The 57,200-nt window shown below is 36.5% G+C and overlaps 2 protein-coding genes across 2 annotated transcripts; one reads left to right on the top strand and one right to left on the bottom strand.

The window, feature by feature from the left end:
* Window positions 1-13,089: 13,089 nt before the first annotated feature.
* On the bottom strand, window positions 13,090-52,123 carry LOC585288 (coronin-7). The gene is made up of 26 exons (XM_030980760.1): window positions 51,995-52,123; window positions 50,368-50,465; window positions 49,327-49,423; window positions 47,597-47,748; window positions 46,453-46,639; window positions 43,876-44,000; window positions 40,902-40,988; window positions 40,473-40,555; window positions 39,415-39,469; window positions 38,648-38,705; window positions 37,948-38,093; window positions 37,043-37,138; window positions 35,819-35,953; window positions 34,481-34,708; window positions 33,259-33,405; window positions 32,269-32,464; window positions 31,227-31,369; window positions 30,569-30,673; window positions 30,207-30,292; window positions 29,230-29,371; window positions 28,475-28,564; window positions 28,041-28,157; window positions 26,427-26,562; window positions 25,927-26,018; window positions 25,269-25,355; window positions 13,090-17,797 (listed from the first exon to the last, which is right to left on the bottom strand). Exons 2-26 carry the CDS (start codon window positions 50,425-50,427, stop codon window positions 17,789-17,791), a joined length of 2,859 nt encoding a protein of 952 aa, XP_030836620.1. The 5' UTR covers window positions 50,428-50,465; window positions 51,995-52,123; the 3' UTR covers window positions 13,090-17,788.
* Window positions 52,124-52,299: 176 nt separating this feature from the next.
* LOC588044 (COMM domain-containing protein 5) lies at window positions 52,300-56,988 on the top strand. Its single transcript, XM_787745.5, has 7 exons — window positions 52,300-52,496; window positions 53,112-53,275; window positions 53,752-53,780; window positions 54,297-54,347; window positions 54,991-55,086; window positions 55,724-55,799; window positions 56,679-56,988. Exons 1-7 carry the CDS (start codon window positions 52,352-52,354, stop codon window positions 56,778-56,780), a joined length of 663 nt encoding a protein of 220 aa, XP_792838.1. The 5' UTR covers window positions 52,300-52,351; the 3' UTR covers window positions 56,781-56,988.
* The last annotated feature ends 212 nt before the right edge of the window (window positions 56,989-57,200 follow it).

Genomic DNA, 57,200 nt, shown 5'->3' with positions numbered 1-57,200 from the left:
AAAAAAAAGAAGACGTTTCTTGGTACCGGTGTCGGACTCTTAATCATTGTCTGAATTTTCAAAAATGTTTCTTTGTCTGATAAAAAGTCACAGTTCGTATGGGGAAAAAAAAATTGCCAGCCGACCGACATTACACATCTCACCGACTTCAAAATTCTGCATCGATATAGTACACGAGGATCGAACAAGAATACCGACACAGCAACATAATTATCTTCCTTGCTCCCTCGACGAGGCGACTCCACCCAACAAACCCCACTATCTTACTCCCACCCCTCCTCTCTCAGGCCCTTACCCCTCTCTCTCTCTCTTTCACCCCCGTTTCTTGTCCCCCTTTCTTTATTTTCCTCTTTCCTCTCATTCCCCTTTTTCTTTGTTTCTTTCTTTGTTATCTTTCTTTTCTTTCTTTTCTTTCCTTCCTTTCCTTTTCTTTCGCTCTCATTCCCCTTCCCCTTTTCCCATTTCCCCGACTGCAGCGCAATTTTACCGACAATATCCCGACAGGTGGGGGGGGGGGGGGTGTCGCACCCCACACTGCCCTTAGCGTCGCCCCTGGACCGTGCATAATCGTTACTTATTTTCAAAAATTTTCATTCCAAAAATTCCATGTATATACTTCAACTGGACTATCGTTTGCTAAATGATTTTCATCAAATGATTTATAGTCACGAAAACGACGAGTTTATGTTGTTCCTTTCAATCATAATGTTAATAAATGTATAAATCATATAATGATCACTCATGGAAATGTTTGCGACATCACATATAATGTGCTTCTGAGAGATTGAACTTAACAAATCTTACAAGTTGATGATAAAGTAGTTACTCTATAGTTGGCTTGTTTATCATTTGTGTTAAAAGGAATAGGTTTTCTATGAGATTAATTTGATTTTGATTTTGATGCCGGGTCAATGATAAACTATTGTGTTGTCATAATAAACTGACAGGCTTATAATCGGGCTGTCTTGGTAAGTATTCATTTATCTCATGTAGTAATTGTTTTCTTATTATTATTACGGTCGGTAACCCAACATTAACAAACTTTATCGTTGAGTTTTTTTTTTTTTTTTTTTTTAAGTGCATTTAGCCAAAGGCATTAAAGGTGACATCTGAACAGTGACGTAGGTATATACAGCGCCCCTGGTGGAAAGCATGTTTGTAGCTGACAATACTATCCTCTTTTATCCTATGGAAATAAAATTACAAATAATCGGTCAATTAGTTGAATAAATAAAAGGAGTCGCGTTTTGAGTGTAGCATGAACTTTATAATACCGTTGCTGGACTTTGCCTGTCTAGACTGCATGTCAATAATAATGTACGTTCTTAGCCATGGACAATATTTTTCAAATTGATACCCAGGATTACACAATGTTGTAAATATTTCGTAAAATAAATGGACGATAATACATTAATACATAATATATAGCCCTTTTTGATCCGGGCCATAATTTTTTTATAGGAACTTAAATTAATAGCCGATTAACGATTAACTATACCATAAAAAATAAACATTATTTTTCGAGAAAATATCCTATAACATTTAGATAGCTAAGTTTTAAATGATTCGCGGTTTTAAATGATGCACGGACTTTGCTCCATAATATTATTGTGGCCTTTACGGTTCCTCGATCGCAACGATATCAGAATATACATACGCAATAAAATGTAGTATAGAAATTAACTAACACACGTTTAAAGTGAAATGACGCAAAACCAAGAGCTGTCGATTTGATTTGATTTGATTTATTTCCTTCTGCATTCCACATAAATATAAACAATTCCTGTAAACATGAAATACTAAAAAGTAAAACACCTTTCCCCGTTTAACACCATTGGCAAATTAACCTTTGATCACCTTCCGCGGAGGGATATGCTTATCAAATATATATAATGCTCACCCTTTCATGAGGAAGCATCATTTCGGTGAGTGGATGCAGGACAATGCATGTTCCTCGACATTGTAATTTTGGAAACCCGACCACAACAATGAAAGCTGACATTGATGATGCGGAATGTTCCATTCCAATGGAAGCTGAAAAGCGGCCGCCCAAAACCAATCATGACGATAGGTGAGTCAAATTGGAAGTTGTATATGAATGATAATCAAGAGTGTCTTTTTCAAATTTCTACAATACAAATGTGATGAGCAGTGATCTAGGAGTTTTAAAAATCGTCTATCATCGTATTCTCTTATTGTTCTCCTCCCCCCCCTTCTTTTCTTTTCTGGTCTTTCCTCCTCAACTCCTCCCATCTCCTTTATTATCATTTTGCTTCTTAATTTGTCCAGCCTCTTCTGTCCTTTTCCTTTCCCTCCTTTTTACAATTACATTAACTCTATATGTATGAGATATAACATAGTAACTGACAGGGAAAGGGTACATCTCACTGATGGTCCCGTGTCATGATTTCTTTTCTCACCTATAGCTGCCCCCCCCCCTCCATAATCGTTTTTGTCAGAGGCATGGTAATTTTTAACCAGGCTGAAAACCAAAGTTAAACGAAAATTAATATGCCCTCTTCCGAATTGTCATGGAAATGTTTTATGTTAGCAAATGTGGGTGTTAGATGAATACCGATTAAAATTCACAATTAATGTTTAATAAATAATACCATCGAAGACTAAATGATGTACATATTGTATCCGTCCCTGTTTTCACGAAGTGACGGTAGTGAGGAAAATCGTAACACAAAGTGTATGCGATTTTATTCACTACCGTCACTTCGTGAAAATTAGGTAGAGGTTCATATCTAAGGGAGAAAATGCAATTTCTAAGGTGCCTTACAGACTTAATGTGCAAATCGGTTTCCTTCCGTCTTTTTCAGACATGGTACCAAAGAATGCTATCATCAAAGCAGAGGATTTGTTTGATTTATCATCGGCAATCGGAAACAATTCCAACCTTCTGAGGCTGTGTTTGAAGCTCAAATTCACCAACCAGCAGTTTCGTGAGTACAGACAGATGAATTGTACTGGTGGAAAGGTGGGTCATGAAGGAACAACCGAGATGCTCTTTGATTGGAAGATGAGAAGCAATGGCAACGTTCGAGATCTCTACTCTGCCCTACAGGAGTCAGAACTGGTCGCGATTGCTGAGGAACTCATTCGAGAAGGTATATACTGGTCTTATTATTATTTGAATTTAGAAATAACTCCTCCTACTGGCATAGGGTTTGTTGACTTTGTTCAGAAGTTAGCCGTAGAATAATTGACCTGAATAATCTGCATTCACAATGAGCTTTGCTGACTTTATATACCTGCTCAGTAGATGATCAGGCTGTACCATCTGAAAGTGCGAGTGATTCTTTGAAGGTCTCAGTGAACACATTTTCCCCCCAGTGAACATAACAATTATTAACAATTATTGAGGGACAAAAAGGAAAAAAAAAAAAAAGAAGAAAAAGTAGAAAAAAAAAGGAAAAAAAAAAGAAGAAATAAAAAAGAAATAAAAGAAAAAAAAAAAAAAAAGAAGAAAAAAAAAAAAAGAGAAAAAAAAAAAAAGAAAAAGAAAAAAGAAAAAAAAAAAAAAAAACGAAGAAAAAAAAGAAAGAAAAAAAAACCAAGAAAAAAAAAAAAGAAAAAAGAGAAAAAAAAAGAAAAAAAAAAAAGAGAAAAAAAAAAACAAAAACAAACAAAAAAGAAAAAAAAAAAGAAAAAGAAAAAAGAAAAAAGAAAGAACAAAAGAAAAAGAAGAAAAAAAAGAAAAATTATTCATCAATAAAAAATTATAAAAAATTATTTAAAAAACCCAGTTAACAAGTCGCACTATTATGATAAATATGTTAATCGATCAACTAACTTGTATGTAATCTACAATCTCTTCTTCCTCTAGACTGTCACACTTCTGCCTCATCATTGTTTCTTTTTCTCTCCTTTCTGTCTCGTCTCTCTCTTTCTCCCTCTCTCTCTCTCTCTTTGTTTCTCTCCTTCACATTATTGTATGACTATGATATATGTAAAGATTTGTAAGACATTTTGTTTTTGCGATTTTACTCTGTAAACTCCATGCAATTCAGCCCTTGGGCTGCTATGTGGATATTGTAGTAAATACCATTTCAATTAAATTAAATAAAAAGCTTCCCTTTTAACCGAATCAAATCAATCGTCCAGTAGAAACTTGTTAACATACTTCGCTGAGCAACATTATAGCCATTCCGACTCTAGTGTGCTAAAAAAAGACAGTTGAACTGAATTTTAGAATTGATATTGGTGACAAAATCTCATAAGGAGGACTCTCTTTGAAGAATCATGATTCTGGGTATATCGTAGAATGTACGATTGGTATTTGCAATAGTTTGACCTATAGACTGTCATATACCACGTAGAGGTGTCGTGGTCGAGTGGATTCGTCACAGGACTGTGGATCACAAGGTCCACGGTTCGAGTCCCACCGCGGCACTAATGTCCTTTGGCAAGATATTAATCTACATTTGCCACACTCAACCCAGGTGAGGTAAATGGGTACCTGAAATGCACTGTGCGCTGATAATGGCTGCCGGAGCTATAAAGCTAGGGTAATAATTTCCAAATCTCTTTGTTAAAACGTATCAACAATAAACAACAAAAATATCAAAAATAAATTTGTAACGCTTAATTATATATAGCTATAATAATGACATTTTACATGTTTCCGATTAATATGAATAAAACAAAATATATGATATTTGGTTGAGCCGAAATACCTTACACTATTAAAACATCAGTTAAAATAGACAAGATTTGTATGTTTTCTCTATGATGTTCCTTACACACCAGTCACATTATTTGTTTCTGCATTCTATAATATCCATTTCGCATTTATTTAGTGTCATCTGTTAGGAGCCACAATGGCATTGATCCATATTACTTTGACAGGGAGTATAACGATATCGAAATCACACACACAAAAAGCTACATTTACTGAGGTAAGTCAGATCTTGTTATTTCGTTAGTCAGCCTGATATAGATAATAATAATAATATACAGTAGGCTTGCGGTTGCACCATGCACGTGAGAGAGAGGGAGTATGGGAAGTCTTGAAAAGGATTCTCAGTTAATCTTTCTTTCTTAAGGGTGTGTAGTCCTGAAAAGGACTGTTGGTGTAGTCTTGAAAAAGACTGTTGGTTATCTTTCTTAGCTTATAGTTCTAAGGAGAACTATAAGGAGAGGATATGTGGCTGGCGGCAGTGGCTTGACATTTCGAACAGGTTGACTATCCGTCGTCAGGAGAGGGGAATAGTTGTTGTTGTTGGGTTTATCGGCGCTATCCATCGATTCCGATGATTTCCGCCAGGCTGTGTGTGAGGGCGTCTTGCTCTCACTTCTGCTGCTCTACGTTTCTGTGATTCTGATACTTGCCCAGTGTGTGAGATAAAGATTATCTTGGCCTTTGTTATTGGCTAAGTGCAAGATTGAAGATTTTGGGGGGTTAATGTGCTCGTTACTCATTATTTTTTAGTCATTTATTGTTAGAGCTGGTTGGAATTAATATCATGAAGTTTAGGTGTCAATTTACAGGGTTAATGATAATTAATCTGTCTAATGTTTAATAGTATGCGCATTTAATAATCGGCTGCCATCATTTATTCAGGCTTTCGTATGTCCATCATTTCCTCCGCCACTGTTACTTTTATTGAAAAAAAAAAAGAAAAAAAACTAGATTTGTAATACTTGTTTGGAACAAGTATAGGTGGGCTGATCCAACAAAAAATTGAGACAAAATGAAGGGTACAAAAAAAAAAAAAAAAAAAAAATAGCTGGCATGCGTGAGCTTTAGTCACTGGGGTACGGACGTGGGGGTGATATCCGTGTGGGCTTGAGTCACCAGGGTGGGGACTTGGGTGGTCTGCTTGTCCATCTGGGCTGGAGTCTCCGGGTTGCGGACTTGGGGGTGCTTCGAATCCATGAGTGGGGTGTGGTGTCGGCGAGAGCTCTGGGCGAGACATTGTGTGTGTCGAGATCCCCATTGGTTTACCGGACGTGTAAAAAGTTTCTTTGTGCGAGCGCTGATACCATACAGTTTTTGTGCGATTAATTTGGTCGCTACATGGTAGGTTTTTTAATTGCGCAGCCTAGCGTAGCGCAGACGACCGGTAATCTCGATTGTAGGCCTATACATTTAATCTCTGATTGTTTTTGTTTCTTAGCTTTATTTTATGTCCAAAGGAGGCAATAATGCTGGATGAAGCGACTCTTCCTATATTTCAACTTTTGATGATGATCAATTACTAGACTTGATTAATTCTGCGGGACAGCAAGAACACCAGAGATCTTCCCACGTACATGCACAATCACAGCAAGTAGCCATGCCCATTTTTCAAGCCAGCAGGTCCAAGCCCTAAGGCCTACATTCAATATCCAGGAACTGCCTTGTGACAACAAGTAGTCAAGAGTCTCGCAGTCTGTGTAAATATGTTGCGAATCTGGAGTTTTATGGAGCTTTATGACAAAAGTTAATGTTTGAGTTAACTCTCCATTACTTCTGCTTTTCCTGTTTAACTGGAGCACAGTTTGATGATGATTTTAAATGTGAGGACCCAATGATTGGTAAGTGGCACATGTATTCTTTGACTCTTTTTAAATATATAAAAGATACGACTGCTTTAATATTTGAGGCATTGTTGTTTTCATAGGCTCTCAGGGACATAACATCCTGCTATCACACCCGAGGCGTGCCGAGGTGTGATAGCAGGATGTAACGTCCCCTGAGCCTATAAAAGAACGATTTCTCTCATAGCAGTCATTATATCTATAATATTTGGGGGGGGGGGGTAGTTGGGGTTTGTAGCTGTGCAGCTGTCGGCTGCTCTGTGTGTTCGGCGGATGGCTGTGGTGGCTGTGTACTTGTTGATGAGTGGTTTCCAGATGTCGTTGATGTATATTGTCTTGAGGTACGGTGTTGTGGCGGTGAATTTCACTGGCTTCTCAGTGGACTCGGCGTGTGTTCCAGTACTTGCTTGATGGTTACGTGGTGAGCTATCCCAGATAACAATACGATGTTGGGTTAATGTCGCCATTTTTTCACTGATAAACGGTGGATATATTGGTTGGCTATCTGACGTTGAGCTAATGTCGGCTTGACATTGATATGGGCCATGACCCCATGGCCGGCTCGCGACTTTGCGTTTTACACCCTGGCCTGGACATTTTCCCGGTAAATAGCAATGAAACTGCTTGAATGAGTCTAGTCTACGCTATGAATGTAAAGCAGTAAATAAAGTGCAAATGAATTCATGTAAAACTGGTGTATAATTTCCTTATATGTTATGTGTCTGTACATTACACTAGACAAAGTGATGAATGGAAAAAGAGAGAAAGAGAGGTCTTATAAACAAATATCATGAATTTAAAATGAGAAAGAGAGAAAGGGAGAGAGAGACAGAGGTCTTAGAAACAAATATGAATTCAAGAAGTGAGAAAGGGGGTCTTAGAAACAAATATCATGAATTGAGAGCTAGAGAGAGAGAGGTCTTAGAAACAAATATCAAGAAATGAGAAAGAGAGGGGGGGGGGGGGTCTTAGAAACAAATATGAAGAGAGAGAGAGAGGCCTTAGAAACAAATATGAAGAGGGGGTTAATGAGAGAGAAAGAAAGAGGGGTCTGAGAAATACATACGAGAGAGAGAGTGGGTCGAGAGAGAGAGGTCTTAGAAAACAAATATGAATAGAGATGGGGGGGGGGGGGGGCGGGGGAGAAATGGGTCTTAGAAAACAAATATGAAGAGAGATGAGGGGGGGGGGGGAGGTCTTAGAAAACAAATATGAAGGGAGAGGGGTCAAGAGAATTAGAGAAATTAGGTCTTAGAAACAAATGACATGAATTTAAAAAATGAAAGACGTGATCCCACAATAATAGAAAATGGTACGAGTGCAATATTTAAATCACAGTTTATGTATTACATTACCATTACACATATTATGTCGAGTGTAGTCTGTGTATGTGTCGATATGTGTACACGTGTGTTAGGGGGGGGGGGTCCGAATCAGCAAATGGTTTGAAAGTAGGCTACACGTCAAAAATTGAAACCCTGAAGAAGGCGGAATTAAACCACAAAAACCATAATATTATTTGGTTTCTCTCTTTCCTTACTTTGATTAATCAGGTGGGCTGTATAACGTACAGACCACCTTATAATTCGTTAGAATTGCCTTTATTATTTATTATCAGGTGGGCTGTATAACGTACAGACCACCTTATAATTTCGTTAGAATTGCCTTTATTTATTTATTTATTTATTATTATTATATATTTCTTATTTCTAACCACTTTTTTGTTGGCAAGATAACTTGGAAATGGCTCAATCAAATGCCTTGAAATTTAGCACACATATGTATAGGCATATGTACAAAGCACAATAACGTTTTCAACATTGACCTTTACTGATGACGTCATCTAGGCGCCATTTTGTAAAATTTTACGAAAATCAACTCATGATCATATCTTCTTAACCAAAAGGTATTTTTCATTCATATTTATCATGATCAAGGTCAATATCCGTCCGGTCAATTTCAGGTCAAATAACGCGCGCATGCGCGTACGTCCGCGCGTCAATGCGCGCGCAAAATTTTGAAATGCTCAAAATCGTCTCAAAATCATTTTGCATACGTTTTAGGCCATTCTAAGCATTTTATAAAAAATCGCGCACACGCGCATACGTGCGCGTTTTCGCGCGTAAAACTATTGCACAACATAGAATCGCCATTTTATTTCTTTCATAATATTCCACATATATTTACAAACAAATTGATACCATGTTTGTCTCTTTATGACAATTAATAACAGAATGATAGACCGTTTAACAAAAATTTCCGTGCGCGCGAGCTCTTGTAATACATAGCATATATTGGCAAAAACATGCCTATACAAAATCCATCGTAGCTCTTTAGGATGCAAGGTGACCCAATTTTGTTTCATATTTTAATAGAGTATGATTCGGAGATATTTTTCATGTCTCATTTGACCCTCAATTAACTTCTGACGTCATCAAAATGGCCTCCGAACTCAAAATTCCAATTTGCATATTATGACGTCAGCATATTTATGGAAAATTTTGATATGTTTTAGCTGAGACAATTTTCTACAAATGCAGTTGCTATTATTCTTCATTTTGACAAAGGCATCATGGCTTTTTTGAGATTGAAGGAGGCATGTCAATTTTTCACATTTACCGTGTATTCTCTATGGGACATGACTTTTTCTCAAAACTCGATTCTACATTCCTGTCTTTCGCGAGCAATATCTTCGTCGTTTTAGCTTCATTTACGCTGAACTTTGAGTATGTTGTAGCTGAGACAAAAAGCTATCTCAAATGTACCCTTTATTTTGTCTCAATTTTTGTTGGATCAGCCCACCTATACTTGTTCGAAACAAGTATTACAAATCTAGTTTATTTATTTATTTATCAGGTGGGCTGTATAACGTACAGACCACCTTATAATTTCGTTAGAATTGCCTTTTTATTTATTTTTATTATTTATTTTTCTTATTTCTAACCACTTTTTGTTGGCAGGATAACTTGAAAATGGCTCAATCAAAAGCCTTGAAATTTAGCACACATATGTATAGGCATATGTACAAAGTACAATAACGTTTTCAACATTAAACATTACTGATGACGTCATCTAGGCGCCATTTTGTAAAATTTTACGAAAATCAACTTATGATCATATCTTCATAACCAAAAGTTATTTCTCATTCATATTTATCATGATCAAGGTCAATATCCGTCCGGTCAATGGCAGGTCATATTACGCGCGCATGCGCGTACCTCCGCGCGTCAATGCGCGCGCAAAATTTTAAAATGCTCAAAATCGTCTCAAAATCATTTTGCATACGTTTTAGGCCATTCTAAGCATTTTATAAAAAATCGCGCACACGCGCATGCGCGCGCGTTTTCGCGCGTAAAACTATTACACAACATAGAATCGCCATTTTTTTCTTTCATAATATTCCACATATTTTTACAAACAATATTATACCATGTTTGTCTCTTTATGACTATTAATAACGGAATGATCGACCGTTTAACATAAATTTCTGCACGTGCGAGCTCTTGTATTACATAGCATATATGGACAAAAACATGCCTACACAAAATCCATTGTAGCTCTTTACGATGCAAGGTCACCCTAATTATTTTTTCATATTGTGATAGAATATAAATTGGAGATATGATTTCATGTCTTATTTACCCTCAATTAACTCATGACGTCATCATAATGGCCTCCGAACTCAAAATTTCAATTTGCATATTATGTTGTCATCATATTTTTGGAAAATTGATAGTATCTCTCTTAATATTGATCAATTTTCTTCCAAAATTGTATATGTTTTAGCTGAGACAATGTTCTACAAATGCAGTGTACACAATTTTTAATTTTGACAAAAGCATCATGGCGTAATTTTGCGATTAAAGGAGGAATGTAAATTGTTCACATTTTGCGTGTATTCTCTATGGGACATGAGTTTTTCTCAGAACTGGATTCTACATTTCCGTCTTTTGCGAGCAATATCTCCGTCGTTTTAGCGTCGTTTACGCTGAACTTCGAGTATGTTGTAGCTGAGACAATTAGCTATCTCAAATGTGCCATTCATTTTGTCTTAAGTTTTAGTTGGACCAGCCCACCTATACTTGTTCCAAACAAGTATTACAAATCTAGTTAAATATTTTTCTTATTTCTAACCACTTTTTTGTTAGCAAGATAACTTAAAAATGCCTCGATCAAATGCCTTGAAATTTGGCACACATATGTAAAGGCATATGTACAAGGCACAATAACGTTTTCAACATTGTCCTTCACTGATGACGTCATCTAGGCGCCATTTTGTAAAATGTTACGAAAATTAACTCATGATCATATCTTCATAACCAAAAGCTATTTCTCTTTCATATTTATCATGATCGAGGTCAATATCCGTCCGGTCAATTTCAGGTCAAATAACGCGCGCGTGCGCGTACGTCCGCGCGTCAATGCGCGCGCAAAATTTTGAAATGCTCAAAATCGTCTCAAAATCATTTTGCATACGTTTTAGGCCATTCTAAGCATTTCATAAAAAATCGCGCACTTTATAAAAAGTCGCGCACACGCACATGCGTGCGCGTTTTCGCGCGTAAAACTATTGCACAACATAGAATCGCCATTTTTTTTCTTTCATAATATTCCACATATTTTTACAAACAAATTGATACCATGTTTGTCTCTTTATGACTATTAATAACGGAATAATCGACCGTTTAACATTAATTTCAGTGCGCGCGAGCTCTTGTAATACATAGCATATATGGGCAAAAACATGCCTATACAAAATCCATTGTAGCTCTTTAGGATGCAAGGTGACCCCAATTTCTTTTCATCTTTTAATAGAGTATGAATTGGAGATACGATTTCATGTCTCATTTGACCCTTAATTAACTCATGACGTCATCATAATGGCCTCCAAACTCAAAATTTCAATTTGCATATTATGACGTCAGCATATTTACGGAAAATTGATTGTATCTCTGTAAATATCGATCGATTTACTTTCAAATTTTGATATGTTCTAGCTGAGACCATTTCCTACAAATGTTGTTGCTATTATTTTTCATTTTGACAAAGGCATCGTGGCGTATTTTTGCGATTAAAGGAGGCATGTCAATTTTTCACATTTTGCGTGTATTCTCTATGGAACATTACTTTTTCTCAAAACTGGGTTCTACATTTCCGTCTTTCGCGAGCAATATCTCCGTCGTTTTAGCTTCGTTTACGTTGAACTTCGAGTATGTTGTAGCTGAGACAATAAGATATTTCAAATATGCCCTTGATTTTTTCTCAAATTTTAGTTGGATCAGCCCACCTATACTTGTTCCAAACAAGTATTACAAATCTAGTTCCTTCTCTAATTTCTCTCTTTCTTTCAAGTTAGTTTTTGTTTTCTCTCTCTGCTTATGACATTCTTTGTTTCCTCTCTGTTCTTTAATTATTTATTGTTTTTCTCTATTTCCTTCTGTTGTTATTCGTTGTTTTTCTCTCACTCGTACGTCTCGATACATGTACCGCGACGCTGGACATATAGGACGTACGTTGAGCATTGCAGAAGAGCTACGTGCGCGCGCAATATCTTGTCATGGATAGACTTTTCCCAGTCGGTTCCTTGAAATTTATTGGGAAAAGGTCCAGGCCAGGGTGTAAAACGCAAAGTCGGCTGGATCCGGCTCAGGGGTCTCGGTCAAAATATCCACAACCAAGAAAACATGTATAAAGGGGTGTTTTTTTTAAAGATTTCATGGAGGCAGTCAACATGATGTGGCGTGAAGGGGTTAAAAAACATTCATTTTGGGCCATTTTTAAGAAAAAGAGTACTTTTTTTTCAAAAACCTGAATTACACGCCGTTTTACGCGTTTATGGGTATTTTTCTAGATTTTGACTCCGCCTTTTGAATTTTTTCAAAGAAAGGATTTTTGATGGCTGGGCATTAGACCCATTTGGAAGTGTACAGGTTTATGTTATATTGCTACTCTTTTGAAATAATTCTTACATTGTGAATTATAGATCAGAAGCGCAATTTGATTAATTTTACATTGTCAATTAAATGTTAAAGGTAAAGACCAGTATTGGAAACGCCCCAATTTCAAAAAATGAAATGAGAGCTCTCATTACCAATCATGTGAAAGAATATGTTTTGACTAATACATGATGATAAAAAATTTGCCGGGAAACCGCCTACTAATTCATATATTTGGTAAATTTGTTTCTCTCATGGTCTGTGAGAGATATAGGGTAGTCCCATATACATCTTTTTGTGTATAGTGCTTGTAACTTTACGAAGAATGGGCCAAATTTCTTATCATTTTGATGATTCCAGAACCTTGCAGATGCTAGATGCTAGATGATCAACCTTTTCTGATCGATTCCACAACGTTTCTTTCACAATGCAATCGCATGACCATAACTGGTCTTTACCTTTAATCCCTATTATATCGCACTTCAAATTGCTCAGGGGTTACAATCTTACAATAATTGTGAAGGATGTGTTCGTGTGGTTGGGTGTGTTTGGCGCACTTGTCCCAATCATCGAGTGTGGCCCCCCAAAAATAAATCATTGTTCAACATTCATTAAAGGTGAAAATGTCAAAACTTTATTGTTCATAATTATCATGCTGCCGGCCCTCATTGCGTATAGTGCGTAGAACACACACAAACAAATCATATCATTCCCAACAACAAATGATTTATCAAACACATAACAATTCACATTAAATGTACAGTATATGTCAAATATATACATGTACATTTCCAAAAATATATACTCTTTACCACTTGGGAAATCAAAGAAATGTTCCCAATCTTTCTTTACAACATCATATAGTACATTTGAGGTCTACTGATTATAACAATGTCAGCGTAAAGGGTTGCATGGTCCAAAATGAATGATAAAGAAGAATAAACAAATGCAAATACAACTAAATGCATTGATAAGGTTAACAATAAAAATGGTCCCACCTAAATGATTTGGGCAACTATGAAATTATTGATTCTATCAATCATACACTGTATATGTAGGCACAGACAGTAAGTTCTTCGTATCCAAGGAGTGATGTGATATTAAAAGATATTATCAACAGATACCTGTATTATCAATGAGGTCTGTCCTGAGAAAATTCACTCGCTGAGCTATTCCAACGAGATGATAATATTTTTCAAGGAGGCTCATTAGCATATAACATGCAATCAATGATTTAAAATTCATTTTGCACAAAAAAAAGCAGGCAACGATTTTGCAACAGTCTCATTATTCTTATCGTTCAGGTGTGATCTGTCCTTTGTTGAATGTAGATCATTTGAAAGAAGTCCGTTTTTGGAATGACAAGAAGAATTGTATTGCTTGGACTCTTGATGGTCAACATTGAACAACAATGATTCCTCCTGTGGATTTCTACCACATCCATACCACTCACTTAATACTCTCTACATATTCAAAATATCATCATTATACCTATTAAAATACTTTTCCTGAATTTACATATTTCCTTGATTAGAATGTGAAATTTAATCCTTAATCACTAAGAATAGATATGGATAATATTCGTTATGTTTGTTTTTTAAAATAAAAAATCACCTCTTGAACAATTTTTTTTTTTTATATCAATGAAAGAGTATAATATGATACAAGTATCATGCAACTTATGTCCTGTCACCATCTAACTCCAATATATCGTTGAACAAATTCACTTAAGTAAAAACTTCAAAGATAAAGAATGAAATATGAATAATAATTTAACATGTACAGTCAGATGAAAACTGAGTTCAATAAAAATGGAAATGATATCATGGAAAGAAATGAAAGAGATACATGATTTGTAACCAATACAAAAATCAACATGTTACAAACCTTAATACTGAACTGAAAGAAAACAACATACACGTATAAAACCAAAACAGCAAAATACTTTCACACATAATGAATGTCCTTTTGGCTTTCAACAGTCAGTAATGCCATGTGTTCAGTTCCTTTTCTATTGTTTTTTATATCAGAGAGCAGTTACTTGAAACCGTCATAAGTCTAACTTCTTGGACATCCCATTGAAACATGTGTTATAGAATGAACACGCTTTTCTATTGGATTTCTATGGGATTTCCGCCAACAACGAGAATAGAAGTGCACATATTCCAACTTTATTGCCAATGGGGAAAGAAAATGGGGGCACATAATTGGAATAAAAATGTGATGTCAAAGTTCCGTAATCGGTATTACAAAATATTTTCCATTCTTTTCAGATTCTGTAACCAAGTGACTGAAATTACTTATTGAAATGAAATGCATAAAACCACCAATTAAAACATTTGAGAGATATTTCAGAAAGAAAAAATATGGGGTGTTATTTTGATGTGTCGCTTTTAAATCTAACAAAAGTTAATGCAGCTCATATCAACTGAAGAAGAAACACCTGTATAACTTTGCACGACATCTCAAAATTGATGAAATCTGTCATTACATTAATGCATAATGACATTTTAAAACACTAGAGACATTTCAAAACACATTCCTCCTCAGTTCATATTCAATATTTGAAACTATCACAATTGAGAAAAAAGTATCCATCTCTCATGGGTGATTAAAATATCAAATTATCAATGTATTTTCATGGATTTAAATCTTTAAATCTTACCAATATACCAACATCACAATATGTTAGAAAAACTGGACAAACTTACATTCAAATTATATTACTCAACACACAACTATTGTGTTTTTGTTGTTGTTTTACAAAAATAAAGACAATACGATTCACTTCTTCTTTCACAGACGACCTCAGCAAAATATCAGAAGGAATTTATCTCTCTGTGGCACCAATAGAGTAAAATTTATCAAGTTCACAGTTATAAGAATGTTATAACAAACAACATATAATTCTCCAAAAACATTTACAATGCAAGTCATCATCTTCACTCTTGAAAGCAAGTTGATCATCAACATACTGTTCAGAAGAACATATAAAATATCTAGAAAGATTACAAATTGTTCTCATCATTTCATAATGACCAAGCATAAAATATCAATGAGAAACCTTGTTTTGATCAACGCTTAAAACATATATGTAATGTATAGACAAATTCAAAGGCTACAGGAATTACGATGTTAAAATTAAAACTTTTATCAAATGTAAAACTGATTCATTTTCTTCCAAGATGGAATATAATGAAAGAACAAAGAAACAGATTGTGGAAATGAGTATTAATGCAGTGAATGCACACACATATACAGAGGCATGTTCTCATTAACAATTTTCTCAAGTGTAGTGTACCTCAATCAATAACCAGTCACATATCACTGATAAATTATAATGAAAACTGTCAAATCGATCATTGTAGCACAAATACTTGATACCGGTGCATGCTGCTCAATTTATTATAATGAGTATCAATTTTCTTGAATTCAATGCCTTTTCCAAATTGACCAATTTAGGGTTATAGTTATTGAAATCTCTGAAAGAAGGTTAAAGGGATCGTTTAACAATGTTAAATATGAGATACACGGTCCTACATGTTACCAGTGTCTGTGATATGGTGTAATATTGAAGCCCTAAAAAATCACGCTTCAAAATGCTCAAGAAGTGCCTCAAAAAAGTAAAAATCTTTGAGTGACCGGTTTTACCATACTCGTTTACCCCAATAGACTTTAGTGTTTTGAAAACCATTCGGCGAACTGTTTTCAACATTCGTAATTCCAATCATTAACATCTTGATAATCAGACAGGCGATCGTCTTGTAAAAGTCATGGAGTTCCTGACTGACCTTAAGGTTTATAATTATCAATGCAGCATGAGCTAAATTAAGGATTATTTCTAAAGGATCTAAGACTAAGTTTAATACCAGATCCCTTTAAGTGGAAGAACAGAAAATATTGTCAGTTCAAACAAATATCAGGTTTAATGCTTTAAATGGAAAAAATAGAGGCAGATATCAGGTGGTCAGTCATGTGATACACATGGCAATAATCAGACTTGTTAACAAAATGGCAGGATTCTTGAGCTGCACACTCATACTTTTAGTTTGGCATGTTTAAACAAAAATAAAAAATGACTGTTACATAGAACAAAACCCATCTTCAAACAAGTACCGGTATGTTAAACTCTCTGGTTATAATGACTGATATTAAACAAATGCTTCTTTGTAATTAATTTGTTGCCAAGGGTACAAGTTCATTAATCAGATGGTATATTTTGACATCTTAAGGCTTTGAAGATGTGACCAGCACATTATGAAGTTTGGGGATATAATAACATTTACAGCCTTTTAAAAAATGGGAATTAATTTGTAACGGGAGGATTCATGGATACGTTATGTATCCTTGATGTGATGCTAATAGGCATTTGCATTTAAATGGCACTGTAATTAATGATTCATTGGTAATCTTTTGTGCACTAAAAAAGAGTCAAGGCTGGATATTAACTACCAAAAGCTCAACAATATTCAAAGTCTAAACCAGACTTTCTCAACTGGCGGTGCTTGCGCCACTTGTTGCACTTGCGGTAAGGGGAATTTAACATTGTTTTAACCATGTTATAAGACTATAAACCTGAGCTCTAAAGAACTATAAGCTAATACGATGTGCTACTAATTTTAACATTGCCAATCTCTGGAAACATCTTGCTTTTGTTTGTTTGATTTATCACTTAATTTTGACATTTCCTGTGTTTATTGCACCAAAATAACTACATTCAAATTTACCTCAACTGTAATTGTACGAAGGAATTGTACTAATTTGTTCACATCAATATGAAATTACGATTGATATATTTTGGAATAAAAAGATGTTGAAAATGCCACATCTATGGGCCTTTAAAGATAGCCACTACAGCTTCAGGGGGCTCTGCCCCCTTCATCCTCGAAGAGGCTTTGGCCCTGGACCCCGCCGATTTTCGGCTCGGTTGCTATGCTCCTCGCAGCACAGTCAAACATACAGGTTGCCACTTCAACAACAAATTCTTTTAGTTTTGACACTTCTAATAATTCAGTTGAGAAGGCCTGGTCTAAACCTTCTAAAAATGTATGCTTACAGAAAGATGAAAATATATTCCTATAAATGTATGTGATAGTCTCATATTTTGTAGCACACGGTACAGAAAGTTGTTCTCCTATTGACAGGTTAAGTAGCATGCATTGATTTCAGCGCAAATGACCATCTTTACAAATTTCAAAACTGTATCAGGTTTGAGGTTGCACTTAATCTCTCTCACCCTGTTGCGCACTACCGGTACTCATCATCTGCATACTATAACAGGATGTCAAAATCTTGTCCACCTGTCTGTTTCAGTGAGACTCCTTTTAATCATCCTGGACAAAGAAAGGAAAAGGCAAAACAGTAAATGCACAATTTACATTTAGAGAAAATACCAAGCGAAACATGTTATACATGTACATACAAAATAATAATATACTGTAGATGCCAAACTAATGTAAGAGTGCCAAGCACTGAATCCAATGACCGGGGTAATAGTATATTTGTAAAGCACTTAGAGACATTGTATTAAGCGCTATATAAAAGCTAAATATTATTATTAGTATTATCTCTTGTCCAACTTGAAATTCAATAAAGTATAGAAAAAGGGGGAGAAAATCACTGGCAGTAACCCTGGGAAATAAGTCAAATTTTAACCTCTTCTCCCTACTTCAAATTCCGCTATTTTGTTCTTGTTTTTCTCGGACAACAGTAGGAATTGATAGGATCATTGTATTATAGCATTCTGATCAATTTGACATAAGAAACACGAGATTGAACAAATGTTAGACTAACTCGAAGACATTTTGCACCAACAGTCTAGGTTAAAAATCTGTCTTTCTCAAGTTAACAGAGGAAGGCCTAAAGTTTTAAAGAGACTGATTAGCATTCAAGAATCTGTTTTAAAGCCTTAAAGGAATTCTGAACTATCTACTTGAGATGTAAAGGTACAGTAACAGTCACAGGTTACATTGGATGCCCAGATGTTATGGTTGATTTAAGTGGACAAAGCAAGCATTCACAGGAATTAACCAGGAATGGATCATTTAACGAGAATGGATATTGATTATTCCTAGCCTTTGGCTCGTTGAACCATAGGAGCATTCAGCCACAGGACTTAATGGAGATCATACTGCTGTGAAATTATTTTACAAAATGACAGTATTTTACTCATCAATTTCAACAATGCTGAATTTGGGCTTATAATAAGTAATATTGATGAGAACCGGAGAGACTGGATTGATGTTTCTTAGTCAACATTATTTGACCTTTTGATGGCTGGATATTGCAAAGAATGGAAAATATGTCAACTGCTCTTACAGAAGGCTAGCTAAGCTTCACCAATTTGGACTCAAGCCTTGAAGAAGTACTGTAGTAGAAGTTTGCTTTAGTGCTGAATCCAATGGTCAGAGGCTGCTAGCAGCAGAGTTTCAGACAGAACATTTTCAAGCCTCTTTGATTTACGCCACGTATGGAGGACAATGTTGGAAGGACAGGATAAACAAGATCCAGCTACCGGTATTCAGATTGACCCATTACTACATGAGCAAATCCATGAATGGAAATTGACCCAATTGTTTGCTCCTCTTCATTGTGAACGCAGGCAGATATTCAGCAATGGAGAGGGTTGAAGCAGATGACAGTGAATCTCAAGCATCAAGTAAATCAACATCAGATTCCAGGAAACGGGAACAAGCCATGAAGACAGCAGAATTGGTGGTAAAGTTGGGGAGTCTAAAAAGGAAACATGAGCTCGAGAGAGAAGAGCAGGAATTAATCAGAAGAAAGGAGGAATTTGCTATTGAGACAGAATTAGCTACAACTACAGCCCAAGCAGCAGCATTACAACAGTTTGAAGATTCAGTAGCTGTTCACCAGAAACCTGAAGTACCAACCTTTGCTCGTGCAATAATAATAATAATAACCATTTCTTATATGGCGCTTTTCATGAAAGTGACAGGAGGCAAACAAGATTAAGTCCCAAAGTCAAGAATGCGGATTGTTCAGAAGACAAATCAACACAAGGATGCAAGAACCAAGAACAAGAGTGAGATGTAGGAGTATTAAGTGGAACAAACCCTGATAGTCATGTTGACTGGGTAGAGCTGCAACGACAACAAACTCAACTTGCATACATGCTGTTAGAATGCCACAATGCCGCTCTACCACAAAGGATCATTCAGCCTTTTGATGGGAATCCGCTAAACTACCACGCCTTTAAGAGGGCCTTTCAGAATGTAGTAGAGTCGAAGACATTAGAGGACTCTGACAAGCTATATTACTTGGAACAATATACCAGGGGAAAGGCGAATGAGATAGTCAGAAGTTGCATGTATAGAGGTGATTCCAAGGCAGCATTCAACAAAGCAACAGCACTGCTAGAAAGCAAGTTTGGTGACAAGCATCATGTTCTGGACTCCAAGATCAACAAGGTAATGGCATGGCCTAACATTAGAGGTGAGGATCCTGAGGGTCTGCTTAGTTATTCATTGTTTGTGACTGAGCTAGGCAATTTGGCTAAAGACCTACACCTTCAACAGGAGATTGACCACGCACAACATTTGAAGATGGTCATATCGAAGCTGCCATTCAGGCTGCGACAAAGATGGAGGAGCTTTGTCGATGGCGTACTTCAGAATCGGGATGAGCCACTCTCATTCATAGATGTGGTTAGCTTCATCAGTAAACAGGCCCGAATAATAAACAACCCCATCTATGGTAATATTGGAGGATCTGCCAGAGCTGGAGAAACACAGACAAAGACACAACCCTTCCAAGAAAGAAACAGAGCTTCAGCTCCAGCATGAAGATGAGCAAGGGTGTCTCTGTTGTGACAAAGAAAATCACCCTCCAGCAGAATGCAAGGTCCTGGGAAAGAAACCTAATGAAGAGAAATTTGCATTTTGCAAATCCAAAGGGCTGTGCCTCGCTTGCCTTCAGTCTTCACATCTTGCCAGGGATTGTAAACAAAGGATGACCTGCAAGATCTGTCAAAGGTTACACCCCACCCTCCTTCATAGAGATTGGACACCTTTGAAACAAGTGAAAGAGAATGGTGAATCAGAGAAACAACGTACTAATGATGGCGTTGGAGCTAACAGGAAGAAGAAAGAAAGCTTGGAAGGACAGACAGAAGGAGGAAAGCTTGGAAGGACAGACAGGAGAAGGAAAGCTTGAAAGGACAAACGGAAGGAGGAAAGCTTGGAAGGACAAACAGAAGGAGGAATCTTGGAAGGACAAACAGAAGGAGGAAAGCTTGAAAGGACAAACAGAAGGAGAAAAGCTTGGAAGGACAAACAGAAGGAGAAAAGCTTGGAAGGACAAACAGAAAGAGGAAAGCTTGGAAGGACAAACAGAAGGAGGAATCTTGGAAGGACAAACAGAAGGAGGAAATCTTCCCACCGAGTCCACGTGATGAAAGATATTCAGCAACAGCTAAACAATCTGTACAACACCAAGTTTTCAGAATGCTTGATGGAAGATAAAGTTGAAGAATCCAAAGAGGATTAACAAATATGGAAAAGGTTGAAGGATCCATCAAGCTAAGACCAGGGCACTACCAAATTGGACTGCCTTCAAGGGAAACGTTGACCTGCCCAACAACAGGCCCATGGCAGAGCAGAGACTCAACCATCTGCAAAGGAAGTTCAAGAAGCAGCCAGAATTCTATGAGAAGTATTAGGACTGTTTGGAGATATACTTACATAAAGGCTATGCAGAAAAGAGTACCAAATCATGAGTTACAGGCTACAACTGGAAGGATGTGGTACCTACCTCATCACGCAGTCATGCATCCACAAAAGGACAAGTTAAGGGTGGTGTATGACTACTCAGCTCAATACAAAGGAACCTCTCTAAACCAGCAGCTGATAAAGCGGCCGGATTTGGCCAACAACCTGGTCGGAGTAATCATAAGATTCAGAGAGGGAAAGGTCGCCCTCACGTCAGACATAGAAGGGATGTTTTCCCAAGTTGTGGTGCCAGAAGAAGACGGAGATTTCTTAAGGCTGTTAAGATGGGAAGATGGAAACGTTAAGAGACCACCCAAGACAAAGCGTTCCCAGTAGAGGTTGTGGTTTTGAGGAAACAGGCACATGATATCAACCAACGGACAGGAAAGTTGCAGCCAGGGGTCAGAAAATCAAGCCCTATCTACAAATTAGACCCTCAGATGGACAATAGTCAAATAAGAGTAGGAGGTAGACTGAACAAAGCAGCCTAGCCTGAAGAAACAAAACATCCAGCCATCCTACCAAAGAGAGGACATGTGTCTGAACTCATCTTGAGGCAGATTCATGAAAACCCTGGACATATGGGAAGAAAATATGTCTTGGCAAAACTCCAACAACGATATTATATGGTAATGCTATTTCAGCCATTAGGAAAGTTGTCAGGAAATGTGTCAAGTGCCGAAGTCAGAGAGGGCGGGTAATCGAACAGAAGACGGCAACCTACCCATAGACAGACTGCGACCATCGAGAAGGCTGACTCACTAGATACAAATTCTTGTATCGCTGCAATCGGGCGATTTATTGCTCAAAGAGGAGCAGTCAGAGAAGGGAGATCAGACAAAGGAACAAATTTGGATGGGGCCGAGAAAGAACTAAGAAAAGAACTTGAGAGCTTGAACCAATTAGTTATCACCCTTTAGTCTCATTGGCTGCCCTTGTGGGGCCTGGTGGCCTCGGATGCTAGAGCTCCTGTGAATCATGTGCTGACTGGGCTAGTCCCTCAAATTGTCAGTGAACGGAGCAGCTGGAGGGCACAGGGCTCCACCGGGCGGAGCTGAGGATTGAAATGGGTGTTGCAAAATTGTTTTTGAGTTTTTGAGTTTCTGCAAGAACGTCATAAGCAGTTCTATGATAGAGGATCCAAATATCTGTCACCTTTGCAACCTGTTGAGCCAAAATGGTAAGGTGTGGAAAACAGCGATCACCATCGAGAAAGACAAATTCCCTCGCTCAAACATCATCGAAAGTGAAGGAGGGAGTCGCTATCGTCAAAATACACGTCATCTTCAGAAGCGACCACGACGTGAACAAAGCTTATCTGTCAATGACTACAAAGACAGCAAATTCGCAGCAGAAGCTACAACCAACTCGCGAGACATGACATCGCCAAGAAGCCCCAGTGAAAGTAAACCATCTTCTTAAGAGAGTGAACGTTACTACCCTAGCTCTGAGAGTACAAAGACGCCCTGTTATGTTAGATTTGCAAATACATGTAGTAAACTGTACAAGTTAAAAGGGGCAGAATAATCTCCTTTTGTCCTGTTGGAGTGTTGGGTAGTCCACCCCTTCACTCATATTAGTTACATAGTTATATATGCATGTAGCTAGTGTCTTCAACTATTATTTAGTGTTTAAGTAGGAAAACTGTGCTATCCAAGAGGCAGAATAATCCTCTGGTATAGTTAGAGTAACAGACAGTCTACCCTGTTACTCATTCACATATTAATTGTTGTAGAAAAAGTATGAAATCATTACTCAATGACAGAGGATTACGTTGAAATGCGAACAAGCCAGTTTATTAAAAAGGAAGAAAACACTGGAAGAACTCAAGTGAAATCAACAATCAAGTATACAAATGAGAACTGGACTATATTTGAACTTTATATCTATTTGGCAGCAGAGGCACAGATCATGCAGATTCGAAAAAAAATAAAAGACTAAGATCACTGTGCAAAATCTGGCTATCATGGACTGATTCATTTCAGTGATATGAGTTTTAATCAGGACTAGTCATTTAATCTTTAATAATGATTTACATGTTTTGATAAGGTTGTTTGATATATTTTTCATCCACAGTATACTTTTGAATTCAGTGACACTTGATATTGTCCACCATAGAGGTAGTAGTTAATCCAGTTCTTAACCATTTAATTATTTGTTGTTATATTGTGGCTATCATTGTCAGCCTGGTGCATTCAATTGTCAAGCCTTATTGGCTTTTATGCGGGATGCACCATTTTCCATTTGTACTATATGGTTCATACTTTCATATATGCTTTACATTTAGGATGCTATTACATCAATTTGTATGAAATTTTGATATTGTTATCTGTTATGAAATTCCATATTTTATCTTTGTATATATTGTCATGATGGTGGAAATAAATGTCAATTCAATTCAATTTAATTAAATTGTCATTTCTTTTATTGTAGTTTGAGTAGAACTTGAAGGTAAACAGATTTACAACCAAAGCATATTGTTACCAAAGACTCTTTAGCGAAGCCTGATTTCATTGTGCATGTCTTTATTATATTGGTGCAAAACGAAATTCAGTTTTATCTGTGCTATATAGTCATCAACAGTACTTGCCTTTTTTAATATAGGGGTGCATTGTGACATTCCAAAGTGCCAAAATCATTTATAGTGAGTTTACAAGTTACTAAACTATGCAAAAATCTTACATTTTTTGACAAACTGATAATAGTCAGGAGTAAAGAAATAAGCTAAGGAAGGAACATACAGTCAAGAGTTCAAAATTAAAGCTTTCGAGACACATCTATTGGCAGTCGACAACTGAATTGTAGATCTATGGCATGGTATGGTGATAGATGATGTACATGTGCCAGATGGTAATTGCAAGAAATCAAGAGGATCGTTGGAGCAAGTATAATGTGGGCTTTGGTCTGTGGCCAGTCAACATGATCGTGATCAACAAGGGACCAGTCGGATAATGTGGGCTTGGGTCTGTGGCCCGTCAAAGTCGTGATCAACAAGGGACCAGTCGGATAATGTGGGCTTGGGTCTGTGGCCAGTTAACGTGATTGTGATCAACAAGGGACCAGTGGGATAATGTGGACTTGGGTAAGTGGCCAGTCAACGTGATCGTGATCAACAAGGGACCAGTCGGATAATGTGGACTTGGGTCTGTCTCCCCAAATAGCAAATCTTCATCGATTTTTAAGCTAGTACTGTATCGCAGGCAGATTTGGTATCCTACATTTACCCCTACCACGATGTGCAGTGTAATACAAAATCGCGACTTCAGCTGGATGCGCACTTGCGCAGTTGCATTGCGTGGCAGCTAGATCCATAACGGTAAGTCCCTTTCTTTTACTATTTAGCGATGCAATGGCATGTACTTAGATCTAGATCTACCGGTAGATTATTTATTATTATTATTATTTATTATTATTATTTTTTAGTCTTCATGTCAACAATGCAACATAAAATTGTCGGTAAGATGTGTGGAGTTGTACTAGAAATATCCTGTACCATTGTATAGTCATTGTAGTCCTATATGTCTGAACGGATGTGCTGGTTTGACCGCTTCATTGTTAGTTGTTGCGCAAAGTCCGTATCCAGACTTTTGGAATTTTTTTCTTCTGAAAATACTGCGGCCTTACGCCGGCAAATAAGGTATTTGAATTGATAATGGAATTGGACAGGTGTATTGACAAGATTACCGAGATGTAGTCTAGCTCTACAGGGGACTAATGTTAGACGAATTGAAAGTCATTGTGCACCTACATATAAGAAAACAATATTTCAACCAAAGAAAACTCCTGTATAAGTAACTCTACGTAGAAAAATCAAAAACAAAGAAATACCATTAATTCCAAACAAAACAAACTATATGTAGTCCTGGGCTGCGTCTCACGAAACCGTCATTAGTACAAGTTGAGCGACATCCCATTGAAATGCGTGTATTAAGTTTAACACACATTTCAATGAGATGTCGCTCAACTCGTGAGACGCAGCCCTGAGCAGTAATGTAGGATAGATGAGAACAAAGTGAAGTAGATATAGAGAATTATAGTCTATGGAACAAATACGAACAAACAGTCTTCTACTTACCCATTCATCATCATCAACACCTTCAAATTTATCCTGAGGTAAAGGTTCAGACTTCAAGGATAGCTTGGTATTCATGGAAGACATAATCTGAAGATTAAAATAAAGATAAAAATTGAGTGATTATCCATTTATACGAAAATCTTTTGAGAACAGATTTTGTGTAAATTGTTCAGAAACTCTTGTATTAAGTGCTGTAGAAAAGTAAATTCTTCTTTTTCAGGTATGATCTCCAACTTCTTTTCCTCCTCCTCCTCCTCCTTCTTCTTCTTCCCCTTTTTCTTCTCCTACTTTTTCTTTGTCTTCTTCTCCCTCTTCTTCTAGATCAATGCCCTATCCGGAACCAAGCGGGACAGTAAAGACGTCTACAATTATATGTGTCTTCTCTACATTTATCCAATGACAGTGTAGAGGCTTATGTAAACTATAGGTGTCAACCTCAGGTCTTTTTTCTTCTTTTTTGTTAAAGCTTATTTAAACATACTGCATATCATATTTTTGTATCTTACAACACACAGATAAGAGGGTGCATGTAGGACCTTGTCGCACACAGCTACTTTCATCCCTACTTGCCATTCATTTAGTACACAAAAACCACTGTGTTTTACAGCGCTATATGTGAACAGGCCTTTATATGGGTAAAAAAGGGAAATGTATTTACCTCTTCTCTCTTCTCTGCATCGGTCTTATAGGTAAGCTCTTGTTCACTGGAGTATTTCTTGGGCGGGGGTCCAGCCTTGGGTATCGAGCTCACTGTAGCAAGAAAGAAAATTAATAATAATAATAATAATAATAATATGCAACATTTATAAAGCACTGAATACCTTATTTAGAGAAGTGCAGAATGAGGCAGGGAGAGAGACAGAGACAGAGACAGAGAGAGACAGACAGAGAGAGAGGCTGCTATCTACTGGTACTTTCAAAACTCAACTTAAGAATACCTATTCCACATTGCTTAAAACTAGTGATTTTTTTTTCACTGCAGTATCTTTTTCAAGTCTAATCAGTGCCCTTGATTAGGCTACTAGATATTGGTGCTGAACAAATTCCCAGATTGGATTGATTGGAGAGAGAGAGAGAGAGGGGACAGAGAGAGAGAGAGAGAGAGAGAGAGGGGACAGAAACAGAAACAGAGAGGGAGAGTAGAAAAGTAAAACTTACAATATTTCATTCCTTCTGGACAAAGGTTCATAGTTCTGGCTTCTCCATTCTTGCCACTAAACCAGTCAGCACCAGTCGAAACCGGTTCCCATGTCACTTTAGTATCGGGAAAGGCATCATCTTGAAAGTACTCTTTCTACAAATAAAGGGAAAATTAGAAAGGTACATCTTTAATGAACAAAAAAGTAAACCAGTGCTAATAAAGAAATGGCATAACAAAATGAGGAAATATCCAACCGCCGCCTGAAATGGTTTGGACATGTGGTACGTATGCCACAGGAACGCCTACCAATACAAGTCCACACCAATGACTTTACATCGCCACGGCCACCAGGATGTCCTCCCCTGAGGTGGAAAGACCAAATTCGCCAAGACTCTGGATTAAGCCTGGAGGCTGCCCAACACCAAGCCCAGGACAGAAATGAATGGAGGTAGACCATCCGTAGGAGCGCAAGGGGACACTCCGTCCTGTGCACTTGAGTCAAGTAAGTAAGTCAATAACAAAATGAACTATTCAAGTCACATCATTAAGAACAATCGTGAGCTACAGCAGACCACACAAAAACTCCACTACCCTGAATAAATCTTGTCGGTAATCAGTCGAGTTGGAGTTGGTCTGGCAGTGTCGCTGAGACATAAAAATCATCATTTTTTGTATACACCTGTGAAGTAAGAACACTTCTCCTCAATAAAGAAACAGAGGTACTAAACCAAGTGTTCAAAGAAACGCAAATAGTGCAAGTTTATTTTTAGGAAGACTCATTGGTTCACCTTGAGCATAATAAGTTCATGTAGTAAACCTATTGGATTGTTACAACAAAGCACAAACACACAAACACACACACAATAAAGTGGGCCTTGCATCTGACAGCATAATAGAAATATCATTATATGTTCCACTACAAAAATACCAAGACTATTTTTAACCGTGCCTTACTATAATAACAATAATGATAATAAAAATAATAACAATAGTGGGTTCTTGTATGTAGTGCCCATGTTTGTCAGATTTCAAAATCCTGTGGCTCCACAATTATTACAGAGGCTGTAGCACAGCTGTCGTTATGGCGCTCTAGCATCTTAAGGAATAAATTGCTGCCGGGTACCCATTTACCTCACCTGGGTTGAGTATGGCAAATGTAGATTAATGTCTTGCCAAAGGACGCAGTGGCAAGGGTTTCAACCCCACACCCTACGATTCACAGTCCGGTGACTAGTCCACTAGACCACAACACCTGTACATTATGGGAGTGTCGTGGTCGAGTGGTTTAAGGCACTTGACTGGAGATGTGAAGGTCGAGGGTTCGAATCCTGACACGGCACTAATATCCTTTGGCAAGATATTAACCTGCACTTGCTACTCTCCACCCAGGCGTTAAATGGGTACCTGGTAGGATGCGACCGTCATTGTTGGTCAAACAGCTTGTGAGTGTCAAGTAACGCCCAGCTGGAATGCTCCCCAGGGAGTGGAGATTGTGCACACAGTGTGTGCGGGCAAGCACTAAATCCAATGACCGGGGTAATAGTATATTTGTAAAGCGCTTAGAGACATTTGTATTAAGCGCTATATAAAAATTAAATATTATTATCATACTGAAGTCTTACTGTCCTTACCTTAACCCTGGGCAGTGTAAAGTGGATAGTTTCCAGTGTTGTCTTGGAGAGCTTTAGAGCTCTCATGAACTCAACGTCTTTGATCCTACAGCACGTCTTGGGTAGAAACGAGAGGGCCTGGTGGAAGAGAAGAGAAGAGCTATATTGCATCACAGGAAAAAAATGTGTGTTGCAGTCTAAAAAGGCCCCCTGTGTCCAGTGGCTAGCATTTGTTTAAAGTCGGACTGAGTTCTAGTTCATCCTGTTAGAAACCCAATGAAGAAAAAAAGCAGAAATGAGGATGAAAACTTGGGGCCACAAAATACCCCAACAGCAAATAGAATAAAAACAATTATCATTGCACTCGGTATTGATTCCCAAATCACTATCTTTTCCATACAATTGCTCTGATTTTTATCTTATCTCTGATTTTTGTCTTTTCTTTGGACACTTACTTGATGTGACTCGGGCGATGCATAGTTGGACAGAGGCATGAAGTAGGGGGCCTCCTTCAAAACTTCTATACACGTTACTAAACGCTCTCCCTGCGGTAGATTAGGAATATAAAGTGAACAAGAAAAGATGTGAACATTGAAGTTTGCTTGCTTTCTGTTATGATTGTACAGAATATCAATTTAGTAAACTCAAACCATTGCCCAGAATAGCTACTCTTTGAGCAAGCGAAAGATGAAAACATTTATATATCAAAGGTATTTTATACATAAGAATAAAACATAACAGGAGATTATATGTAGTATATTCACATGTATCTAAGCTTTTACAAAGTATGAATACAAAGATGATATGTTTGCGTGGAATATAGAAATATTAGTATTTTGAAGGAAAAAAAGTTAGCTATTACATGCAAACACTGCATAACTACTTTTTTATAACATAAATATTTCACTAAAATCTCATAATTCACAAAAAGAAATGTATTCAAAGTGTTATGGCATCTGATATCTGATATATTTAATTGAAATTGAATATCAAAACTGATTATCAAATCAGTTTGTTAAGTTGATATTCCGACCACAAATGATCTAAAATGTACAATTTTAATCATAATTGCTGATTTGTCAATTTCATTTTATGTTCTCACAACAAAAGTGGGGATGTCATTAGGGATCATGATGAACTTAATTTATCACAACACAACTCCTTCAAATGAAACAAACAACACACTGCTAAAAGAATCATCTTCACATACCTTGCCAGTCATAAAGACTACATGTGTATCGGGGTCGTAGCACGGTATCAGTGTGGCCGGATTGGCCTTATCAATGACTAATGTTTGCAAGGCTTCAGTGAGATCCTTTGGATCGTGCAACGACACAGTCCTGGCGGAATCCCTAAGAATAAAGAAGAAATGGACAATCTGTATTGATATTGTAGGGGTGTCGTGTAGATACGTCACCGGACTGTCGATCACAAGGTCCGCGATTCGAGTCCCGCCACGGCACTAATATCCTTTGGAAAGACATTGATCTACATTTGCCACACTCAACCCGGGTGATGTAAATGGGTACCTGGCAGGAATTAATTCCTTGAAATGATGGAGCGCTGTAATGGCAGCTGTGTTAAAGCTGGGGTAATTATCAGGAGCACAAGGAGTTGTCAAGTCTGACAGATATGAGCGCTATACAAGAAACCAATATTATTATTATCATCATGTTTTGACAAGCTTAAATGTGCTGCATTACACATAACAGTTTACAGTCCTGCTAGAGCAGATTAGTATTTAAACCAAAAGCTTCAGTCTCTGATATCGACAGTGATTTCCTTGAGACTAGGCCTGACTCAGCTGATCGACCCCTCTATACAAAGGGGCGAATTTGCCCCATTAACTGCTACGACATAACATGAGGATCGAACGGTTCGCCTATATAGCTGGGGCGATTAGACATTATGAATATGCATACTCAAAAATAAGATGATGTCATTGAATAGTTTTTAGGTTGAAACCTTCTGATTTTCAAAGCTTTGGATTTCGAGTTTTTGGAGAACTGTTACTCCTCTGAAAGACACTAAAATAGCATATAATTATATCATTGCAATCTATGGATTATATCAAAGCTTTCCAATGATATACAAGTCATCTATTTCTTTTATTTCAACAATGGACATTTTCTAACATTTGAAAGGCGCTACAACGTAAGTCTTCAAAACACAAGTCTCTTTGCTTACTTCTCGAAGCCGGAAACGGCGAGCAGCTCTCCGTTGTGGACCCAGAATATTCTAGCACCCCTTGAGCCCTCTGGACCTGGTCCTTGCTAAGAACAATTAACAAGATAACCAATGTCAATTGGATAAAATCATTTCTATTCCACATACTGAGAATCTTGTTCTACGATTGATCAAAAGTAAATCATGTGATGAAAGACAGTTTCAAATGCAATAATTTCATTAGCTAATAACAGTTATTGTTACTTGTTATTGATTACAAGTTTCATGAAACAAGGCCCAGAACTCTGCAATATTTGGTCATGTAAGAGACACCAGTTGACCCAATACCTTAGACTTGCCCATAACTATCCCTTTCTACTTACAGCGACAGGTGTGTTTGATGACCTTGGTTCGTATATCCTGATCAAACCATCTTTGCAGACTGTGGCTATTCTCTTTCCATCAGGACTCCAGGCTGCGCTGAATATCTAGATCATTCAAAATATAAAAAGTGAAATACATAATCATACATCATAATGTGCTTAATTATGGGTGATTATTTCTTATCAATCAATTCTCTTAATTCACAGTGCATTATTATGTTATTATGTTAATGTTATTTGGAAATTGTCATTGAAATTCATGTTCATTTCAGTTTTTAACTGCCAGACACAAAGATCTTAATAAAATCCATTTATCTATCTATCTATCTATCTATCTATTATGCCCCCATTCTAATTCATTTTGCTTTCTGACTTTGCTCTAGAGAAGTGAGAAGAAAAAAAGAAGAAGAGTATTTTGAGATTAAATTGTATGATGCTGTACACGAGATTCAAACGAGCATTTCTTAACATTACTTTTCACAACACAATTTAACACAACACGACACAACACAATACAACATGAAAAAACACAACATAACACAACACAACACACCACATTACACAACACCATATAACACAAGCATCACACCACACCACACCCCACCACACCACACCACACCACATCACACAACACAACACTGCACCACACAATCCTTACTTGATCTGTATGCCCCTCTAAGGATAATATTTCCTCTCCCGTTGTCAGGTCCCAGACTTTCAGGAACATGTCGAACGACGCTGATAGAAGAACGTCACTCGCCAGGGGATGAAATTTTATGAAGTAGATTTTCTCTTGATGTCCTAGAAGGTTAAACATCGGTGATAACACTCATTAAAAAGTCAATTTTTAAAGAACAGTAATAAAAAAAAATGTGAGGAAAGATATATCCTAATTTTAAACAGTTACAATCAAGTCTGATTTAACTGTGGTGTTAGGCAAATCACTTTATTTGGAGCACACTTTAACAATAATATAAGTTAGCGATGAAGGGATGGCAATTTTACATTTGAAAGCAATGTACAGTCAATTATCATTTAATCAATCGCTAAGATTTATATTGCAGGGGCCAGATTTGACCTTAAATTTTTACATGCATTTTTTTCAATACAGAAGACGCCATTTGAAGTTGCAATAACAGCTCAGAATCCTACATGTACCATAAAAATTAAAATAATGTTTAGTCACCTCCAATTTATGTGATAATATCCTCACTGAAGAAGATTTGATGGTTTGTTTTCACCTAATAAAGCATGTGTATGTTTGTATGAAAGCCACCAGCCACAGGGGACAGATGGCTTTCAGTCCTCTCCCAGAAACTTAGAAATTAGGATTAATGCGTTTCCAAACGGCACTGGTATATTGACTTGATTTTTAACTTGGGATCTCTCAGTTACAAGACCACTGCTCTACCACTGAGCAATCTTGCCCCCAGGATAGAATTTTTAATACAGTAAAAACCTGTCTATAACAGGGAAAGACAAAAAGTGGTCTTTGTAGACAGGCTCCTTCAGTACATGTTTTAATGAGAAACCATTTTCAAGGAAATAAAAAAAAAGGGGCCTTTGTAGACAGGTGGTCACTATAGCAGATTTTGACTGTATTATTAATGGATGATGGATCTCTTCAAGTAGGATTACAGCAAGGAACATAGACAAAATAAATTAAGAAATTTTGAGTAAGTGGCCCCCTGGCGACTGACCTAAGAGGAAGACGTCTGGTTCGGTCAGTGTTCCTTCGAAGCCCTCCTCAGGGAAGCTCCAGACACGGATCTTAGCATCGTCACAAGCAACGGCCAGTCTGCAGTCATTAAAAGGATCCCAGCAAAAGTCCATCATGGTGGAACCGTTCTGAACGGTGGGTACCCCCGTCTCAGGAAGCTTGCCTGGTTTGTTTATCTGTAGCGAATAACAGAGATGAGAGAGGTTCACCAGTCTACATGAGAGACATTCAAGATTTTTTAGAGTTGGATATTCCAGTGAATTTGCATCTAAAAAAACAAACATATTAATTAAAATTTCAATATTTTAGATTAAACTGACAGGAGGAGAAATGAGAAATAAGAAAAGGAAGATTGAATAACAAGTAAGAAACAGAAATGTAGAATGTCAGGAAACAGAATGAAAAGTTTGACATAGAAAAAAAATTATCCATAGATATTCTTATTACAAAGTTGACATTGAAGAATTATAAAACAGGGTAAATATGTCAACCCTTTTGTAATTGCACGTCTCAAAGCCTTAAATATTCTGCCTAAGATACAGCTCTAATAGCACGAGATACAAAATATTGATCTTATACACAATCAAGAGGCCTATTCCTTGGTTGGCTACCGGTATAAATCGTAACAATGGCAAGTCATGACTTCTTTCCATTCATTAATAGCAAGCCTTTTAAACCAGAGTCCAATCACAAAAAAAAAAAAATCTGGTTCTAATGCCCCAGTAAAGTTCTACTTATGAGACAACAGAATAGATTTTGCATTGACTTTGTACACATTCACCTAGTGTAAAAAGTGAAATTCTATCTATCTTTCTGACCTGCACAAGCCAGGTTTTTAAGACAAGTTCAAATTTGACTCAAAATCTATATATTCTTGTCTCGCATGCTGAAATTGGGTGAGAGAAAATGAATCCAGACTCCAAGCTTCACGGTCGGCCTGGTTTATGAGAATGAAACTAAGACTACTTACATCGATGATGGTAATGAGACCTCCGCTGCCAGCAAGAGGGACAGCCGCCCACTTCTTGTTGGCATGGAAACCATCACTTTCTCCAAACACGTTGATGCTGGCATTCCGGATGTTGAAGATGTGATCTTTCCTCTGCCCAAGGGTTCCCTACAACAACAGATTTCACAGTTTAAGTTTAATTTTAGATCTCCACCCATGCGTAAATGAATAACTGGACCCCGTCTTACAAAGAGTTGCGATTGACCCATATCAATCGTAAGTTCTCCTATCAATCGCAAGTTTTCAGTCTCCAAGTTGCGATTGATATGAACTCTTTGTATAAAGACGGGGCCCTGATATGCTCAAGTGCCAGTTATATTTGGCAGCTATGCTGTAACGGGTTTATAATGTCTAAGCCCCATGAGCGTCACAGCATAATGGATATGAGTGTTATATCAGAAACAAATGTTGTTATCGTCTATTAATTTTAGGTAACACTAAAACTAAGACTTTGCTAAAACTACCAAAAATTGGATGGAAATTACCCCCCCCCCCCCCAAAAAAAAAAAAAATGAAAAATGAAAAATGAAAAAATTAAATAGAAACATATATACCAAACTTTACGATTTTTCAGGCATGTATCAACTACATATAACCATATGCATGCGTGTTTACTGATTTTACTAAATTTTGCAACATGCTTGTTTCAACAATATTTACACAAATTTTAAATGTCTTAGATGCTAATGTGACACATTTTTAATCATTCTGTTCTAGCACGAGCAGCATTATGATTAGTCAAACCTGCATATTGAGGCCAACCAAGGAAAATAGAGCAGAAATAAAATAATGGAATAATAAGTCTGGGTTTACACAAGGCATTTAATACAGAATACCGTCCCTAAGAGGTTTGCAGATACCAAAGAAGCTCCTGTAGACACCCTTCTATACAGGTTCTACTTTGCACTACCTATTCTTCATGAGGGAGACAAAATTCAATGGCCACTATACACAGGGAGCTTTTATAGAGAGGTGACCACTATGACAGGTTTGGCTTTTCTGCACACTGGAGTGGAGTTGGGGGGGGGGGGGATTGGAGCATCAGAGCAAACTCTGTCCACGAATAATAGATGGAAGCCAAGCTTGTCAAGTTTACAGCACAAAAGCTTCAAATTGCAAATCTCATTGCAATTCTTTGCTTGATATTCATATCTCTAAAACTGATGACAATGCGCCTGCTCACCTGTAAATGCTTAAACTTTGATGTCTTTGCCATGGTGAATTTCTTCTTGGGTGATGCGTTCTCAGTTCTTGAGACTGAAGCAGCGCTGGAAGCTTTCGCTGTAGAGGAGGATGCTGGAGCTGATGATGATGATGATGATGACGATGCAGTTGCCATGGCAGCTGATGTGCTGGAAGAGGCGGGTGGGGCCGGTGTAGCTGATGATGGCGACTCATCGGGTTTGGCATCCTAGGGAGAGCAGAGTGATAGGGCCACAGATAATGAGATATCAGACTTAATCTGGTTTTCTACTGTAAAGCCAGTCACCATTCACAATGACTTCTACAGATATAAGAGTCTAAAGTTGCACATTTAATCATACCTGCTAACCTCTCACAGCAAAAATTAGGAATTTCTCGAGGCAAAATTAGCAATACAGTTTATTTGGTATACTGTTCACACATAATGTTTCAGAAAAAGAGAGAGAAACCTAGGGTTAGAAACAGTAGCCTAAAGACCTCAAAATAGGAATAATTCCTCCAAAATAGGATTGGTTACAAATAATACACAGCAGTGAGGGCATTAGTAAGAATTACCAACACAAGGTACCTTTGGACTGTTTTGAAGGTACCGAGTGTGGGTAATTTTACTAATGGCCGAACAAAATGCTGTGTATTATTTATTTTATAAGATTATGTTTTATTTGTTATATAAAATGATGTTTTATAACATGAATTTACTAATGACCGGTCATTAGAATTGGATAATGACCGGTCATTATTCACATTATGCGTTAGGCAAAATAAATGCCTGGTCACGTGTACCCTTTCAACCAATTATTTGATTGGGATCCAGGTCATCATCTTATAACAGGTTATACCTGACTTTGAGCCCCAAAATATTGGAGTTCATGATCATTAAAGTTGTATGTCGATTGGAATTTACCAAGTTCAATATGACCAGTTGAAAAAACAAATCAATATAACAAAGAAATGGTATCCATTAAAAGATAACCCTCTGAACCCATATGAATGTGCTTCTATAATTTTCTACAAAATCATTTCAAAGCTTCATAATGAAGAAATAAACAAATGATCAGATCAAGAAGTGAAAAGAGGGAGGGGAGACAGAGGGTGGAGAGAGAGAGAGAAGAAGGAGGAAGGGAGACTGACAGAGGCTGGGAGAAAAAAAAGAGGGAAGGAGGGGTGAGAATGTGAGATGGAGAGGGAAGGAGGGTCGATAGAGTGAGGGGAAGAGAGAGAGAGAGAGGGGGGGGGGGGCGGAGAGAGAGTTGGATACAGAAGGATAAACCATATAGGACACAATGTAATTTCATCTTATTTCTCATATTATTCTCACCTCTGTTTGTATTGATGGAGCATCTCCTCCTGCTTGTGTCTGATTGGACGAAGCAGACCCAGGTGCATCCTGATTGGCTGGTTTCTTGGGCTTCATATTCTTCCTCTTGGCTGGATCAAGACTAAATTTGGCAACCTTTGATTAAAAAGTCAAAGAATAAAACAACAACCTTACAATTAAGATCATAAATGCCCAGTAAAGCAATAGTAAGTTAAGACAATGATCCCAATGGTCTGCACAGTAGCAGTTGGGTAGCCAAGTCAATCTTGGTTCCAATGTACCAACAACAACAAAATGTTGGCAAGTCAGTTGCAACATCGGCCAACAAATTAAACAATGTTGGTCCAACATGGGCTCAACGTAGTACTACTATCTAATTATATTTCATATTGATAATTGAATACACATTGATGTTTCTGAGCCAATATCCTGATCAAATATTGGCTGAAATCTAAATTGTGGTACACATTAACAAAAAATCCCCCCTTATTCTTGTTGCTATCAATGTCACTGCTCGTGTGTGTTTACAACATGTGAACAACCCTTCTAAGGCGAGGCGTCAAAAATAAATATACCAGCCAGCGGCAGCTAACTGCACTTGTGCGTCCTGGCTGCATTTTTAAAATTAGCTCAGCCGGCTACCGCTGGCGGTAGGAAATGGCATTCAAAAGCATGCGCCGACTGCCGCCTTTCGAATGGAAACCGAGCCTCAGATCCCGGCCTGGCGCAAGCCGGCTGGGCTAATAAGTGAAAAATAATTGCCCCAGCCAGGCTTCGGCCGTAATTGCAGCCTCGATGCGCCAATATGTGAGGCGGCAGCCTGCTGGTATCGAAATTTTTGACGCCTCGCCTAAGAGGTCTTAACCCTGCATTCTCTACCTATTAATCCAGATCAAATGTTGGCTAAAGTCTGGTTATGCTATATACTTTTTTTCTTTCTTATTTACTATCAATGTCACTGTTCCATGCTGAATGCAACAATGTTCATTTAGTAAAACTCTGGTACACGCATACTCAAATTCCCAAATGAGAACCCATGCTTATGTGTGTGTGTGTGTGACATTGGGTTTTTACAGATGTGTATCAAACAGATATGATTATTTACGCCTGGGGTCCGACATTTAATGTCACCATCCAAAAGACATGACTCAGGTTTGAACCAGGGTCTGCCTGGACTAGTTTGTAGGTGAAGACAGAGAGCTGATCATACTAAAAGAGTCTTACTTGTGCATTCTCTCCGGCAAGCCACTGGGTCGATGACAACGCTGGCTCATCTCCTGCTGTCTCTGGGAACAACTCTGGGTAAAAGTTCAGATGACTCTGTCAAGAAAAACAGGCAAAGTTTGAAATTAGGAGAATTATTCAGAAAGATTCAGTGAAGAGGAAGCACATAAATGGGATTGTACGACTCATATTTAGGCAACAATTGCTCTGTACCCTAAATATTAACCCCTTGGATACTAAATTTTCTCATTCCCATACACGTAACACAGGGACCACCTGGTTCCCGTAGACAATGGATTAAACCTAACTTTAACCCAAGACCTATTAAAAAACCCAATCACAACCAAAAGCACTAAACGTATATCTCTCACGGAATACAAACTAGTACAAACTAGTTGCTGCAGTAAACAACAAATCACCCAAATTAAGACTGAGAGTAGCAAACTTCTGATTAGACTGTTGTTGTTGATTCATATACTAGACCAACTGCCACTTGATTCATATACTAGACCAACTGCCACTTGATTAGCTAACTAAGCAACTAGACTAACTAACTAGACTAACTAAATAGACCAACTAACTAAACTAACTAAATAGACTAACTAACTAAACTAACTAAATAGACTAAATAAATAGACTAACTAACTAAATTGACTAACTAACTAAACTAACTAAATAGACTAAATAAATAGACTAACTAACTAGACTAACTAAATAGACTAACTCCCTTAAACTAATTCACCTCTGGGCCCTGTTTCATAACTTGTTATCAATAACAAGTTACAATAACTTTTATAAGCTACTGAAATAGTGGCATTTGATTGGCCGAGAGCAGATTTTTCATAGAAATGTAGCAGTTGCTACTGATAACAGTTTGATGAAACGGGGCCCTGGATCGTACTCACTGTTCGAGGCACTTCTACTTTGAGAGGAATGATGCCTTGTTTGGTGAGCTGCAGAAGTCTACCGACCTCACACGACATCACATCTAAGACTTTCTTGGGAACGAGACATATTCCCTTCTGCTGCTGATCACTGCTGTATGTGGTACCTATGGACAAAACATGGGATATTGTTTATCTTATTGGGAAGGAGACATGTTCCCTTTTTCTCCTGACCAATGATGTACTAGTATGTAAAACCCATTGATAAATGAATGAATCATCCATAATTCTCTTTAAAATTGGGATAGAAAGGTATTCTAGGAACGAGACATGTTTCCTTCTGTTACTTTATGCGGTACCTTATAATAGGAATCAAATCATTCACACATCTGTTTCCTACTGAGATACAAGGTATTCTCGGAATGAGACTTACTCCCTTTTGCTGCTTTATGTGATACCCTATAATCAGCATTTAATCATTCACATATTTCTTTTATACTGGGATATAACATTTATCGTAAGAACAAGACATTTTCTCTCTTGCTGTTGATTTCTGCTATATGTGGTACCAAAGAATACAACATAAACCTTTCATATTTCTTGTTCATATCAGATTATAAGAAGGATGGATTTCAACAAACCATCAACCCCACCCCCAATAAAGAAAGAAAGAAACAAACAAATTTTTAAAAAGATGAAATAGAAGAAAAACGATTCTTACAATCAGAGATTCTGGCTCCTCCATCCAAAACTTCAAAAATTCCTATCCTCTGATCACCCTGCACAAAACAAATAAATAAATAAAGATAAAGAAATACTGTTACCTTACAAAAAAAAGACTTCAATGCAGAGACCTAAGACTGTTATAAGTAAATAAACAATTGATCATCGTTATGTGTGTTACAATCCCTCATATGATACCTAACTCAGACATTTTTCTGTTATCTTTTATAATCATGGATCATGGATGATTATATTTCAACAAAATATTGGTAAATGTAATCAAGGCTCCGTTGTTGTAAAGAGTTTTGATCCAAATTGAAACCCTCAAATCAATGGCAAAGTAATTATTGTCCGCAAAAGTATTTTACAACTAGCTAAGGCTAATTTACATATGCAGCAGTAAACTTTTTTTGAGTACTAAATTAATGGCAAGTGAGGATGAAAAGTAATAGCGTGTAACTATATGATGGTCCTACATGTATGTAGTCACTCAAATGTATGTTTTAAGATATAAAAAGTTTCAGCTCTGTATGCTTAACAAAACCTTCAGTAAACAGCGATGTTTTACCGTAGTATATGTAAACAAGCCTTTAGGAGATGCTATTAAAATCAAATCAATGTCTAATTGGGATTAATTAAAATCAGCAACTAAACATCAGTTATCTAGAAGGGCTCATGAATGAAACATGTACATATCATGAGTCTATTGGAAACATAACATGCCTAAATTGGATGATAATACATGATTGCTTGAGGTATTCCTACCTTTCCACACAGGAAGACAAGTTGAGTGTCAGGATCATACAATGGCATCATCGTTCTGTGAAAATAGTAATAACACCAATATGTTACATGCAAATTATATAATGGTGGAAGAAGTGTCCTTGGTAACCTATTAAAGGGAACGTTTAACAATGTAAAATCTGAGATACACGGCCCTACATGTTATCAGTGTCTGTGATATGGTGTAATATTGAAGCCCTAAAAAAATTGCGCTTCAAAATGATCAAGAAGTGCCTCAAAAAAGTAAAAATCTTGGAGTGACCGGTTTTACCATACTCGTTTTCCCCAATAGACTGTAGTGTTATGAAAACCATTTGGCAAACGGTTTTCAAAATTTGTAATTCCAATCATAAATATCTTGAAATCAGACAGGCGATCGGCTTGTAAAATTCATGGGGTTCCTGACTGACCTAAAGGTTTATAATTATCATTGCAGCATGAGCTAAATCCAGAATTTTGTTTCAGAATCTGAGACAAAGTAACCGGATCCCTTTAAAAGCCTTGATTGCCAAATTTTATTGGATAGGACACAGAACCCTAGGTCCTCTGATTGCTTCTTCATATTTTTTGCATCTTAGCATTTAAGGTAAAATAACAGTACAAATAAAATGTGAAGTATAAGAATACATGTCAGCCTAAAAAATACCAGTGTTTGTGGGCTGCAAGCATATGAAGCTACGCTTGGGTTGTAGCCCTTCTGTGTCATCACCTCTTCTCAATGCATGATTATGTTCATTATAATATAAACTTGATATACTGTCTAAACATTGATATTTTGTATGATGATACATTAATCAACAACTCTTTCACTTAGTTCACCTAGGTCCATAAATAATGATATAAACATGACAAGAAGAACTTTATGATAGATGCTTATTAATTTCCTACAAAAGTTACACAAAAGGTACATTGAGAAGATCAGAGAGGTGTGGAGAGGGGGGGGGGGGTGAGAGGTGTGTAGTAGGGGGTGGGAGAGGGGGTTGAGAGGGGGTGAGGAAGGGGGTGGGAGAGGGGGTTGAGAGGTGAGGCATGAATCTTACCCAGTTGCTGTTCCCATGTCCGCAGAGCAACACGCTGTTCCAAATTTACGCGTATCGTAAACCTTCACTTGCCTCGCTCTCCGCTGATTGAAGAAAACAAATTAACAAGTATTGATATATCATCCACAGTTTACAATACAATTATTGAATTCACATCTAAATGATAGCATTCCCAAGATTAACTTTCTGTTACATTTTCTTATATCTTCAGAACAGTTTTACAAAGGCTAGGAAAAAAGCCAACAGATGTAAATTTCCTTCAAACAAGGAACAGAAAATGTTCATATTTAACTACAGCATGGCAATGATTACCAGACTCGAGAGTAATGATCTTTTTTTTTCATTATGATTACAGCATATTTCAAATATTTTACCTATTGCTTTAAAAAAAATTCATGTAATCTACATTATTCTGAGGGGCACACTTACACTGTTGAAGCCAGTCGAGAGAATGTGGTCCCTATCCCCAAGCCAGCATACACGGGAATCACGAATGTCGTCGTGTCCTTGTGTTTCCTAAAGAGTGAAAGAACAGATACAGGAAATATAAACCAAATGTAAATGATCGTAGAAATCATTAAGAAGACAATAAATAACGGTACGAAAATCTATGGTACTACTTTGGAGTGATAATTTGAGTGCTCTCTAAACTAAATAGCATTTATTAGTATTGTCTAGCTGTAGCAATTAAAGGTAGTAAGGTACAATTGTGTATTTAGCTTAACTCCACATTTGTGCATGTACTTCATTAAGAGTAATACTGATCTCTGCAGGGCTGTAGATACACCTGAACCTCTTCATATTAACAGATGCGATTGATTCTAATCGGTCAAAGCTAGAAATCAATCACAACTCTGTACCAAAGAGACATAATTTTACAAGTTGCGATTAATTAGAGGATTCACAGTAAATTCATATGACAAGTCCCTGGTGTACTGCACAGGTCTCACTTCAAATTGATCATTATGAGTCTCTTTATACAAACCAATAGAAGATTTAAAACTGTAAAATGCTTCTCTCACTGACAGACTGAGGACAGATTGAGGACTTTATTTTCTGTTTAGAGACAGGACATTTATTCTGTGGAAACAAATTCAAGGTATCATCATTCTGGCTCTCAGCAATCAATTAAATAATAAATGATTGATGACATCCTGCAGCACATGGAGGTGAATTATTTGAGCAAAAGTGAAACCAAAACTGTCAGAAAAGGGGCAAAGATGTTCAACTATCAGAGAAGTCCTCTATCTTTATTCCAGCTTCTCTCTCTCTCTCTCTCTCTCTCTCTCTCCCTTCTTCACTCTCTCTCTCTCCCTCCTTCACTCTTTCCCTCTCTCTCTCCCTCACCCACTCTCTCTCTCTATCTCTGTCTATATTTCTTTATTTTCTCTTTCTCTCTCTCTCTCCCTCACCCACTCTCTCTCTCTATCTCTGTCTATATTTCTTTATTTTCTCTTTCCCTCTCTCTCTCCCTCACCCACTCTCTCTCTCTATCTCTGTCTATATTTCTTTATTTTCTCTTTCTCTCTCTCTCTCCCTCACCCACTCTCTCTCTCTATCTCTGTCTATATTTCTTTATTTTCTCTTTCCCTCTCTCTCTCCCTCACCCACTCTCTCTCTCTATCTCTGTCTATATTTCTTTATTTTCTCTTTCCCTCTCTCTCTCCCTCACCCACTCTCTCTCTCTATCTCTGTCTATATTTCTTTATTTTCTCTTTCCCTCTCTCTCTCCCTCACCCACTCTCTCTCTCTATCTCTGTCTATATTTCTTTATTTTCTCTTTCTCTCTCTCTCCCTCACCCACTCTCTCTCTCTCTATCTCTGTCTATATTTCTTTATTTTCTCTTTCTCTCTCTCTCTCCCTCACCCACTCTCTCTCTCTATCTCTGTCTATATTTCTTTATTTTCTCTTTCTCTCTCTCTCTCCCTCACCCACTCTCTCTCTCTATCTCTGTCTATATTTCTTTATTTTCTCTTTCTCTCTCTCTCTTTCCCTCACCCACTCTCTCTCTATCTCTGTCTATATTTCTTTATTTTCTCTTTCTCTCTCTCTTTCCCTCACCCACTCTCTCTCTCTATCTCTGTCTATATTTCTTTATTTTCTCTTTCTCTCTCTCTCTCTCCCTCACCCACTCTCTCTCTCTCTATCTCTGTCTATATTTCTTTATTTTCTCTTTCTCTCTCTCTCTCCCTCACCCACTCTCTCTCTCTCTATCTCTGTCTATATTTCTTTATTTTCTCTTTCTCTCTCTCTCTCCCTCACCCACTCTCTCTCTCTCTATCTCTGTCTATATTTCTTTATTTTCTCTTTCTCTCTCTCTCTCCCTCACCCACTCTCTCTCTCTCTCTATCTCTGTCTATATTCTTTATTTTCTCTTTCTCTCTCTCTCTCTCTCTCCCCCCACTCTCTCTCTCTCTATCTCTGTCTATATTTCTTTATTTTCTCTTTCTCTCTCTCTTTCCCTCACCCACTCTCTCTCTCTATCTCTGTCTATATTTCTTTATTTTCTCTTTCTCTCTCTCTCTCCCTCACCCACTCTCTCTCTCTATCTCTGTCTATATTTCTTTATTTTCTCTTTCTCTCTCTTTCCCTCACCCACTCTCTCTCTCTATCTCTGTCTATATTTCTTTATTTTCTCTTTCTCTCTCTCTCTCCCTCACCCACTCTCTCTCTCTATCTCTGTCTATATTTCTTTATTTTCTCTTTCTCTCTCTCTCTCCCTCACCCACTCTCTCTCTCTCTATCTCTGTCTATATTTCTTTATTTTCTCTTTCTCTCTCTCTTTCCCTCACCCACTCTCTCTCTCTATCTCTGTCTATATTTCTTTATTTTCTCTTTCTCTCTCTCTCTCCCTCACCCACTCTCTCTCTCTCTATCTCTGTCTATATTTCTTTATTTTCTCTTTCTCTCTCTCTCTCCCTCACCCACTCTCTCTCTCTCTATCTCTGTCTATATTTCTTTATTTTCTCTTTCTCTCTCTCTTTCCCTCACCCACTCTCTCTCTCTATCTCTGTCTATATTTCTTTATTTTCTCTTTCTCTCTCTCTCTCCCTCACCCACTCTCTCTCTCTATCTCTGTCTATATTTCTTTATTTTCTCTTTCTCTCTCTCTTTCCCTCACCCACTCTCTCTCTCTATCTCTGTCTATATTTCTTTATTTTCTCTTTCTCTCTCTCTCTCCCTCACCCACTCTCTCTCTCTATCTCTGTCTATATTTCTTTATTTTCTCTTTCTCTCTCTCTTTCCCTCACCCACTCTCTCTCTCTATCTCTGTCTATATTTCTTTATTTTCTCTTTCTCTCTCTCTCTCCCTCACCCACTCTCTATCTTAGATAATTTTTTAAGGACTGCGCCGAAGTGGATGACTGACTTGGGTTGAGAAAAGATGAAGTGTAGACTTACCGAGGTGACACTATTAGCTCTCGGATCCACTATCCTAATCTTCTTATCTTTGGAGGTGGTTGCCAGGAGGGTTCCATCAAGCTTCCAACTGATGCCTTGGAGCTGGTCCTCAGCTACTTCAACAGCTGTTAACAACAACAAAATAATTAATCATTACATGATAAAATGGGATATACTTACATGTACTTCTCAAAAAGAAACAATTAATATATTTATATAATATAATGTATATAGCTATATAGTTATATAGTCATATAGTTATATAGATATATGTTGAACATATTATTGTTGATTGCTTTCTTTTTACCCTGCCCCCCCCCCAAAAAAGAAAACAAAATGATGAAGTGAATCAAGTCAAATCTCAACTCTCAAGTTATATTAATCACAATTTACAACGATATTTTGAAACAGCATATTCTAGCTGGCATGCTCTTTAATGATTGACACAAGATTACATATATTTGTTTTGATTTGATATCTTATTTCTGCCATTACTCCAATGACTGACTCAAACACATGTTCAAGTATATCTCTATGACATGCATGCAATACAACGTAATCAACAGAAAAGGGGCCCTACCTTTATTACAAACAGGTGTTGTTTATGACATCAATAAGTCATCACCATAAGCTCCTTTAAGGGATAATTTTAGCAACATTTCACATAGATTCAATATGTTTCGGTAAAAAATAGACAAAAGTATTCCACCCCCCCCCCCCCCCCCCCAAAAAAAAAAATAAATAAATAAATAAATAAATAAATAAAAATAAATAAATAAAATAATAATAATAAAAAATAAAAATAAATAAATAAATAAATAAAATTGAGTTGCAATCCGTACAGGAAATGTCAATTAGGAAAAAAACAATAAAATAAAGTACTCCTGGTATTGACTATAATCATAACACTGAGATATTAATTACCAACATGTGTGTTAAGTATGATGGGCTATTCAGGTCATGCATATAGGGTGAGTCATACACTATTTATGGAACAGACTGTTGGCTGGAGTACAACAAAGGGCTCTGAATCATTTCAATCAAATTCCAGTTCTATGAGGCACACTTCCACGTCTGAAGTATACGATGGTGAAGTTCAGTAATGTGTGTGAAATGTGTTTCGTAAAAGAAAGGGGCTAGGGGTCTAGTGTGGTACATATTATTAGGTATGCTAGGTTTTGGGCCACACGTTAATTAACCACACATTAATGGCATGGAAAAGACTACAATAGAACAATTAAGCTGCATGTTGTAGGCTATCACATTCATATTTTGTTTACATGATCTCTTGCATGTATGTGACTCAGTCTAGAGGGGCTAGTTAGCTAATGAATCTTTAGAAGAATTACCCAAAGTGCTAATTTGATGATGACAATGATAATTATCATTGTTGGTCTTATAAGTATTTGTTTATTAATATTATTATTATTATTGATATTATTATTATTAATATTATAAATATCATTATCAATATATTCATATTGTTATTATCATCATTATCATCATCATTATTGTTATGTATAAGTATCTCAACTCACTCTTTACATACATGTTCATGGACATTAAACAGAACACTTTAGGTTCATTATAGTTTGTCGACAATGATGTATAATACCGTAAGTCTAATATATAATATATGATATAATGTAAAAGTCTTATACCAGATGGGTTACAAACAGTTTCCTTCTTCCTAGCTTCATTTCCCTTATTTTTTATTCAATGCACTTTAAAATCTTTTGTTCATTTGCTAATAACTCTGCCTTAACAGGCTTGACATGTATAAATATGAACATTAATCATTCTTTTCCAGTTCCCAACATCATTCCGATGCGATTACTTTAAATCACATCCATGGTCATACACACAGATTAAAATGTTTTTGTTCATTAAAGGGATCTGGTAACTTTGTCTTAGATCCTTCAAAAAAAATCCTTGATTTAGCTCATGCTGCAATGATAATTATAAACCTTTATGTTAGTCAGGAACCCCATGACTTTTACAAGCCGATTGCCTGTCTGATTATCAAGATATTTATGATTGAAAATCGAAATCAAATTTTGCGTTTGCCAAACGGTTTTCATAACACTACAGTCTATTGGAGAAAACGAGTATGGTAAAACCGGTCACTCAAAGGTTTTTACTTTTTTAAAGCACTTCATGATCATTTTGAAGCCCAATTTGTTTAGGGCTTCGATATTACACCATATCACGGGCACTGATAAATTAACATGTAGGGCTATGCATCTCAGATTTGTAAAACTGGAAACATTGTTAAACGATACCTTTAAGGGGCTAATTAGCTAATGAATCTTTAGAAGAATTACCCAAAGTGCTAATTTGATGATGATACTGGTGATTATTATTATTATTATTATTATTGTTCATGTGGTTAGTGTTGTTGTTCTTGTTCTCAACAGGCTTGACAATATCCCTATATCCCAATATCATTCCAATGCAATTGCTTTGAACACCTCCCTGCTTTGAATCACTTCCATGGTCATACCATGCAGATTAACAATTTTTTGTTCATTAAAATGAAAAACAGAAGAATTGAAAGAGTTTGATCTCATTTCCTACCTAATGCTTCCTCTTCCTGAGTCAAATCATAGATTTTCACTGTGGTATAAACTGAAGCAGTCAAGAGATCCTTGGCTGTGGGGTGGAACAGCACATTCTCTACTCTCCGCTCTCCACCTTGGAATGAACACACAGGGCCTGTTAAACCATCTGCAAACCCTCCCTCTGGAAGATCCCATATTTTGATCTGTATACATTCAAACAAGGAAACAAGGTATTAATAATAAATTTAATTCATATATGAAATATAGCACATTGTACATATGGACAAAGGTTCCAAAGGGTCCATATAATGTTCTTCCCCGATATGTAATAACAAATGATTTCCTTGTAGAAATAGGAACTAACTAGTAAGAAATATTGTTGTGTAGGTAAACTGTATGTTTAGATTGTACTGCTCCATCCATGTATAGTTGCTCTAATTTTGTACGTTGCTCGCCCACTGCTTGGTTTCCTTTTCAAAACATCTGCATGCAATTATATTAAACTCTCTAAACGTACTGCACACAATGTGTTTCCTCGATAAGCCCCAGATTTAGTATTGGTTCCAAAACTTATGGGACTTCTGGGACATTAATCTATTTTGTATCAATGTATCATCTGTCCGAGTATTCAGAGAAATTGTCAGAGGTGAACAAATGGTCTCTTTGGATATTAACTCTCAAAAGCTTTTAGAATATGCAGGTTCCAACAATAAAAGGAGTATAAAGGCATAAACCAATCATAAATATTTCATGAAAGTCAAGTATTCATAATTACATATCATCACTTTGATTTTCACCATTTATAAAATTATTTCTATTGAAGTAATGTAATATTACCGAGGCTGCAACCTTATTTCCTTGTTAAAGTGCTAAAAGATTCAAGAAATTTGTTTCTATTGGGTATCTATTCACATGTGTCTTATTTGGGTTGAGAGTGGCAAAGATAAATTAATGTCTTATCAAAGTTCATAAATGCCATTGTAGAGATTTGAAAACTAACACCACTAGATTGACAATAAAAGTAACGTCAATATATTGAGTGGAATGGATGTACAATATCTATTTTAAGGAATGGTACTGCTGACAAACCAAATTAAATGATAACATTTTAGAATTTAACAAGGATGTACACAAAAAGGGTAATTCAGAAATAGTCTTACCGTTTTATCTTGTGAGCATGTTGCCAGAAGATAATCGTTGAAAGGAGAGAAGTCTAAATCTGTGACGAGGGATGAATGCGCATGATGCAAGTACAAGTTCTGCGACTGACGACCAACAGAATTCACATCTAACAGTCCTATACAACCTCCACCTAAAGAGATAGGAATTTTTACAATAAGTACAAAAATGAAAAACAATAGAATTTCTGATAATTGCAGCAAATTCTGTGTATTTCAGCATTATGTTTTTCTTTTGCGTCCTTTCACTCTTACTGTTCCCTACATCTCTGTCTGCATGTCTGTCAAAACATCTACCCCCCCCCCTCTCTCTCTCTCTCTCTCTCAGTTTGTCTGCCCACCTTTCTTCCTCTCTTTTTCTTTCTCTTTCTCTCTTGACATCTTGCCTCTTGCTTTACTGGCAAAGTGACTTACACAAAGCAAACACACAAATATTCACATCTGCTTCTTCAACATTAGGATTAGGTAGGATGCGACCGTCATTGTTGGTCAAACAGTTTTTGAGCGTCAAGTAGCGCCTGGCTGGAATGCTCCCCAGGGAGTGGAGAATGTGCACACATTTTGTGCAGGCAAGTACTGAATCCAATGAGCGGGGTAATAATATACTGTAAAGCGCTTAGAGACATTTGTATTAAGCGCTATATAAAAGCTAAATATTATGATTATTATTATAGTCTTTAGGTACACATAATAAATTTGATAAAACGAATAAAAGAAAAAAAATAGAGTAACATTGTCATATCTTTATTACTCTAGTTTAAAGAGAATTTCATGTGCAATTTTGTCTTTAACATGTCAATATTTTCATAAATGTCATATGCACACATTTTCCATACTAAGATTCACACATTTTCTATCACTGTCTACCAGTGCTTTCATATACCTAGTACACATGTTACATGTACATGTATGAAGTTTCCTGTTAAGTTTGTCCCAGGGTATAAACACAGTGCAAAACATTATTGTAAATGATACATTAATTTCTCTTTACAATTAATTTCAGTTTCACAAGTTCTCACAGCTCGCACAGACAAGGAGCACAGTGTGCAAGCATGTACGGATCCTATTACAAACTTGATCCGAAACCGCGAAGTGAAAGTGAAAACTAATGCCTAAAGAAATATGATAGAAGCTTTTTTTTTTATTGTGAACTTTTCCCCCTGCTTTGAATCACTCAGATTAAATTACATTCACAGGCATTATACATGAACATGTGAAAGTTACACTCGAACTAAAAGGCATGTTCCTATATAAGAAAACTAGAGATAGCACACAATAACAGTGTGCAATGTATGTGTATATGGTACTGAATGTGAATGTTGCTCACTTTTTTTTTTTTTAAGAAGAGTTTTGATACAAATTTGGTACTCTTGATTGTCTTTTTTTTTTAAGGGTGGGTAGAGCATACTTTAGTGTTTTGATCTAAAATATAAAACAATCTGTCCTGAACAAATAAAATTCTTGTAACTGAACTCTATCAAATCATGTTCAAAATATCATCACAAAACTTTGGGATCATCATTTCTTTCACTATTACTGTACACACGTGATGTTAAAGCAAGTAAATGTTTTGTTTGAAATAAATTCTTGTAATAACAATTGTTGGACTGTTGAATGAATATTCAGCACACAAAGTGCCATGTCTGAATGAGAATCCAATGCCCTTTTGGCACAAAAAAAACAACAATCAAGTTTGAGTTTGTTAGACGTACTTGGAGGATCGGCGTTGTACACCATGTATGCCCCACTGGCTTTGATGTGATTCCCGCATGATGAGGGGGATCCTGTTCGAACATCGGTTATCCAGGTCTGATAACGGAGAGAGAGGGAAAGAGAGAGAAAGAGGGGGAGGGGAGGTGATGGAGAGAGAGAGAGAGAGAGAGAGTGAGAGAGAGGGGGGAGAGAGAGGGGGAGAGAGGGGGAGAGAGAGGGGGAGAGAGGGAAAGAGAGGGAGAGAGGGAGAGATAGGGAAAGACATAGGAATGGAAAGATGGAAATAAGATGGAGGGAGGGAGGGAGGGAGAAAGGAGAAAGAGAGAGAGAAAGATAGAGAGAGAGAGAGATAGATATGTATGTATATATATATATATACAGAGAGAGAGATAGAGGAATAGAAAGATGAAAGTACATGGAGAGAAGGGGGCAGAGAAGGGGGCAGAAAGATGAGAGAGGCATTTAGAAAGTAACAAAGACAAACAGAAGGGGTAGAGGTACAGAAAATGACAGAGATACAAAGAAAGTGAGAGAGACAGAAGAGAGGTGAGAGAGAGAGAGAGAGAGAGAGAGGGAGAGAAATAGTAAGGTGAGACAGACAGGATAGAAGAGATACAGAAAGAGAGGAAAATGGCAGGAAGCAAAAAGGCAGAGAAGACAAAATGAGCAAAATCAATGGATTTTATGCAATTCAATAATTTGATTTTTTTTTTTAAATCTAGGTACAAATTAATGTAAAGGAATACATAGCATGTTTTTAGAAAACAAATGAAGCCTAATTATTCAAATCATTTGTGCAATAACTGCAATTGACAAGCATTTTGAAAAAGACGACTACATGTAAATAAGAATGGAAAAAGTATAAGATGTTATCTTCACAATCAGTACAACTTTCAAGTCCCTTATTATGTCTACAATTCTCATTTATCATGAAATGTAACTCATCTGGAAAGTTATTACAGATATTTGTCTAACAATGAATCTTTATTTACAAGAAATCTTTGAAGACAAATTATGAATACATGCATGGAAATTCTTACCTCTCTCTTTGGATTTACACAGAATGCATTCTTGAACTTTGAAACCTTGAACCTATTCATCCTGGTATTAGAGCTAAGTTATCAAGCCGGTATCAAATCTGAAACAGAATATATACAAGAAGATATACGGATCTTATAACGTGCTATTTAGATCAATATGTAATCTTAAATAATTCAGTCCATCTACAATATATCCACTGGCATATTCAGATTGAGACATCCATCCTTCATCTTTCCCCTACCCCTCTTGAAACCCCAGCAAACGACTCCAATTGCCGCCGCCCCCCTTCCTTATGAGGTAATTTTTTTTATTCTTTTTATTTCAAATTAATTGTCAGAAATATTCAATGTGACCCCTTACCCCAAAAATCATAGATCTGCTCCTACATCTATCAATCATGTAAATATCTGTATTTCTTTGAAGGGTCAGTCAGGTAAATTTCATGATCTTAAAATGAAAAGTACTTGGAGTATTTTTCTTGACCTAGCAAATAATTTAAAGATTACTAACACCTAAACAAGAAAGGTCTGAAATGGACTTTGAATAAGGCATCATAACATTTACACATTTTTATGAAAGAAAGTTACACTTGAACTCTCACTAATAAGAAAGTCATTGATTTCTAATATCATGAAAAGGAAATATCTAGACAAATTGGCCACTTGGTCATGAGTTTAGGATGTCATTTCCTCACTATTCATCAATTTCTTTGTTTAACTTTACATTCATAATATAGTTTTCCTATTCTTCCAACAATCAACAATCTCCTTTCCTCATTCCTGAATACCTCATAATATAAATTTTCTAATATTTTTGTTGAGAAATTTGAGATCTCCATACCTTTACCAAAGTCATATTGATATGTTTTTGAATGCATGCATACAAAAAGAGTTTATTTTGTCCAAAATGCACTTTGTATTTAAAGAGTTGCACTTTGTATTTAAAGAGTTTAACATAAAACCTAAATGTATATCATAACAAGTATACAAGATCATAAAAATAGTCTCCATCTGATCTGGTACTAGACTTGTGATATAAATTACGTGACAAAGTATTTTACACATTAAAACTAATTCAATTTCCTTTAAAAAAATATTAAAAGTACAGGGTCAGGGTTCAGTATTTAAACTGAAAACAATTTAAAATAAAACATGATTAAACTAAAGAATAATGTAAAAGTTTTTTAAACATGAAGAATGAAAATATAGTCTAGACTAGATCTAGACTATTGTCAAAATATGGTCTAGAGTCTATATCTATAATTTATAAATATAATACAAGATGGGCCATTATACGGAATACATTCTGACCTATTTAATTACAATTTTAACAAGCCAACCCCACTCGTACTCGCACCCCGCCCACTGGCCACTGTCATGGGCCTGACCGTGAGTCCGTGACCGACTGTCAGAATACTGTGTACATGGCTACTCTCCGCCAGAGCAGAGCCGAGGGGCGGTGTCCGCATAAAACAACTCGGATATCGCACTAGCCCAAAATCTTTCCGGATGGTATATAACGTCTTGAAAAGCCATCATGAACAGCATACATCTATCTAACGTATAAAACACTTAGGGTATCTCACTAACACACAGTATTTAAGTGCAAAAATGAAAACAAACTTACCTAGTATCAACGAAATATAGACGTTTCAGACCCCGGAAAATTAATTCTGACTGGCTAGCAGAGAATCCGGAAATGGGTGATTAGCACTGGAACAATGTTTGTGTGTGTGTTCTATCGCTGATTCTAGATCAGTCTGACTCAAGGAGCTTAGATTTTAATGTTGTGATAAAACCACAATAATATTTTTTTTTCTTCAAAATTTTGAAATATCGGCTTTTAAAAAATCCTTAAAAGTGAAAAGTGGTTTGGGGGCTTCGGTGGCACATCCCCGTCAAAACCCCGTTAGTGATTAAGGACCCGAAAACTGATACGGACTCCAGATACAAGACTACGCGATCACCTGATAAATGCATCGAAATGGCCCTCCCTTCTGTTGGAAATCCTGGAGGTTTTGCGGGTGATAGAACCCTTTTTGTTGGTGCAAAGGTACCACAGGAGATCAAATCTATGCTGAAACTACTAAAGAGTACAGATAAATCAACGTTTAGAGAGCTTCTGAAAGGTAATCGTCGACCAACTTGTTTATCAGCCCCACTTGTGCAATTTTGTGTTTGTCATTCCCTGCCCCTGGCCTTTTGACTTTTCTAGAATCTAGTCCTTTTTGTTAAACCGAGCCCTGCACACATCAGAGATCTATATATTCCATTCTTGAATGTGGTATGAAATAGACAATTAATTATTGTGGATGTGTATTTCTGATTTTTTCCTCCTTTTCTTTCATAATTTTATTTTGTGCATTCCGTTCTCAAATCCCAAATGGGCAATAAGACTAGCACGTGCCCCGCCCCCTTCGAACAAATCACCATGGCTGAGCCCGTTTAAGGAACCTTGTTATACTATGAGAACCTGATCCTGTCGCAGACTACTTTGTGCCATCAAAAAGAGACTCTGTGTCCTCATGCAATGTGCTAAAAAGTACAAATCCTATCATTAGCTAACCAATTTTTAACCAAAAATAAATAAATAAAAAAGAAGAAAGAGTCAACCTATTAAAAAGCTAAAGCAAGCGTGTCCAACATATCAGAGGGTAAAAGGGCCGACTTGTTCCTTGAGCATTGGATTCAAGTTGTACTTGTGAGTTATTGTCACAGAACTTTTGTTTTGTTTCCTTTGGCAGCGTCAGTGTCTTCGTTTGAAGGTGCCATCATCGATGAAGATTTTATTCCAAACTTATCTAATGAGTGTGGCCAGTCAAGTGATGCGCTATCGATTGTTTACTCTGGGATCTTGACGCTCCTACGTGCAGCATACAGACTTCCGCAGACATCATTAAAACAAGAGGTATGGGGCTTGTTTTTATATAATTATTGGTGGAATATATTTTGATATTTAAACAATTCTAGTAAAGTGAAATGCTTTGTTGCAGGCAGAAGTTAAAACAACTATTTAGTGTAGCTGATGCTGAAGGAAGTTGTTCACTTAATTGATAACACACTTTGAACATAGGTGTACAGGCAAGGGGAGGGGGCTGATAGTCTTTTGCCTAAATGTAAACTCTTCAGTTTTTGCTTGCGTGCAAACATTTTGACACTTGGTGAAGAGAACAGACATTTTGTATTTGGGTACCATATGCATATAGGTTTCTTCTTGATTTCTCCCTTTATCTCTTTGCTTTGTCTTTCTTTCTTTCTCTGTTTGTCTTTCTTGCAATTTGAAAACTGAAAGTTGATTGATTTAGAGGAAATAAGGATGATAATTTTTGTTTAAATGTAATAGGATTAAAGATTTCTCACCTTTATTTCTGTTATCTATGATAGCTCTTCAAAGCTGACCTATCAGAACTCAAGTAAGTGTTTACAGATGACATTACCAGTAGATCTTATTTGTTATGCAAACCTTGAGGTTTCCTGAAGATATTCGTTAACATTGTTTATCATTAAAAAGAAACCTTCCCATGTAAAGGCTTATTAAGAGCTTATAGGAAGCATGAGTAGCCACTATTTAACAACAATGACTAGTATTCCTAAGTTATGTCTCAATAATTAGTTAGGAAAAGTTCCCAATACATTGTCTTACATGAGCGGGGATCCTTAAGCATTGCTAATGTTGTTTTTTTTCCATCCTTTTTATAATTTATTCATAAAATGCATGATTTTTGACACTTTTGTGGATGAGACTTTGTGTTTTGTTTATCTGGCAATGAAATTAATATATTCAAATTACCACTGCCTTTATCATAATCCAAGATTCTGTGAAATTTCACATATTCAACAATTCTTATTTTGATAAGTGAATACGTAGATAAAGAGTAATAGAAAATTAAATCTGTTTAATAATCTATTGTGTATTGTTTTTTCTTCAGAATTCCACCAGAATATGCTACTGACTTTGCAAGTGCTGTGTATGGACCAAAGTAAGTCTTTTGATTTGATTTTTGATTTTATATCTGCATTTTTCCAAATATAATATAACTGAATAAAAAAGAAATATAAAAATGTAAGGTATAATCCAACATATACAAACAATAATTTCTTCATGTTAAATTTTTTTTTTTTTTTTTTTTTTTTTACATATGTACATATAATAACGAAACTTAATATTTCTGTAACATATTATCATAAATTTAAAGTATTATCCAAACTTAAACTATCTGTTGAAAAAGTGCAGGAAATCGCAATCATAAGTGATGCTTGACTAGGATGGCGGCCTAAAATTTTTTTTTTTAAAGTTCTTTTCTACTCTTCAGATCAGTAGTATAAAGTGTATTATCTGTCATCGCTCCAAAAAAGTAAAACATTTTTGAAATTTGGATCAAAAATGCTTGTTCAATTTTCGTAAGGTTTAATAACTCCTGAATACTCATCATGTATCTAGTCAATGCATTAGGCCCTATGGTTAGGGTTAGCATTAGCATTAACTTGCGTGGTAAAGTATCCAGCAGTTGATCCATTGTGTTATCTCTATCCTTCCTAGTTCTACTGCCGTTTGTAACGACTCAATTATCTTATCTGTGTTTTGACCAATAACACAAATCTGTATATATGATTGTTTGACAGGAGAGCAGCCATTAATGATGCGTTAGAGAAGGGCAGAGTAAGATTCCCCAAGCTTGATAACTTCAGATGGAGGGTAGATGTTGCTATATCAACAAGGTAAATATTTTGCCTTTTCTTGTATAAAATGAAATAAAAAATCTATTATACAATAAATATTACCACTTACCACTATTAGCACAGTTATTCTTTTAATTGCTAGTGGCAAATTCTAAATTTCCTAGATGGAATCAGAATTAAGAAGATAATACCATGGGAGATGTAGAAATTTCGATTGTAGATGATAAGATAGCATTCTGGGTTATTGAAGAAATAGTATTTGTAATTCTAATTTTCAAATAGTACATAAATACATTCATTTGTTGTCGTACATACCTTAACAATTATTGATGTCCATAATATATAGACAAGAGTTTTGCCAAGAAAAGGATGTCAAAGTGAAAATTTAAAATTAAAAAGAATAATTAAAAAAATAAATAAATAAAAAGTACCAAGAAACAAATGCAGTAGATGGAAAAGATGAAAGGAAAGAGAGAAGATGAACAGGGTAAAAAAAAAAAAACAGAAATGGAGAAAGAGTACAAAATATTACAGAAAGTATGTGATAAACCTGGATTTCTTGACATGCCTTCCTGCCTAATTTGAAACAGATTATTTTAACATTTTTGCTGCCAGAATAGAAAATAGAGTCAACAAATGTCATCATCATACTATGTTTGCCGCCCTCTCTTGACAGTGCACTGAGTAGGTCATTAGAACCCACCATCATGGCAGAGATGACCCTGAGCGATGGAAAAGTACACTCATTTGAGGTGAGAACTTATTGTATACTGGGATCCAAAGGGCATTAATTCTTATTCTTATTATTATTTCTTTATTGCAACCAAAAGTTGGGTTGGATTTCAAATACAAATACAAACAGATAGATAACAATGGTAGAAATTAAGTACACAGTCAAAGACACTATCAAGTCTGCATGATAAATAAATATATGAATAATATAATAATATATAATTGAGCAGTTTATAATGAAATTAAAAACAATAATGAATTTTTTAAAAAGGAAAAAGGGTTAAAAACATTACACAGATTCAGAATCAAGTTGTGAGTGATGTATCGTACCGTACCAGTATATCATATTGCTCCTAATAGACATTGTCTAATGAACATAATACTTGAAAATCGATCAGGATTAATCTGAAATTTTTGACACCATAAAGAATAATAATTCACATTATCTAACTGTTGTATGAGAGATATTGTAGTTAGGTATTAGTTAAGACATAGGTATTAATCAATGCTTATTTACATCTGGGACTGCTATGCTGCATCTTCATTCAGAAGAATCTTGGGCTTGGATTTGAATTGGAGGGGATTTCATAAATAAAGACCCATCTTTATCACATGGAACTATTTTCCTGTCTCTGCCATATATCAATTTAATTATCACAAAGGTAGGGCAGTGTTTGTATAATGATATTTGTCTGTAGTTATCTGGAGTAACAATTTTAATGCTTTTTCAGGAAAGATGATATGTATTAATGTGTATAGAATGATTATTGTGATGAGGAATTTAATATCATATGTTAATTTAAACACATTAGATACCTCTTCAGACATGTACATTTTTTTAATGAAAGATATATATATATAAATTTCTTTTATACAAAATTATCTTTTGTGTCTTACAGATTCCAGTTTCAAAGTTCCATGAGCTCAGATACAATGTAGCATCATTGATGAAGGAGATGGAAGATCTTGAAAAGAAGAATATCTTAAAGATTCAGGACTGAAATGAAAAATATATATATTGCAAAGAGACAATTTTATATATTTCCTCATGTCATGATCATGTAGAGCAATTATTACAGAAGGTCAACGGTTCTCCGAACAAGGTCACCATTGTACAGAGTCATCTGTAATGATCAGCCATGATGCTCTGAGAGTGTGTCTCAAAAGGAGAGTCGTGTCAACTGACTGACTTCAAAGGTCGCTGCTTGAAAAAAAATTGTTTAAAGAGAAGGTTGAGTTCTGGGAAGAGGTGAAAAATAATTTGTGAGCGTTATCATTCTTATTATGCAAGTATGGAAGAACATCAGATAAGACATGTTCCCTGAAAAGCATGGCTCTTCAAATGCCTTTATATTCTAAATATGTCATGTAACATCGTAAAAATCCAGGGTAGGATTTTTTTACGCCACGTGTTCGTGTAG

The sequence above is a fragment of the Strongylocentrotus purpuratus genome, unplaced genomic scaffold, assembly GCF_000002235.5.
Source record: "Strongylocentrotus purpuratus isolate Spur 01 unplaced genomic scaffold, Spur_5.0 spur5_scaffold_11, whole genome shotgun sequence".
In the NCBI taxonomy this organism is placed as follows: domain Eukaryota; kingdom Metazoa; phylum Echinodermata; class Echinoidea; order Camarodonta; family Strongylocentrotidae; genus Strongylocentrotus; species Strongylocentrotus purpuratus.
Note: the sequence above shows the minus strand (reverse complement) of the source record. Positions and strands in the feature narration are given on the sequence as shown.

Excerpts from the sequence above, each read along its gene's own strand:
- LOC585288 (XM_030980760.1), bottom strand. The coding sequence starts at position 50,427 with ATGAATAGGTTCAAGGTTTCAAAGTTCAAGAATGCATTCTGTGTAAAT. Across the intron at positions 47,749-49,326 it reads GTACAACGCCGATCCTCCAA|GTGGAGGTTGTATAGGACTG; the intron begins GTACGTCTAACA and ends CTATCTCTTTAG. Across the intron at positions 30,293-30,568 it reads CATCAAACACACCTGTCGCT|CAAGGACCAGGTCCAGAGGG; the intron begins GTAAGTAGAAAG and ends AATTGTTCTTAG.
- LOC588044 (XM_787745.5), top strand. The coding sequence starts at position 52,352 with ATGGCCCTCCCTTCTGTTGGAAATCCTGGAGGTTTTGCGGGTGATAGA. Across the intron at positions 52,497-53,111 it reads GTTTAGAGAGCTTCTGAAAG|CGTCAGTGTCTTCGTTTGAA; the intron begins GTAATCGTCGAC and ends TTCCTTTGGCAG. Across the intron at positions 54,348-54,990 it reads AGTGCTGTGTATGGACCAAA|GAGAGCAGCCATTAATGATG; the intron begins GTAAGTCTTTTG and ends ATTGTTTGACAG.